General features: G+C 38.1%; 2 protein-coding genes across 2 annotated transcripts; one reads left to right on the forward strand and one right to left on the reverse strand.

Annotated features, from left to right (window-relative positions):
* Positions 1–18076: 18076 nt before the first annotated feature.
* LOC122006359 (peroxidase 1-like) lies at positions 18077–19524 on the forward strand. The gene is made up of 4 exons (XM_042561830.1): positions 18077–18346; positions 18434–18622; positions 18695–18857; positions 18934–19524. The coding sequence occupies exons 1-4, from the start codon at positions 18131–18133 to the stop codon at positions 19347–19349; spliced, it is 984 nt and encodes a 327-aa protein (XP_042417764.1). The 5' UTR covers positions 18077–18130; the 3' UTR covers positions 19350–19524.
* LOC122006360 lies at positions 19524–21216 on the reverse strand. Its single transcript, XM_042561831.1, has 2 exons — positions 20686–21216; positions 19524–19768 (listed from the first exon to the last, which is right to left on the reverse strand). The coding sequence occupies exons 1-2, from the start codon at positions 21179–21181 to the stop codon at positions 19725–19727; spliced, it is 540 nt and encodes a 179-aa protein (XP_042417765.1). The 5' UTR covers positions 21182–21216; the 3' UTR covers positions 19524–19724.
* Positions 21217–72089: the final 50873 nt, after the last annotated feature.

A 72089-nucleotide genomic window follows, 5' to 3' on the forward strand; every position in this document is an offset into this window, starting at 1 on the left:
TGGAGAAGGGTTACAACCCTTCAGAATGGATGATCTAGATCGATACAGTCCAAAGAACACATCCACTCACCCAAAGGACACTTAACCTCTTCTTTCAGTATAAATAGAACCCTCCAGATGATGGAATAAAAACTCAATCCTCTCTTCTCTTCCTCAAGCATTCATCTCATCTTGTGCATTCAAGAGTCCAAGAAGTCTACTAGAAGGTTCGCTGGTCTCGGAAGTCGGAGTGCTACGATTCCGAGACGTTCGTCGTCGTTGTATCTTGGGAACGAATTGCAACAATCCGTTAAGCACCGTAGCGGAGCAATATCGTTTACGGAGATAGTGTCGAGCACTAGCCTCGACGATCAGTTTGTATACTCCAGAAGCTACCCGGGATAAACAGTCGTAAATGATATTTCGTGCAAACTGATATGGCTACCAACGACATTCCGACGGCCGTTCCGACCGTCATTCCGACCGCCATTCCGACAACCATTCCGCACAGAGAAAAGCCGGAGAAATTCACCGGAACCGATTTCAAAAGATGGCAGCAGAAGATGCTGTTTTATCTAACAACGCTAAACCTTGTACGATTTTTGCACGAAGACACGCCAACCGCTACGGAAGGTAGTAAGGCTGCTAGCGATGCGTGGTCTCACGGAGATTTTCTGTGCCGCAATTATATACTCAATGCCTTGGACAACACGTTATATAACGTATATTGTTCTCTGAAGACGGCAAAATCTTTGTGGGAATCCCTTGAGAAGAAATACAAGACCGAAAATGCTGGATTGAAGAAATTCATCGTCGGTCGATTTCTGGATTTCAAGATAGTGGACTCAAAAAGCATCTCATCTCAAGTCCAAGATATGCAATTAATACTGCATGATTTGGACGCCGAAGGCATGAAGCTGAACGAGACATTCGCAGTTGCTGCGGTAATTGAGAAGCTCCCTCTGTCATGGAAGGATTTCAAGAATTACCTAAAGCACAAGCAAAAGGAGATAGGGCTGCAAGACCCGATCCTGAGGCTACGAATAGAGGAGGATAATCGAAAGTTATCCGACTCCAGAGGAATCAAGCGGACTATAGACGAAATGTCCAACCTGGTCGAGCCGAACGCTAAAATGCCGAAGCAGTTCAAAAAGAAGGCTCAAGCAAAGAAGTTCAACATTCATAGTTGCTGCGGTAATTGAGAAGCTCCCTCCGTCATGGAAGGATTTCAAGAATTACCTAAAGCACAAGCAAAAGGAGATAGGGCTGCAAGACCTGATCCTGAGGCTACGAATAGAGGAGGATAATCGAAAGTTATCCGATTCCAGAGGAATCAAGCGGACTATAGACGAAATGTCCAACCTGGTCGAGCCGAACGCTAAAATGCCGAAGCAGTTCAAAAAGAAGGCTCAAGCAAAGAAGTTCAAAGACTCCTGCTACAACTGTAGAAAGACAGGACACCTGTCCAAGGACTGCAGACGCCCAAAGAAGCCAACCAAGGGGTCAAAGGATGCTCCGAATCATGTCGCAACCTCTCTTGAGGACTTGGATCTAACTGCGGTTGTATTTGAAGCCAACTTGGTGGATACCAACCCGAAGCAGTGGTTAATTGATACTGGAGCAACTCGTCATATCTGTTCCGATAAGGCGATGTTCTCCAAGTATACTCCGATAAATGGCAGGAAGCTCTATATGGGTAATTCCACGACGTCACCAATTGTTGGACTCGGAAAGGTTGTTCTGAAGATGACGTCCGGAAAGGAGCTAACACTCATTGATGTACTCCATGTTCCCAACATCAGTAAGAACCTAGTTTCTGGAGCGGCATTGGTCAAGGCCGGATTTAGGCTAGTGTTCCAGTCAGACAACTTTGTACTTACGAAGAATGGTGTCTTCGTAGGAAAGGGGTACCTAGAAAAGGGTCTATTCAAAATGGTTGTAATGCCTGTACTCTGAAATTTTGATGGCAATAAAATTAATGCTTCCAGTTATGTTGTTGAGTGTTTTAATTTATAGCATGATCGACTCGGACATGTGCATAATAATACTCTCAAACGTCTCGTCAAATTAAATTTATTACCAAACGTCAATGTTGACGGAACACACAAATGTGAAGTGTGCGTGGAAGCGAAAATGACGAAACTACCTTTTCATTCGGTGGAAAGGACAACAACTCCTCTAGAGTTAATACATAGTGATCTATGTGACTTGAAATTTGTGCAAACTAGAGGAGGTAAAAAAATATTTTATTACTTTTATCGATGACTGCACAAAGTTCTGTTATGTCTTTCTTTTAAGAAGTAAAGACGAAGCCCTAGAGGCGTTCAGAACCTATAAAACAGAAGTTGAAAACCAACTTGACAAACGAATTAAAATAATTCAAAGCGATAGAGGTGGAGAATATGGTGCACCGTTTGATGAATTTTGTACAGAATCTGGCATTATCCATCAAACAACAGCGCCTTACTTACCTCAATCAAACGGTGTTGCCGAACGTAAAAATCGGACACTAAAAGAAATGATGAATGCCTTGTTGATAAATTCAGGCTTACCTCAAAACTTGTGGGGGGGAAGCAATATTATCGGCAAATCACATTCTCAACAGAATCCCTCATAAGAAAAATGATAGAACTCCATATGAACTATGGAAAGACCGTGAGTCATCGTACAAATACCTGAAAGTGTGGGGGTGCTTGGCAAAGGTCGAAGTACCTAAACCAAAGCAAGTAAAGATCGGACATAAACGTTCGATGCAGTATTTGTCGGATATGCCCATAATAGTAGTGCATATCGTTTCCTAGTTCACAAATCAGACATTCCTAATATACATGTGAGAACAACCATAGAATCTCGGAATGCGATATTCTTTGAAAACGTATTCCCAAATAAAAAGGGAAACGTTGAAAGTGATAATAACGGAAGTTCAAACAAAAATGACGTTACCGAACTTAGCTGTTATAAAAGGACTATTGACGATCAAAGTGAAGAGCCACGTCGTAGCAAACGGGCTAGAGTTGAGAAATCGTTCGGGCCAGATTTCATGACTTTCATGTCAGAAATGGAACCAAGAACATTAAGTGAAGCTCTCTCTAGACCCGATGCTCCAATGTGGAAAGAAGTTGTCAATAGTGAAATTGAGTCTATCATGAATAATCATAATTGGGAATTAGTAGACCTTCCTGTTAGAGTGTATACTAAAAGCCTAGCTTTTGGTATAAACATTTATCTAGAAATAAGAATCACATTGGTCAAATATCTACATTTATGATAAATGTAGTTGTTCAATTAATTTATATTGTAGATAACATGGTGTGTGGTGTCACACACAGAGGATCATGTTATCAATACCTTATAAATTATAAACAGTAGCTCACGACCATAAATGGAAAGGAACAAACCATTGGAAGGTCGTAGTGTAATTAGGTATTAGTTTATCTTAACTATATAATTACACTAGTACACTTAGAGTGTATTGAGTAGGACCATTAGAGGTCGTTTCTTTTATACTGACTTTATAAAGAAACAAAGACCTCAGTTATTATGGAAGTGTGTGCTCTTAATCCTAATATAATAACGAGCACATATATTTGATATTTATTTCTTTAATTTATCAATGGGTGAGATTTAGTTCGATGAATCAATAAACCCGATAAGTTGGGAAATGATATCACTTATAGTGTGTGTTGTTGATTATAGAAGGAAACTGTGTCCTAGTGATCTAGGTTGAGAATGTCCCCAAGAGGAGCTCATAAGGATTGTCATGTTAAACCCTGCAGTGGACTTAGTCCGACATGACGATGAAGTTGAGTGGTACTACTCTTGAGCTAGATATTAATTAAGTGAGTTGTCGATAACTTACTTAATTAGTGGACATTTGTTATCTTAAACACAGGGAGACTAACACACTCATAATAAGAAGGAGCCCAAAATGTAATTTGGGATTGGTGCGGTAGTTCAATAATAGTTCTTTAGTGGAATGAATTATTATTGATGAAATTAAGTTGTGTGTTCGGGGCGAACACGGGATGCTTAATTTCATCGGGAGACCAAAACCAATTCCTCCTCTCGGTCCCTATCGTAGCCTCTAGTATATAGAGATTTATACCCACCGCATACCCACCTTCTTACCCATCCAATGGGGCCGGCCAAGCTAGCTTGGAACCCAAGCTAGGGCCGGCCAAGTCCAAGTGGATGAGCCATGTAGGTGGCCGGCCAAAGCTTGGGTCCCAAGCTTAGGTGGTCGGCCACTAGAATATTAAAAAGGATTTTTATTAAAATTATTTCTTATGTGGATATCATGATTTTAAAAGAGATCTAGTTAAAAAATTAAAATTTCCTTTTATAACTTTCTACAAAAGATTAAGAGAAGAGATTAATCTCTTTCCTTATTTGTAGTTTAAAAGGATGGTTTTAATTTTTGGTAAAAACTTTCCTTATTTGTAAATCATCTACATGATTAAAAGAGAGTTTAAAATTTGAAATCTTTCCTTATTTGTTGATTAAAGGAGGATTTTAAATTTTAAGAAAACTTTCCTTTTTAAACATATTCATGATTTAAAAGAGAGTTTAAAAATTAAATATTCTCTTTTATAAGTTTCTACAAAAGATTAAGAAAAGATTTGATATCTTTCCTTATTTGTAGATTGAAAGAGATTTTAATTTTTAGAGATAACTTTCTTTTTATCCACATGTTTAAAAGAAAGATTTTAATTTATTAAATTTCCTTTTTATAAACCAATCATGAAGGGATAAAATTATTGGAGAAATTTTTATAAATTTCTGGAAACAAATTAGGAAGTTTTAATTCTTGTTTAATTAAAACTCTCCTTGATTTGAGGAAATAAGTGGTCGGCCATGTTTAAGTGAGAAGAAAAATTATTTTAATTAAAATAAATTTTTCCTTTTCATGACAAAAGAATTAAGGAAGTTTTTAATTAAATTTCCTTATTTGCCAAGACCAAGGATTATAAAAGAGGGGGTAGAGAAGGCTTCATGGTGAACAACCTCTATTATTTTCTCCCTCTTTTCTTCCTTGGTGTGGCCGGCCTCCTTCCTTTCTCTTCTCTCCATCTTGTGGCCGGACCTCTCTTCCTCATTGAAGATCAAGTGGTGGCCGGATTTTAGCTTGGAGAAGAAGGAGAGAAAGCTTACATCCCTTGGAGCTTGATTGGTGGGAAAAGATCTTCATCTCTTGGAAGCATAGTGCTTGGCCGAAACTTGAAGAAAGGAGAAGAAGGTGCTTTGGTGGTTTCTCATCTCGGAAGATCGTTGCCCACACAACGTCCGAGGTTAGAAGAGGGATACGGTAGAAGATCAAGAGGTCTTTCTAAAAGGTATAACTAGTAATTTTTCTTTCCGCATCATACTAGTTATTTTTGGAAATAATACCAAATACAAGAGGCATGCGATTCTAGTATTTCGAATATGGTTTTCGATGTTGTGTTCTTTTGTTTTTTTTCCCTTGTGATTTGATTGTTCTTTTCGGTTAACCTAAAGTTATTTTAGGAAATTAAATATTAGCTTTCCATAAAAGGTTTTGTCTAGTCGGTGGTGGTTGCTCCCATATCCAAGAAGGCCATGTGCCTCGCCACGTCAGTACTGGGAACCAATTATGGAAATTAATATTTAATAGAATTAATAACTTAAGGTGATTTGGGTCGAACGTGTTAAGTTCCGCAAGAGACCCAAGTCAAAACCTAAAAGAACGAATAGATTAAGTTTTGGATCAAACGTGTTAAGTTCCGCAGGCGATCCAAAATTTAATTTAAAAGAACACATGGTAGCTAGGAAAAGGTTCAGACCTTTGTACAAAATTTTTGTACAGTGGAACCTCTAGGCTTTCCGAGTAGCAACCAACAATTGGTATCAGAGCTAGGGTTTTGCCTCTGTGTATTTGGTATTAGTTTAATTATGCACATGTCATACATAATTTAGGCAGGTTAATAGTAGGATGTGCTAACTTTGTGGATGCAGGATCCAACTATTATGGCTTATAGTTATTATGTGTGTGATTGGACCCTTGGACATGTCAAGGGCATTTTATTGTGTGTGCATGATTGTATTATAAAATACAGCAGGAGCTGTATTTAGTTTTATTAGGATTTTATTTTTGATCTAGATACATGTATATTCCTTTTATGGAATATAGGATCAAAAATGTAAAATTCTATTTATGTCGCGGATCTAATCTTGCAAAGCGTGGAACCTTCTGAGGACCAGAGGCGCAGCGGAACTAGGAGCAAGATGGATGCGACAGCTAGACCCGGTAGCGGTGGCCAAATATGGCAGCAGCTTGGGATGACAACACACGGAGGACAACTAGAGATAAAAGCCATAATAGTTGAAAATTAGATTTTCTATTTATTGCTTTTATATTGTGCTGTGTGTGCATGTTGGTTTACATATTTAGTAGGCTAGCATAGTTAAAATTCCTCATTTATAAATAACTAAGTGGGAGAGGGATTTTTAAGTAAATCCCATGGTCTCCATTACTGGTTTGTAAGTGATGCAAACAAGCTTGCGTTGGCTCTGAGTGCCTTCCTCCATAACGGATGAGCTTGTTTGTGGATCACTAGAACAGACTTCCATTTTTGGATGACTATAGGAAGTTAATTAAGAGCGTGTGATCTTCCCCAACGGAAGGGGCATAATCTTATTAATGGACTTAGTGTCAAGTAATGGTATACACTTAGACACATCTAATAGTATCCTCCCCATCGGAGTCACTGCTATTATTTGTGTGACCAAATGAAACCAACTATTAATTTGTCATAAAACTAGGTTGACAAGATAATAAAATTAAAGGGTTAAAACCCCTCTTACAAATGATTGATTTTGTATACGTCCACACTAACGTGGCATACAAAATTAACGGTGTTTGAGATAATTTTATTTGTCATAAAGATACATTGACAAGATAGTTAATGGGTAAAACCCTCCTTTTACAAATGTTGAATTTGTATACGTCCACACTAACGTGGCATGCAAAATTCACGTGTTTGAGGTGTTGGTAAATTTAAATAATATTGTTTGAGGAATCAATGTTATTTTAAATTCAAAGAGTTTTGACCAAATATTTGATCAAAGACAGATCAACTATTAATTTTATTCGTCATAAAGTAAAGTTGACGAGATAATAAAATTAATGAATAAAATCTCCTCTTCGATTTTGTATACACAAAATTCATGGAGATTTTAAGGAGTTGATCTTGACCAAATGTTTTTGTGATTCTTAGGATGTTTGTCAATCCCTAGTAGTCATACTATAGAAAAAGACTTAGTAGTCCCAATTGTAATGATTGGAAATAGGACTTGGACATTAAGGTAGACTGTCTTCTTAGAACTAAGAACAATTTAGGTGTATTTAATTCATTAGTTGAAACATGTCTAGTGGTGTTATCTACCAGAACCTGGAGTGTAGATACAAGATGCCATTAATCATGTCTGCAATTCATTGCAGGGTTCCAGGAAACCCGACAACTAAATGAAAGGTAAATCACCGTCCACATAGGCACTACTGTAATAGTGGTAACTGTTGCAGTGGGAGATGTTTATCCTTTGATAAGAATAAAATATGGATTTTAAGTAATTGTCTTTACGTACCAAGTTTAGAAAGAACCTGATTTCAGTTTCTAAACTATTATAGATATTATGTCTATTTTGATAACAAAGTTGTTATCAAGAAAAATAGGAAAGTTATCTATTCTGGTATGATGGTTGACAATTTATAATCCAATAAACTCCCACAATGCAACAAATGGAAATTAGTAACACATCTTCTAATTTTAAGAGAAAGCAACCTTCGAAAATGAACCAATTATATCTTTGGCATCTAAAGCTAGGTTATACTTGAGTAGGATTCATTGGTAGCTGATGAACTTTTGGGTTCATTGGTAGTGGAAATCTTTCCAACCTACGAGTCTTATTTGGAAGGAAAATAACCAAGAAGCTTTTAAGTCCAAGGGGTATGGAGTCAAAGATATGTTGAAAACGGTTCATTCTGATTTGTGTGATCCTATGACTATCCAGACAAGAGGTAGTATTGAATATTTTGTCCATTTAATAGACAACTATTCAAGATACAAATAAATTTACTTAATGTACCGCAAGACTAAGTACTTTGATTAGTTCAAAGAGTACAAAGTTGATGCGGAGAAATGTTAAAGTAAAAAGTCACTATGGAAGATCGTAGTGGCAAGTACCTCTTAAGAGATTTTAGGAGTCACTTATCAGAAGTTGGATTTCAATCCCAACTAACTGCATCTGGTACACCCCAACAGAATGATGTAGTAGAAAGAAGGTAAAGGACTCTTATGGAATAATTAGATAGATGATGAGTTATTCAGAAAATTACCAAATTTATTTTAAGGATAAACTCTGAAAACGAAAGTGAACATAGTACCTTCCAAGTTAGAACTCTGTACTCATATAGAATTGCTGAATAGGTGAAAACCTATTTTGAAGCATATTCGGATTCGGGTAATCCAACACATATGTTAAAAAGAGACAATGATAAGTTGGATAGGAGTTCACTTGTTTGTTATCCTAGATAAACAAAAGTAGGTTTATAGTCTTAAAAATTAGAAGGTCATTGTTGGCATCAATGACTGATTTTTAGAAAAGGACTATATAATGAACCACGTGCTCATAAGTAAATTTGTTCTTAAGGAAATAATAAAGGACATGTCTAACCTAGTACCAACTGTACAAGATGAGATACCACAAGAAAACTGCAACACGTATCACAAATGATACACAATTGCATAAAGTGTCTTGTCACAGTGGGAGGGTAAATAGGTTCATGTTTTGGGAGAGTTTTTGGACTCGATCCTTGAAGGACATAAACCTGATCTCCGGACAAATGACGAAGCACTCCAAGATAAATATGCAGCATCTTGGCAAAGAGTAATGAATAATAAAATTAGAATATATGTATTCTAATAAAATCTGGAAGCTTATAGAACCACCAAGTGGTGTAAAAGCCTTTGGGTGTAAAAGGTCTATAATAGGAAAAGAGGGATAGACAGGAAGGTTGAAACCTTCAAAGCAAGGCCTGATGAAAAAGGAAACTTTTTTCACTGGTAGCCATGCTTAAGTCTATCCGGATTCTTTTATCTATTTGGCAAGTGGATGTCAAGACAGCATTCCTTAATGGAAGTCTTGAAGAAAGCATCCATATAAAGCAACCAGAAGGGTTCATTGCAAAGGGCTGAGAGCATCTTGTGTAAAGCTCAATCAGTCTATGGACTGAGGCAAAGCTTCAAGGTCTTGGAACATCCGGTTTATCAAAGTAATTCAGACCTATGGATTTATTTAGTAACCGGATAAGTCTTGTGTATACAAAAGGTGCGATGGAAGCGTGGTGGTATTTCTTGTACTATACGTAGATAACATTTTTGGTAGTTGGAAACAATATCAAAATGTTGTCAAAAGTAAGGGTATGGTTGTCCAAACAATTAGATATAAAGGACTTGGGAGAATGTATATATTCTTGAGATCAAAGTAATAAGGGATCGCAAGAAAAGAATATTTTACTTATCCCAAGCTTCATACATCGGAAAAATCCTTGCTCGTTTTAAAGCATGCAAAACTCCAAGAAAGGTTTCTTACCTTTTCAGGATGGAGTAACTTTATCTAAAGATATGTCTCTGTAGACATTAAAGGAGATAAAGGAAATAAAGGCAGTTCTTTATGCTTTGGCTGTCGGAAGCCTAATGAATGCTATGCACGAGATAAGAAATCTGTTTTGCCAAGGGCATAGTTGGCAGATATCAAAGTAACTCTGGACAAGGACAGTGGACTGCAGTAAAGCATATATTGAAGTACCTTAGATGCACTAGAGATTATATGCTAGTTTACAAGGCAGTTATTTTGGTCCTTGTGGGTTGCATGGATTTTGACTTCCAATCGGATAGGGACAATAATAAGTCAACCTCGGGGTTTTGTGTTTACTTTAGGAGGTAAAGTCATAACTATGGAAGAGTGATAAGCATAGGTGTTTTTCTGGACTCCACCATAGAAGTTTAGTATATGGCAAGCCTCTGAGGTAGCCATAAAAGCTGAATGACTCAATAACCTCAAGATAGACTTAGATATGATTTCTGGTTTGTCCAAAGATTATTACAATTTATTGTAATAATATTGGTGCAGTAGCAAACTCGAAGAAACCATAAGTCTATAAAGGCAAGTAAACACAATAGAGCGCAAGTACCACCCAATACGAGAAATCATATAAACGAGGAGAAGTTGTTGCTGCCTAGAATGCATCAGATGATGACCTATAGATCTTTTCACTAAGGTCCTTAAGGCGAGAGCTTTTGATGGACTTGTTGAAGGGTTGGGAATCAGATGTATGGCAGCAGATATGGCAGCTTAGTCTTTTAGTATAAGTGGGAGATTGTTAGAGTGTATACTAAAAGCCTAGCTTTTGGTATAAACATTTATCTAGAAATAAGAATCACATTGGTCAAATATCTACATTTATGATAAATGTAGTTGTTCAATTAATTTATATTGTAGATAACATGGTGTGTGGTGTCACACACAGAGGATCATGTTATCAGTACCTTATAAATTATAAACAGTAGCTCACGACCATAAATGGAAAGGAACAAACCATTGGAAGGTCGTAGTGTAATTATGTATTAGTTTATCTTAACTATATAATTACACTAGTACACTTAGAGTGTATTGAGTAGGACCATTAGAGGTCGTTTCTTTTATACTGATTTTATAAAGAAACAAAGACCTCAGTTATTATGGAAGTGTGTGCTCTTAATCCTAATATAATAACAAGCACATATATTTGATATTTATTTCTTTAATTTATCAATGGGTGAGATTTAGTTCGATGAATCAATAAGCCCGATAAGTTGGGAAATGATATCACTTATAGTGTGTGTTGTTGATTATAGAAGGAAACTGTGTCCTAGTGATCTAGGTTGAGAATGTCCCCAAGAGGAGCTCATAAGGATTGTCATGTTAAACCCTGCAGGTGGACTTAGTCCGACATGACGATGAAGTTGAGTGGTACTACTCTGGAGCTAGATATTAATTAAGTGAGTTGTCAGTAACTTACTTAATTAGTGGACATTTGTTATCTTAAACACAGGGAGACTAACACACTCATAATAAGAAGGAGCCCAAAATGTAATTTGGGATTGGTGCGGTAGTTCAATAATAGTTCTTTAGTGGAATGAATTATTATTGATGAAATTAAGTTGTGTGTTCGGGGCGAACACGGGATGCTTAATTTCATCGGGAGACCAAAACCAATTCCTCCTCTCGGTCCCTATCGTAGCCTCTAGTATATAGAGATTTATACCCACCGCATACCCACCTTCTTACCCATCCAATGGGGCCGGCCAAGCTAGCTTGGAACCCAAGCTAGGGCCGGCCAAGTCCAAGTGGATGAGCCATGTAGGTGGCCGGCCAAAGCTTGGGTCCCAAGCTTAGGTGGTCGGCCACTAGAATATTAAAAAGGATTTTTATTAAAATTATTTCTTATGTGGATATCATGATTTTAAAAGAGATCTAGTTAAAAAATTAAAATTTCCTTTTATAACTTTCTACAAAAGATTAAGAGAAGAGATTAATCTCTTTCCTTATTTGTAGTTTAAAAGGATGGTTTTAATTTTTGGTAAAAACTTTCCTTATTTGTAAATCATCTACATGATTAAAAGAGAGTTTAAAATTTGAAATCTTTCCTTATTTGTTGATTAAAGGAGGATTTTAAATTTTAAGAAAACTTTCCTTTTTAAACATATTCATGATTTAAAAGAGAGTTTAAAAATTAAATATTCTCTTTTATAAGTTTCTACAAAAGATTAAGAAAAGATTTGATATCTTTCCTTATTTGTAGATTGAAAGAGATTTTAATTTTTAGAGATAACTTTCTTTTTATCCACATGTTTAAAAGAAAGATTTTAATTTATTAAATTTCCTTTTTATAAACCAATCATGAAGGGATAAAATTATTGGAGAAATTTTTATAAATTTCTGGAAACAAATTAGGAAGTTTTAATTCTTGTTTAATTAAAACTCTCCTTGATTTGAGGAAATAAGTGGTCGGCCATGTTTAAGTGAGAAGAAAAATTATTTTAATTAAAATAAAATTTTCCTTTTCATGACAAAAGAATTAAGGAAGTTTTTAATTAAATTTCCTTATTTGCCAAGACCAAGGATTATAAAAGAGGGGGTAGAGAAGGCTTCATGGTGAACAACCTCTATTATTTCTCTCCCTCTTTTCTTCCTTGGTGTGGCCGGCCTCCTTCCTTTCTCTTCTCTCCATCTTGTGGCCGGACCTCTCTTCCTCATTGAAGATCAAGTGGTGGCCGGATTTTAGCTTGAGGAAGAAGGAGAGAAAGCTTACATCCCTTGGAGCTTGATTGGTGGAAAAGATCTTCATCTCTTGGAAGCATAGTGCTTGGCGAAACTTGAAGAAAGGAGAAGAAGGTGCTTTGGTGGTTTCTCATCTCGGAAGATCGTTGCCCACACAACGTCCGAGGTTAGAAGAGGAATACGGTAGAAGATCAAGAGGTCTTTCTAAAAGGTATAACTAGTAATTTTTCTTTCCGCATCATACTAGTTATTTTTGGAAATAATACCAAATACAAGAGGCATGCGATTCTAGTATTTCGAATATGTTTTTCGATGTTGTGTTTTTTTGTTTTCTTTTTCTTGTGATTTGATTGTTCTTTTCGGTTAACCTAAAGTTATTTTAGGAAATTAAATATTAGCTTTCCATAAAAGGTTTTGTCTAGTCGGTGGTGGTTGCTCCCATATCCAAGAAGGCCATGTGCCTCGCCACGTCAGTACTGGGAACCAATTATGGAAATTAATATTTAATGGAATTAATAACTTAAGGTGATTTGGGTTGAACGTGTTAAGTTCCGCAGGAGACCCAAGTCAAAACCTAAAAGAACGAATAGATTAAGTTTTGGATCAAACGTGTTAAGTTCCGCAGGCGATCCAAAATTTAATTTAAAAGAACACATGGTAGCTAGGAAAAGGTTCAGACCTTTGTACAAAATTTTTGTACAGTGGAACCTCTAGGCTTTCCGAGTAGCAACCAACACTTCCTTCTGGTAATAAATCATTAGGTTGTAAGTGGATACTAAAACGTAAGTATAAAGCTGATGGATCAATTGACAAGTATAAGGCCAGACTTGTAGCCAAGGCGTACAAGCAAGAGGAAGGCCTTAATTACTTTGATACATACTCACCGGTGACAAGGATTACGTCCATACGAGTGCTAATAGCCATTGCAGCATTGTATGACCTTGAAATACATCAAATGGATGTTAAGACTGCGTTCTTAAATGGTGAGTTGGAAGAAGAAATTTATATGGAGCAACCCGAAGGGTTCATGGCTCCTGGAAATGAGAAAAAGGTGTATCGACTTGTTAAGTCGTTGTACGGACTTAAGCAAGCGCCTAAACAATGGCACGAAAAATTTGACAAAGTAATGCTGTCAAACGAATTCAGAATAAATGAATGTGACAAATGCATTTATGTCAAAAACACACCTGAAGGCTATGTAATTGTCTGTCTATACGTAGACGACATGCTAATAATGGGCAGTAATCATGATGTAATCATGACTACAAAGAAAATGTTGACCAGAAATTTTGATATGAAAGATATGGGTCAAGCAGATGTTATATTGGGAATTAAAATTTTCAGGACATCAGAAGGGATAGTTTTAACACAATCCCATTATGTTGAATCTGTATTGAAAAAATTCAATGCGTACGATCTCTCTACAGTGAAAACACCTATGGATCTAAGTCAACACTTAGCGAAAAACCATGGTGAGACCATATCGCAGTTGGAATATTCTCGGATAATAGACAGTTTGATGTATCTCACAAACTGCACACATCCGGATATTGCCTGTACGGTCAACAAACTGAGTCGTTTTACGAGTAATCCAAACGACACCCATTGGAAAGCATTGATGCGAGTTCTCAGATATTTGAAATATACTATGAACTATGGATTACATTATGGAAAATATCCCGCTATGTTGGAAGGATATTGTGATGCTAATTGGATATCAGATACAAAAGACTCCAAAATTCACTAGTGGATATGTATTCACGATCGGTGGGGGAGCAGTATCTTGGAAATCCACTAAGCAGACTTGCATTGCTCGGTCAACTATGGAATCCGAGTTTATAGCACTAGACAAAGCAGTTGAGAAAGCTGAATGACTGCGGAATTTCTTGGAAGATATTCCGAGCTGGATGAAACCTGTGCCTGCCGTACTAATCCACTGTGATAGTCAATCGGCGATTGGAAGGGCACAGAGTAATATGTATAATGGGAAGTCACGACATATACGTCGTAGACATAATACCATTAGGCAGTTGATCTCGAATGGTGTGATTGCAATCGACTATGTTAAGTTCAAAGATAATTTGGCAGATCCTCTAACGAAGGGGTTGAGTCGAGATCAAGTATACTGCTCATCAAGAGGAATGAGATTAAAAATCTACAACTGAAAACGACTGTAGCGATAACCCAACCTTGTTGACTGGAGATCCCAAGATCTTGGTTCAATGGGACAACGAAGTTACAGAAGTTGTGGTCCAGCACATTAGATAGTTTATCTCTATCCCAATCCTAGGATGAATTTGTGTTGTCCTACCTCATGTAGTGAGGTTAAGCTTATACTTTTAGTGACTTCTATACCTGATAAGGTGGAGTATGGTAGGATACTCTTGATAGAAGTGTCACCTATGTGAGTGTGAAGACAGGCCGCTTCAATGAAACACTCATGAATCCAAGATGGTATCCATGGCCGAAACGGAACCAACCATGAGAACCTAAAGTAGGTGAGATAGATCTCTGTGTGGGTGTTATTGTCTAAGTATACACCAACAGCTCAAGACATCACGTTCACTGCGCAGCCTAGTATACTCGATAGCATTTCACTACGGAATGTTCAAAGCCACAAGCTACCTCTCCCGATGCAGTGACTTATCGATTGGACTCTTGTAAAGTGTCAGCATGCATACACGCATTGCATTAATTTCCATTCATGTGGGGGATTGTTGGATATTGGGGCCTTAAATGGACCAAAACGATTTTGAGGAAGGAAGCCATCAATTGTTGAAAGTCGTAATTGACTTCAAAATTGAAATCTACGATTCACGTAGATAGATTTAGACTATTAATTTGCTCAAAATTGATTAAGGGTGAATGAGAAATTAATGTTTAAAGTCAGCCCAAAATAACATTTATTATTCATTAATAAAGTGCATGAGAGAATAGTCCCACATCGGAAATTCTCGATGTGTATTCTCTACTTATTAATGAAGATGTGTTAATGGAGTTAACACAAAAATAAAAGGACAAGTGCTCCCTTAGCCCAGGGCAAGCAGGTGCTCGCACCTGTGAGCCCGCCACCCGCCACGTGCGCAATGGGCGCTTTGTAGGCGCACTTTGCACATACGCATTGAGGAGCTTAAATTTATGCTCCAGGCGACATTGCAGTGCCTACGTGGCACTCGGGTGACGTGTCAGGCTCGTACATGATGTGGCAGCACCTATGCGGCATCCTCGTGGGCAAAGGGAGATGACTGGACAGTTGACTTAGGGAATGGATGACTACCGTTGATCAACGTTGATCAAATAGGTATGATGGATCGCTTGTGATGCGATCTAGAGCGTTGGATCGCAAAGAGTAACGATCTGACGGCTTGGGATGAGACTTGATCTGAAGCATCGAATCAATGGATCCAGATCCGATGGCCGATGACAATAGGCGGGATCTGAGGGTCATAACTCCTCAGATCTGATGGATGAGATTGAAGTGGGCTTGGAGAAGGGTTACAACCCTTCAGAATGGATGATCTAGATCGATCCAGCCCAAAGAACACATCCACTCACCCAAAGGACACTCAACCTCTTCTTTCAGTATAAATAGAACCCTCCAGATGATGGAATAAAAACTCAATCCTCTCTTCTCTTCCTCAAGCATTCATCTCATCTTGTGCATTCAAGAGTCCAAGAAGTCTACTAGAAGGTTCGCTGGTCTCGGAAGTCGGAGTGCTACGATTCCGAGACGTTCGTCGTCGTTGTATCTTGGGAACGAATTGCAACAATCCGTTAAGCACCGTAGCGGAGCAATATCGTTTACGGAGATAGTGTCGAACACTAGCCTCGACGATCAGTTTACATACTCCAGAAGCTACCCGGGATAAACATCTTTTTCTTGCAATAGGTGAAAAACTACCATCGACAATTCAAACAAGGGAAATAAGTATCAAATAAGTGAGCGCAACTAGACATATGATATGTGACTCCAGAATCTATAATCCACGGAGAGGAGTTTAAACATGAGAGAACTTTAGGATTGCTATCTATTTGTGCCAGAATACCACATGAGAAGTTGGATTTTATCAATTTCAAGAGTTAATTCATTTGCTCTTTCTTGAAGGGACCTGAGTCAGTTTTATTGGCATAGAAATTCCACAATGCTTCTCTCCTTGATTGACTTCTGATATGACTACTTCAATTTTATAATTGATACCAGGAAGAAATAATTTCTTTTATACAAAAGAAAGAAATAATTTCTTTTATACAAAAAAAATAAGTAGAAGACTCTCTTGGAAAATTTATAATAGAAATAAAATTAATAAAAAAGAAATTAAATAATAAAGAAAATTAATAAAAAAGAAATTAAATAATAAGGAAACTAATTAAAGTTAATATTTGACATATTATCTTTTCCTATTTTTTTCTTGATTTGTATATCTTTGATTTTACTAAATTTCCAATAAATATTTAAAATTTTTAAAAAGTGTGATTGTTTTTATCATTATTTTTTTTTTGATAAATAGTCATGTTAAAAATTTTGGCCATTCATGTGGCACAGTCATTTTGAATATGACATTCTTATTCATTTTGGCAGCATGGTTCCTTGGTAGAAAAATAAGTATGTGAATGTATAAAATATGTCATTTGCAATTCAAATATTTAAAAATTTCAGCGTTAAACTAAGACCTAGATATTACATATAAATGCTCTCAAAAAATATTTTATCAAGCAAAGAAGATTTGGTGAAGAAAAAATAATTGCAATGAGTAACTTTGTGGTAGCTTAATTTCTTTACCGTGCAATCAACTCATTATTTATGATTGAAAGTGATAATCAGATAAAAGTTTAAAAGATTTAATTATGATTCACCGAATGAATATTTTATAAATTGGATACTAAATAAAGAATTGTGGATGTTGATATAATGGTTGGATTAAGCCTTTGATTTCATATTAATACAATCAAATAATATAAAACGAATTCCATTCAAGCAAACTAATTTTGTGAAGATTATTTAACCTTTAAAGAATTAAATTAGTTTTTTAAAACTATTTCTTTTAAATGTATAATGCTTATGCTTCATAATCAATATTATCCAAGCAAACCTTTCCTCAACACTTGCATGCTTTGGACCATTGTTTTGCTTTGGACCATTATTAACCAACACTTGCACGCTATATAATTTCATAATTCGTTGTCCTCAAAATAACAACTCACTTCATAGCAACTGCTCTCGTCGGTTTGCTTGTTCTTAACAACTCAGTTTTGACATTCCACCAGACACCCAACAAATCTAACAATTATTTTATGTGTTTGATCTAATTGCCTAAGCCAAACTCAAAAGCAACAGCAAAACATTACAAGAAATTAAACATGAGTCATTAGAGACCTAAAAAGGCCCAACACATTTTCGTGCCTTGCCAAATCAACTAGTTTAGAGAATTCATGCTCTAACCATTACAATCATTTGATTCAATGATTGATAGTGTTCATAAACACTTTAGTCTGTCCAGCACATGCATTTGATGCCCACAAGCAAATTTAAAGTAATAGTGATTTGTTTCTTTCTTTTGGGTCAATATATATATAGTTAGTAAAACCACATGTTGAGTTCTAATCATCGAGTTCAGTTGCATGATTCTGGTATTATTGTAGCTCAAATGATTTTGCAATCTAGACAAGATAATTTTCAGTGTACTTACTGCACATGCAACTTAATAAATAGTTTCAGTAATAGCTGCAAAGATTACGAAAGCACTCTATTTAAGCACTCTCTCCTTCTAGTTTCAGCATCAAACAGTCTGATAAAGTCAGCTATCGAATTAAGATGGCCACTAAAACTCTCTTTGTGTTCTTGATCACTCTTACTTTTGGCCTCTTAGCAGGCTCAGCAGAAGCACAGAGCTTGAGTGTTGGTTTCTACACCAAGACTTGTCCTAGTGCTGAAGCCATTGTGTTCGAGGAGGTGTCGAAAATCCTTGACCTTGTTCCGAGCCTTGCTGCTCCTCTCTTGCGGATGCACTTCCATGATTGCTTCGTGAGGGTATGCTCGATCGTGTTCTATGAATCGAAAATTCACTATGTAAGGGACACAAAATTTACTAGATAATGGATGAGTTTGTGTGTGCAGGGATGTGATGGTTCAGTGTTGCTCAACTCCACAAATGGCAATGTGGCTGAGAAGGATGCAAGGCCGAATCTATCACTGAGAGGGTACGGAGTCATCGACAGGGTGAAGGCTAAGTTGGAAGAAGCTTGTCCTGGAATCGTATCGTGCGCCGATGTCCTTGCTCTGGTGGCCAGAGATGCAGTGGTTTTGGTAAGTAAAACTTCAATAATAGTTTGATATGTTCAACAAAAAGCTTGCATCCTAATTGCTCTCATAATTCAGAGCAAAGGGCCATTTTGGCCTGTGCCGACCGGTCGAAGAGATGGCCTCGTATCGCTTGCCAATGAGACAAGGCAACTGCCTCCTCCCACTTCAAACATCACTACATTGATCTCCATGTTTGGATCAAAAGGATTAAGTGTCAAGGACCTTGTTGTGCTATCAGGTACAATTCAATTTCTATATAGTTAGTAATATTCAAATTGGTTAATTCCTTGTGTTCTTAACGCATTTGCAATTAGGTGCCCACACGATTGGAATCTCTCATTGCACTTCCTTCAACGATCGGCTCTACAACTTCACCGGCAAGGCCAACCTTGCTGATGTTGATCCAACACTCGACAAAGAGTACTTGGCGAAGCTGAGGACGATTTGCAAACCCAACGACAACATCACGTTCGTGGAGATGGATCCAGGGAGCTTCAGGACGTTCGACACGAGCTACTACAAGGAAGTATCCAAGAGACGGGGTGTCTTCCACTCCGATGAGGCTCTGCTGAAGCACCCCTTGACGAAAGCCTACGTGCTAAGCCATGCCGGTGCTTCGGAGGCGGAGTTCTTCCAAGACTTTGGGAACTCCATGATCAACATGGGCAATGTAGGCGTGCTCACTGGCTCAGCAGGAGAGATCAGGAAGAAGTGCTACGCGATCAATTAGACTGGGTTGTGTTCTTGACTAGGTGAGTTCTTTTTTATTAGCTAAAGTGAAGCAATTAATGTTCTTTGATTCCATTCTTGTTGTTCCCGTTTTTGCTCCTTTTGATTCTTTTTTTTCAACTCTTTGATTTGTATTGTTGAATTTGTGAGAATAAAATGGAAGAACTCTACCACTACCACTGAAGTTTCTCTTATTATGTTTGGCCTATGTGCAAATATGAGACAAAAACAAAGAAGTTAATACAGTACAAGCTAAGTAATCATAAGACACTTCCCATTTAGAACATGCCATGAGTTTCATTACATGGAGAGATGACATGAACAAGGATGATGAGGAAGATCTGGAAAATTGTTTTGGATCGCTGCTCATTAATAACTATCTCTGCTGCCCAAAGCCTTTCCTGCCATTGCCAAAGAGTTCTGCAATCCAAAGGAAACAGTCAGAATGGGCAGTGCAAATTTACATGATGGCCATGGAGAGAAGAATAGCGTAGGAACCAGACAAGGGTCATGCTATCAGTCGCTGTTAGATCACGAGGCGAACAAGGCAACTAAAAGAAATGCAAGCAAAGAAACTGAAAACTTTCTTTAAAGAGTTATCATATTAGAGAGTGCCAGATAGAGTGCTGGAAGGACTTTTGGAGATGTTGCCAAGGCCTTGTGTAAGACACTGAAACATTATGAACGAAAAATTAAAATATTAGGGTAGCAGATTAGAATGACAGGATCACAGTCAGATGGATCTCTTGCATGCAGGTTAGAAAATAGAAATTATATAACCCAGGGCACTGGGCTTGTCTGCCTCGAATTTTACAGTCGACAGAATTTTAAAAACATGTATCAGGATGAATTTGATTGTAATACTATTTGATATCCTCGCAAGTAGTAATTGAAAAAGAGTTTCAAACTTACTAAAATTACTGTTTAGAAGGGTGGAAATACTGTAAAATTATAGTGGAAAGGGGTTCCATTTCAGATATAAATCCAGTTTGTTTTTCCAGAAGAAAGAAATGTTACAGCAAAAATTTTGAGTTGCATGAAAGCTACTGAATTGCTTGACCAAGCTGTTAAATCCTTTTAGATATTTAGGGATCATAATCATGCAAATGAACAGGAAAAAGTATGGGTTTTAGGGAAAATGAGAGGCTCTGCAGACGGATCATAAAACACAGATTTTTGAAAGAAAAAAAAAAATCATGCGACAAAAGATGTGTTTTTGAAGATGAAGACAAAGAACCAATCGAATTGCGGAATTGGATGTAAAATCATTCGACTTGGAGAGTATATGAATTTGAAATGGAAGCGAAAGGCGAAACTTTTAGAGTTAATCCACTCACCTATGTCGTCCGCCGCTTCCCCTTCCTCCCCTCCGGGGAGGCAATCCGGCGGGTCCTCGAACGAGGAGATAGGCAGGCGCTTGCGAGCGAGGCCGATGTCGAAGAGAATGACGCCCGATTCCGGATCGGAGACGACGATCCCCTTGACGGGGAGCCATAAGAAGAGCTCCTCCTGCGACCACCCCTCGACCCCCCGGATCGCGCCGTAGCTAAGGTTGCCACGCACCTCGCGATCGAAGAACGAAAGCCCGTCCCCGTACCGCACGTAACAGAGGCGTCCTATCCGCACCTCGAGGAGGCCGGAGGAAGGGTCGTGGGCGAAGGAATAGACGGCCTTGGGGAGGAGCCCGACCGGGAGGCCATGGCCCCGGAGGAGGTCGCCGATCGTGGTGGATTCGCCGCCCGCATAGGGGGAGGCGGAGAAGAAGAAGAATGGGAGGAGCACTACGAAGGGAAGAGGAATCCCAACGGCGGTGAAAGGCGAGATCTTCGCCATGGCTCGCCGATGTCGTCGAGGGACGGAAGCCAACGGCCGGGCTTAAGAAAGGGCTCTTCCTTTCAACCCCCGAAGAGATGAGTTGGCATCGTTTGATTGGTCTTCATTCGGTGCGGGCCCCTATGTGGAGCTACTCTCACATAAAACGGCAAATATTTTAAATAAATTCCTAAAACAATAATTATGGATAATAATTCACATTTTAAGTTATATCCTTCTGGACATGGCGGACAAACTCCATTATCTAATAATTACTTATTATGTGAATCAAATATGATTAAATTATATAATCTTAAATAATTAAAATTAATAACAGTAACCTTGTATTAGTATTAAAGTAATGCTATGTTTTTGTTTCAATAATAAAGTGAGTGGATTCTCACTATTAATAAAAGTAGGAGCATTTATTTTTGTTAACAATTATTTAGAATTTTAAAATACTAAATCTAATGCATTCTTTATCGATATTTGCTATTTCTCATTTTAATTCAATAATTTTATAATTTTAAATTTAAATATTCTCATGCATGTCCTATATTCTAGTACGTATATTGAGTCATTAAGCTACATGAAATCTATCAAATTAACAGGCCCGCCTACTAATTAAAAGACATAAGATAATCTAATATTCTAACGCCAAATTAAATCTCACTTTAAGCAGGCAGCACAGCACTCCTCGAGAAAGCCAACCACATTGTTTACTTTACTCACGGAAGATCTAAAATTTTCAAATGTTTCTTTTTGGCTCGAGGTAATTAATATAACTAACCCCAATTATGATTAATCTTGCTTAGACACCAATGATTAAGAGCATGGGAAGAATATATAAAGGAAAAGAATGAAACAGGATAACCAACTCAGGGAAACATGGAAGTGAGTCTGTTCAGGTAGAGTTGGGCAGGTTGATGGATAAGTGCCATCGATGTTGGTGATGATGATGATGATGGAGAGTTGCTTTAGTGTTTAAAGAAGCACATCTTTCTTCATTCCTTGCACCTACGGAGTTAGACTGGGCAAGTCCCAGAAAAGAAGGGATCAGAATCACTTAGTCCTAAGACACTTTTTGAGAGAAAGAAAGATAGAAAAAGAGATTATTTTTGAGGTTGATGGAGTTGCACTTGCAGGAATCCAGCAGCTGGGCTAGTTCAAAGAATGGCTTATTAATTGGGCTGATGCTCATCCTGAAGTGTTCATCTCTTTCCGAAACATTTTTGTTTGAGTGCCTCATCGTTGGGCTATTCTTTTTCATGCATACAGAAAACCGCAAGCTTGTTGAAATTTGAATGGCCGGTGGCATAAAGTAATCAAGTAATCTTGACAGATAATGGCAAATCTAAACATGGTGGAAGTCTGGTTTCATTTTGACATGGAATTGACTTTCTGCTTAATTGTTACTTGAATCAGCCAAAAGGTTAGGTGATAAAGCAGTGACATAGAAGAAGAAGAAGATGATGACTGCTAAGTCAACCAGTGCCATCCATTTGAGTTTCAAACAGAGATTAATGATAATGTTCAGTTTCAGATACAGAACTTCTTATCCTTTCTTGTTCTTCTTTTTAATTTACAAAAAAAATCCATCTAAGTTTTCAAACAAACAAACAAAAATTCTTTGCAATTTTTTTTTAATTGATGAATTTGTTCTCCATGTAATTGTACTCTTAAGTACAGTTCATCCAAAACTAAAATATTGAGGCCAATCAATAATGGAGTGATTCAAACTCTTACATCAAAGAGAATCTCATCATTATTATTCTCAAAGATCAATCTCATGATATATCTCAAAGCTAAGGTTTATTTAATATTCCTCGAAAAAGTATTCCTTAGTGCTGTTCTTAATTTGCATATATTATTATTGAATTCGATCCATTGTTTAGTCTAGAAGAGCATTAGATGCATATTAATTTGAAAACAAAAACCCAAAAGCAACCACAGTGGAGTATATGCATGCATTAACAAAATTTAATGATAAAGGGATTTGGCACCTTTGAGAAGGTACTAATTAAAGTTACTTTAAGCCCTCAGGCTATGGTGCAACGGTAGGACATCTAAATTATCATTCAAGTATCCATAGTTCAAGTCTCAGCTATGATGAATTTGTAAGAATTTTTCCTCCAAATGAGGCATGCAACTAAAGGATGTTGGGCTCCTAAGCTGCCCGCTGCAAGCGCTTCCCGATTTACCCTGGTGGCCGGTGGAAAACTTCCGTGGGGTTGGACTGGTCACCCCAGACTCGACGTTACCCAACTTGGTTAATCATCATTAATTAAAGTTACTTTAAAGGTAGGACGACGCGGTGAAAAGATGCAGGGGGCTTTTCTAAGTACTAAGGGTTTTATTTTCATATAGAGTACACCTACAATGATCGAACTATTAGTGATGCGGGTAGTGTTGGTGCAACCTTAGGTCAAGGTTGACCTGGTTGACCCGACTCGAGGTGACTTGACTCGAGTTGTATTTTGATGTTTGACTTGGGAAGATTGTCGGTGCAACCTTAGGTCAAGGTTGACCTAGTTGAGTTGCATATTGATGTTTGACACTCGTGAGAGAGTTCTATTCTTGATGTTTGACAAGAATAGGTGTTTGGGAGATTGTAGGTGCAACCTTAGGTCAAGGTTGACCTGGTTGACCTGATTCGGGAAAAGTCCAAGCAGGGAGCTTGGCACGCGAAAAGTCCAAGTATGGAGACTTGGCACTGGAAAAGTCCAAGCAGGGAGCTTGGCACGCGAGAAGTCCAAGTGTGGAGACTTGGCACGGGAAAAGTCCAAGTATGGAGACTTGGCACTGGAAAAGTCCAAGTATGGAGACTTGGCACGGAAAAGTCCAAGCAGGGAGCTTGGCACGAGGGAAAGACCTAACTGGGATGTTAGGCAGGTGGAAAAGTCCTGGTGAGTGAAGCCAGGCAGTGGGAAAGTCCTAACTGGGATATTAGGCAGTTGGAAAGTCCTGGTGAGTGAAGCCAGGCAGTGAGAAAGTCCTAACTGGGATGTTAGGCAGTGTGGAAATCCTGGTGAGTGAAGCCAGGTGGAAAGTCCTGGTGAGTGAAGCCGGGCAAGGGAAAATCCAGATAGATCAAGGGTAATCGGACATCTGGTGTTGAGAAGTCCAAGTGAGTGAAGCTTGGCATATGGAGTCGGAGAGGGCTCGGTAGCTCGTTCTCCGAGCTAGGTTAGAGAGGGCACTCTAAACCTAGGAGTTGGATCGGTCTGCAGACCGATCCAGTGAAACTCAGTGTTTCCTGATCGGTCTGGTGACCGATCAGATTCCACTCAGTAGCATACTGTGGAGTTCCTGATCGGTCCCTGAACCGATCAGGCGACGATCAGAAGTGAAGAAAGAAGCTCCTGATCGATCCAGGGACCGATCAGGTGTATGCCTGATCGGTCTCCACGACCGATCAGGAGACGAGTGCGCTCACGGCTGGGAGAGCTGGGATCGGTCTGGGGACCGATCAGGCCCTGGTCCCCACGACCGATCGAGTTCGCACCGATCGTGATGAAGCGATCGGTCAGTTCTAGCTGCGTTGCGCTGCAACGACTAGTTTCTTCATTGCCTTCTTCGCGGTATAAAGGGGTCGAGAGTGCTGCTGCATTACTTCTTCTTCCTCTTCTTCTCTGCGACGAACTGCTGCTGTTCGTGTTTGAGCTTTGTTGAGCTCTTCTTCGCAAGCTTCGCGTGAGCTTCATTCCACGATTGGATCCGAGAAGCTGCTGCTTCATCCGTGAAGTTGTTGCTTCATCTGGGACTTCAGTCGACAACGAGAAGGCAAGCTAGTGTTGTTGCATTCATATTGTCTTGTATTTCTTGTTGTATCTCGTGTACTCTTTGCTTGCTGTTGCAAGATTTTGTGGCGAGGTTTCTCCACCCAGAAGGAGTATATTTTAGCCGGATTTCCGGGGATTCATCCACCGACGGATTGACAGGGCTCGTCCACCTTACGGACACGCCGAGGAGTAGGAGTATCATCTCCGAACCTCGTACATCGCTGTGTTAAGGTTTGATATTCTTCCTTTCGTTTCTAGTTTATTTTTCCGCTGCGCTAACGAAGTGTAGGAAGAAACACGAGCGATTTGGGGTCGGCTATTCACACCCCCCTCTCTAGCCGTACGAAGGATCCTAACAGGTAGTACATGGAAAATAGTGATTAGCAACTGAAATTTTTATCACAAGTTTTTGGTTGCCAACATCATTTAGCAACGAAAATTTATTTCCATCACTTGTTTGCGACGGAATTTAGTTTTCGTCACAAAAATTAGTAACGAAATTAAAAGTCCATTTTCCGTCACTAAATTAACTATAGAAATAAATTTTTCATCGTTGAATTTAAATAAAATTTTTATAATATCTCTCCTTATTGATACCTTTAATAACAACATTCAATAGTTACAAACCAATCATGATACTTTAGCCTCTATTATACATGAAACACAAGATAAATCTATAAACAACTTACAGTGATCTCCCGAAAAGAAATCGAAGAAGACGTCGGCAAAAATGCTGCTTAATGTCAAAAGCGCGATTACGGATGAAACAAGAAAACCCTTCAAGTTTCACGAGCTAAATCCCTTTCCACATGATGTTCTCTTTGCCCACTATCGCCTCTGCTGTGCACTCTCCGATTGCTCTTGGACGCATTAATATATAGAAAGAGAATCTACCGATATGCAACCAATGCATTAATGACACATAATAGAGGAAGATGAAAGTGAATGAGCACCTCCTTCATCTTCTTAATGTTGCAACTCATGCAATATCCAACATCTCTCACTCGTCAAGTCAATCTATAAAAGTTATATGGTCATAAAGATCACGTAAGTCACATAGACTACGAGATGATTATGTCACAAGGCCAAAGCAAAACATTAATTGGTCACAAAGACCAAATAAGTCACATATATTTTATGATGATCAAGTCATAAAGACCAGAGCATCAATTAATTAGTCACAAAGACCAAATAAGAACATCCAATCCATACTTCAGGGAAAATGGTTTGTGCGACAGCAAGCACACTGAGAAATTATTGCTAAGAAGATTGTTACATCTTACATAGCTGCTCTATAAAAATGAATCAGAGACATTCTTATAATGGCGCATAGCCTCTCTCTTGGCTGTAAATATTCGTTATCTAGGAAACATCCAATCTCCTAATGTTATACAACCATTATCTTGGAGATATCCATGTCTTGTTATTTATCCAGATTAAATAATCTTCATTTACATCAATATAAACATCTCAAGAGCATGTTCCATATTCAATATTCATAATCATTTCTATACGTAACAGAAATGGGTTGACTAGTGAATAACATCAAAAGATGCAAATCTATTTAATCTTCCTTTTTAGCTAGAATCTATTCATTATAATCAGTTGCTTTCCTAGTTATGCTCCATAGACTGAATCATCCATAGGCAATAGGAAGCATGCTAAAGTAGCAGACACTGATTATAACTTCAAGTAGACAACTAAATAGTTACTTAGGGTAAAATTAAGATTAACTTATAATCTCAAGGGTCTCACATAGCAGAGAAGCAGGGATCCATTCTCCTACTACCCTTCTTGTTGGTATGAATCACATGCTATGATGTTATTCTCTTTACTAAAAAGAGCATATATTTTTCTCGAATTTTAACATCGTATAAAATTTGATCTAGACATACGTAATGTCTAATTCTGAATTCAACATATAATTCTAATCTGGCTTGAAACATATTCAGTAAATGATGGGTACATTTACTCCGATCATTACATAAGTGATCTCATCTGGACACATTTATCAAGGTGACCTTAACTTATAGGTATGTCTCTATTCACAACTACATAAGTTGTCCCATAAGTAATGGTCTTACCTCTATTTATGCTTAACAAATAGAGATGATTATCCATGTAAGTGGATCAATCTCAACCTGCCAACATGCTCATTAAGACTTTAATCGAAAATGTAACAACATACACACTGAATAGATCATAACATTTTACGACGTGTTACATTTTACGAAGTCACAAAGACTTCCCATATCCTTGAAATGACTCTTTAGTCAATGACTTAGTAAAAGGATCTGCAAGCATAGTACGTGTAGGGAGATATACTCAAGAATTATCATTTCTTGTCCACAATATCTCTTATAAAATTATGCTTAATTCTATATACTTGTCTTTGTTGTGATATTTGGGATCCTCATCTTAACTGTCACAATACACTGTAACAAGACTCCCACTATCCTCAGCAATTTTCAAATACTTCAGAAACCTTTTCAACCAGATAGATTGTTGCACAACTGATGCGCAAACCGCATAGCTTTCATTGTCGACAAGGCTACATAAGCCTAGCTATATAGCTTCTATTGTTGACAAGGCTACACAAGCCAAGTCACACAACTTCCATTATCGACAAAGCTACATAAACTTGCTTCTTGCTATTCCATGAGATGATGTCACCATTCAGCAAGAAGGTATAACCATATATGGATTTTCTGTCATCAAGGTCCCCGCCCAATCTGCATCTGTGTAGCCACTTAAGCACATATCTGATCCTTGGAAATAATGCCAATAATATGTTATCCTTTTTAAGGTATTTTAATATTTTTTTCACCACTTTCCAGTGTCTCGATCCTTGGTTTAATTGGAAATGACTAACTAAGCCAACATAGTTTATAGCAAGATGAGTACACAATATACTACACATCAAACTACCAATAATATTGGCATATGATTTTTTTTTATTTTGACTATTTCTTCAGGAGTCTTGGGATACAATATTGTAATTTGACATATTGAAGTGTTGTAGCATCTTAGTGATATAAGTGTCTTGAGACAAACCCAAAAGCCTTTTTGATCGATCTTTCATGATCTTCACTCCTAAGATGTACTCAACTTTTCTTTAAAAATAATACCCTCAATTTGGGTATATATCTTTTTGCAACTAGTCGAGCTTTTTATCAATTAATTGATCTATTTGTTTTCCTCTTGATTTTGAGAATCAACTTATTCCTAATAGCCCTTCGGCCCAGAGGAAGATCGACTAAATCCCTAACTTGATTCTTTCTCATTAACTCCATTTCCTCATCCATTGCAACTTACATTTTTTTCTCTAACTAAGTATCTTAATGCTTCCTCGACTATTCGAGGTTCATTACGTCAATTGGGAGAATCATCAATACCTCATTCTCAATGTCAAACCTTCTCCAAGGAATAATTTGACCACTACTTCTTCGTAGGTTAGACTGTTGAGAAACTGATTCATTTAGTGGCAAATTACTCCCACTAGGTTGACTAGATTCAGGCATCTCCTGATTTCTTGATAAAGGAATATTATCATTCTCCTCTATCTTATATAGAGGAATAGTCTTATCAATTTTACCTTGTGTTGAGAATTCAATTTTAAGAAAAGTAGCATCTCTTAACTCTATTTCAGAGATGGTTCCATCTTGTCGCTCACCAATAAAGATATAACTCTTAGAAGTCTTAGAATACCTTATAAAGATACACTTCTTATCTCCGGGTCCTAATTTTTTTATATTCGTGAGTCTTATCATGAATGTAGGCAGCTGACCCCCAAGGTCTCAAATTATTCAAATTCGACTTTCTACATGTCCAACGTTCATGTGGGGTAGATGGAACTGACTTTGAAGGTACTTTGTTAAGTATATAGGTCACAACTAATAATGCATCTCCCCAATAGGAGATTAGTAAATTAGATTGCGCCATCATAAATCTAACCATTTTAAGAAGAGTCATATTTTTTCTTCCAACAACAACATTTTGTTGTGAAGTTCCAGGGATAATTAGCTGTTTAATAATCCCTTTCTAATTGCATATTATCTTGAACTAATCAGACAAATATTCACCTCCATAGTCAGTACGCAAGGTTTTAACCTTACATTCCAATTGTTCTCAACTTCATTCAAGTAACGAATGAAGTAATCTAATTCTTCATATTTGTGTGAAATCAAATACACATAACCAAAACGTGTGAAGTCATCAATAAATATAATAAAATAAGAACTCCCATTTCTATCCTTTAAATTCATTGTACCACAAATATCCAAATAAATTAATTGCAACGGTGATTCAGTCCTAATAGCCTTTCTAGCAAGACAATGCTCATATATAAACAAATTAATCTTAGCATGAGTACTTAAAAGGTCCTCCTTAGATAATTTATTCATTCATTATTGTCCTATATGTTCTAGTCTGGCATGCCAAATTTCATCATTAACATCAGCATTACTAGTAAGAGCAATTTTTGAAAAACAACCATCATTATTATTTGGTTCTACATCAAGAACCATAAAATCATTTGTTACATAATCATCCTAATTAACACAGAGTTAATTCAAAGTTCCACACAATGGCTATAAAAATTTACACAATAACCTAAATCAAGAAGACAAGTGACAGAAACCAGATTCCGTTGAATCTCAAGAGTATATAGTGTAGGGGATCTTGTGTAGATAGCCGGCTAGAAGGGGGGTTGAATAGTTGGTGCCTCCAAATGTTCGCTTCCTAGGTATTCATTAGTGCACAAGCGGAAATACAAGAATAAATATGAATACAAATACAAATATAAACAAGAAAGTTAATCTAAAGACAATAAGGAAATGCAAACAACTAACACGTTTGTTTACGTGGTTCGCAGATAACTTGCTCATACTTCATGGTTGTCCATAAGGTGGACGATCCCTCAATCCATCAGTGGATTAGTCCTTAGCAAACTCCGGCTAGCTCAAGACTCCTTGTGGGTGGAGAAACCTTACCACAACTTCAACCAAGACCTCTTGGATTACACAAGCACTTGAGAATTAGTAGACTACTAATTAGACTTTGACCAAGTCAAATTTCGTCAATCTTAACCAAGCTTCCAAGCCTTGGTTATATAGGTCACGAGTTGAAAAACCCAGCCTACTAGTCGACTGGTGAAAGTACCAGTCGATTGCCCTCTGTGGAGATTCGACCATTACAACCCAACGGCTCGATACCAGTCGACTGGTGAAAGTACCAGTAGACTGCTCCACACTGGTCGAGTGAATAGAAGCATTCTGTTTGCTCCTAGTCAACTATCCAGTCGACTATATCAGTCCACTATCATTTCCATCAGTTGATCGGTAACCCGAGTACAGTCTCTCAGCACTTAGTCCCTCACCCTTACGACTCACTTGACTATTCGTTGTAGCCTTGACCTCTTGCCTTCAAGCATACTTCCTTTGGCTCTCACCCCTCGGATGCATCCAAGCCCGCGACTTGTCCCCAATGTCATCCTTCGCGTATGCCTCGAAGTCACTTTCCTCGGCCCTTGTCCTTGCTGCCTTGTCCACGGTCCCTCGGATGCTCCATCCTTCACCTGACCTGAAGCTATCAAGCTGAGTCATATGTGTATCTTGCAAACCTACACACTCAGATGCACATATCAAATATAAGGGTAAACCTAATTTAAACTCTTTGCCCAAATACCAAAACACATGATCACATGGACCATTAGGATTGCTCCGACATACAGGAAATCATGTAGAAACAAAACACTATCACCACGGAGGTTGAGTTTGCAAGTGGCGACTCCTTTGACTTCAGCTCTTGCATTATTTCCTACATAGATCTATTTGTTGCCAGCTGGTATCCGTCGATACTCTACAAATGTAACTCACTCCCGAGTTACATGGTTAATTGCTCCTGAATCTATAATCCACAAAGGATAAGAATCATCTAACAACATTGAACTAGCAATAAAATGCTCAAGAAAAGAAGACACACTTGCATTTTCCTTTCTTCTTGATTGAGCCTTGTCCCACAACAACAAGTTCTTTCTTCTTTCCCTTCCCCTTCTTGAACCATTTCCTTTTCTTGGATACAGATGATCTAACAGAACTAATAGCCACATAAGCTAGTCCAGAAATCCTTGTGGATTCAACTCTATCCGCCTCCAATGGCGTGAGATGTCAATGAAAGTGTTAATACTCTCACTGTGAGTTAGGATCTGCTTCATGGTCTCCCAAGAATATGGAAGGGAACAAATAACTTCTTGAACTTGTTATTCTTCGTTCAACTCATGACCAGCAGATTTAAGCTTCTGAATTATGTTTGACATCTCCTGAGGTGTTGAACCATTGAAAGATTTGGACGTTTCTTGTAGCTGTTAAACTTAATCGTCAGCTGTTGAAGGTTGCTCAAACTTACTCCACTGTATTTCTCCGTAAGGGTTACCTATACTACATGAGCAATAAGATACGACTCATATTCAAAAACTAGGTCATCCACCATTGAACTAGTCAATATTCCCTTAGCAGTGGAGTCCTTCTTCTATGTCTTATAAGCATCAAGATCTCGTCTGTTCTGTGTAGTAGGACCATCTACAGATTCTTTCATAACATATTTTATAGCCTCAAGAACTTCTTTTTCCTCAAAAATATATTATATCTTGAGCTGCTAGATTTTGTAATTATCCTCATATAATTTCTCTTTGTTATTGAGTCTAACTATGATGTTCTTATTTGCCATGATCTAACATAAATAAATATATTATTTAGTATTCATTGTAATTCATATGCATGCAATTTATGATTGACTTAATGTTAATTTGAGTTGGTTTATAAAATCAAGTGATAACTATGTTTTCACTCATCATTTGTATGACCAATTAAATCAACATTGATCAATATTATTATATACATCCCAAAAAATAAACTAATCATTATTCTATCATGATTTCTTTAATTAAATAAAATAATTATTTAATAAAATGAACTAATCATTTATCATGTATCATGTATCATGTATCATGTAGAGTAATCAGCATATGAATGAACATATCATTCACATAAACATGTTGCATATTGTTAACATATAACAAACTGACGTGAACTAAATGTTAGAGTATATACTAAAAGCCTAGTTTTTTGTAAACATTTATTTTGAAATAAAGTGTTGAGGTTTCAAGGTTGCAAACATAGTCCCATATTGAAAACACATGAGAAAGATCATGGGTTTATAAGAGAAAAGATATCTCCATTGGCATGAGGCCTTTTGGGTAGAGCCCAAGAGCAAAACCATGAGGACTTAGGCCCAAAGTGGACAATATCATATCATTGTGGAGATATCTAAATTCTTTTCGATCCAACATAAAGAACCACATTGGTCAAATGTATACATTTATATGCTAAGTGTAGTTGTTCAATTAAATTATATTATAGATAACATGGTGTGTGGTGCCACACACAGAAGATTATGTTATCAATTCCTTATAAATTATAAACAGTAGCTCACGATTAAGATGGAAATGATTGGAATAGTCATAGTGTAATTTGGTATTAGTTTATCTTAACTATAAAATTACACTAGTACACTCTGAGTATATTGAGCAGGACCATTTAAGGTAAGTTTTTTTATACTGACTGCATAAAAGAACAAGACCTTTGCTATTATGGAAGTATGTGCTCTTAATCCCGATATAATAATAAGCACATATATCTAGTATTTATTTCTTTGACTTATCAAAGGGTGTGATTTATTTCGATAAATCAATAGGTCCGATAAATTGGGAAATGATATTATTTATAGTGTGTGTTGTTGATTATAGAAGGAAACTGTGTCCTAGTAATCTAGGTTGATGATGTCCCCAAGAGAAGCTCATAAGGATTGTCATATAAACCTTGCAGGTAGACTTAGTCTGACATGACGATAAGGTTGAGTGGTACTACTCTTAGAGCTAGATATTAATTAAGTGAGTTGTCAGTAACTCATTTAATTAGTGGACATTCTATATCTTAAACACAGGGAGACTAACACACTCATGATAAGAAGGAGCCCAAAATGTAATTTGGGATTGGTACGGTAGTTCAATAATAATTCTTTAGTGGTATGAATTATTATTTGTTGGTTGCTACTCAAAAAACCTAGAGGTTCCACTGTACAAAAATTTTGTACAAAGGTCTGAACCTTTTCCTAGCTACCATGTGTTCTTTTAAATTAAATTTTGGATCGCCTGCGGAACTTAACACGTTTGATCCAAAACTTAATCTATTTGTTCTTTTAGGTTTAGACTTGGATCTCCTGCGAAACTTAACACGTTTGATCCAAATCACCTAAGTTATTAATTCCATTAAATATTAATTTCCATAATTGGTTCCCAGTACTGACGTGGCGAGGCACATGGCCTTCTTGGATATGGGAGCAACCACCACCGACTAGACAAAACCTTTTATGGAAAGCTAATATTTAATTTCCTAAAATAACTTTAGGTCAACCGAAAAGAACAATCAAATCACAAGGAAAAGAAAAACAAAAGAACACTATATCGAAAACAAATTCGAAACACTAAAATCGTATGCCTCTTGTATTTGGTATTATTTCCAAAAATAACTAGTATGATGCGGAAAGGAAAAATACTAGTTATACCTTTTAGAAAGACCTCTTGATCTTCTATCATATTCCTCTTCTAACCTCGGACGTTGTGTGGGCAACGATCTTCCGAGATGAGAACCACCAAGCACCTTCTTCTTCCTTGCAAGTTTCGGCCATCAAAACATCTTCTAGGATGAAGAGGTTCAGCCACCACCACCATGCTCCAAGGGATGCTAGAAACAAAGCTTTCTTTCTCTCTTTCTTCTTCTTCTCTAAACTTGATCCGGCCACCATATGAGTCTCCACAAGAAGGATGAGGTTCGGCCATCAAAGAGAAGAAAGGAGGAGAGGATGGCCGACCACACCAAGGAAGAAAAAGAGAGAGGAAAAATAATAGAGTTGTTTTTTATGAAGGCACCTCTACCCTCTCTTTTATAATCCTTGGCCTTGGCAAATAAGGAAATTTAAATAAAAATTTCGTTAATTCTTTTTCCATTGATAAGGAAAATTTATTTAATTAAAAACAATTTTTTTCTCATCAGCAATGTGGTTGGCCACTTTAAACCAAGCAAAGGAAATTTAATTCAATCAAGAATTAAAACTTTCCTAATTTGTTTCCGGAAATTTTATAAAAAATTTCTCTAATAATTTTACCCTTCATGATGGTTAATAAAAAGGAAATTTTATAAATTAAAATATTTCTTTTAAACATGTGGATAAAAAGAAAGTTATCTTTAAAAATTAAAATCTCTTCCAATCTACAAATAAGGAAATATATCTAATCTTTTCTTAATCTTTGTAGAAGCTTTATAAAAGAGATATTTAATTTTTAAACTCTCTTTTAAATCATGAACATGATTAAAAGGAAAGTTTTTACCAAAATTAAAATTAACCTTTTAATCTACAAATAAGGAAAGAGATTTAACTCTTCTCTTAATCTTTTGTAGAATCTTATAAAAGGAAAGCTTTAAATTTTTAAACTCTCTTTTAAATCATGTTATCCACATAAGAAAATTTTAAAAAATAAAATTCTTTTTTATTTTAATAGGGCCGGCCACCTAAGCTTGAGTTCAAGCTAGGGCCGGCCACATGAATTCACACATGAACCAAAACATAGCCGGCCCTAGCTTGGTCTCCAAGCTAGCTTGGCCGGCCCCCTATAGGATGGGTAAGAAGGTGGGTATAGGTGGGTATAGTACTCTATAATCAAGAGGCTACGATAGGGACCGAGAGGAGGAATTGGTTTTGGTCTCCCGATAAAATTAAGCATCCCGTGTTCGCCCCGAACACACAACTTAATTTTATCAATAATAATTCATTCCACTAGAGAATTATTATTGAACTACCGCACTAATCCCAAATTACATTTTTGGGCTCCTTCTTATTATGAGTGTGTTAGTCTCCCTGTGTTTAAGATAACAAATGTCCACTAATTAAGTAAGTTACTGACAACTCACTTAATTAATATCTAGCTCCAAGAGTAGTACCACTCAACTTCATCGTCATGTCGGACTAAGTCCACCTGCAGGGTTTAACATAACAATCCTTTTGAGCTCCTCTTGGGGACATTCTCAACCTAGTATCTCTAGGACACAGTTTCCTTCTATAATCAACAACACACACTATAAGTGATATCATTTCCCAACTTATCGGGCTTATTGATTCATCGAACTAAATCTCACCCATTGATAAATTAAAGAAATAAATATCAAATATATGTGCTTGTTATTATATTAGGATTAAGAGAACACACTTCCATAATAACTGAGGTCTTTGTTCCTTTATAAAGTCAGTATAAAAGGAATGAACTCAAATGGTCCTACTCAATACACTCTAAGTGTACTAGTGTAATTATATAGTTAAGATAAACTAATATCTAATTACACTACGACCTTCCAATGGTTTGTTCCTTTCCATCTTGGTCGTGAGCTACTGTTTAAAATTTATAAGGAACCGATAACATGATCTTCTGTGTGTGACACCACACACCATGTTATCTTCAATATAAATTAATTGAGCAACTACATTTATCATAAATGTAGACATTTGACCAATGTGATTCTTATTTCTAGATAAATGTTTATACCAAAAGCTAGGCTTTTAGTATACATCCTAACATTATTGATGAACTTGAGTTGGGTGTTCGGGGCGAACACGGGAAGTTCAAGCTCATCGGGAGACCAAAACCAACTCCTCCTCTCGGTCCCTATTATAGCCTCTTATTTATAAAGTATTATACTCACTCATTGTAACGACCCGCCTTCTAATAACTAAGCTGCGAGGTCGGACCATCACATTATGCTGTGCTAAGCTATAATTTAAGGTGCGGAAAACTGGATTAATTTAAACCTTTGCTAAACTAATACCATTTCTTTATTCTACATGTGCTAAGGGATGCAATCTAAGATATCCATGGCATATCCTACATCCCCCATGGTCCAGGAGCTGAGATACAAGGTTTCCTGGTCGAAACCCAGCTTCCCAATCGATTCAGATTGCACTCAATCGATTGAAAGCTATTGAATCGATCCGTTGATCGATTAAGGTTGCTACTGTATACAAAATAAATTCTGGATCGATCGGCTGATCGATCCAGGCTGACCAATCGATCCAATGATCGATTCAGGAGCTCTCTGTCCGTGAGAGCTAATCCCTCGATCGATCCATTGATCAATCCAGCGTGCTTCTGTACACGGTAGAAATTTCTGGATCGATCGGCTGATCGATCCAGACTTGCCAATCGATCGGAGGATCGATTCAGCAAGGTTCTGTTCACTGGAATCAGGCCCGATTGATCGGCTGTTCGATCCCGGGGCCTTCTGTTCACGATAATCAGCCCCCAATCGATCGACCAATCGATTGAGGTCCCTCCAATCGATCGGTCGATCGATTGGAGTTTCTGATTTCGCAGCTGAGCTATGATTTCAGCACTGTTTCGTGCAGAAATCTCACATATAACTCTATAAGCACAGATGAAACTACTAAACACTATCAGGGCTCATAGTTAGCTATCTAAGACCATGGCAACAAGTAATCTAAGTCTAATTATCACAATTCAAGACATCCAAACAACTGAAGATGCAGAAAAGTAACACTACAAGAAAGTACTAAATTCTTAAGGTTTCTAATTCCTCCAAGGTCTTTATTCCAAGTTCCATCCACACACATCTTCATTGCATTGTCCTCCAGCCTCCGCTAGTCCATCTTTCCTTTACCCTTATCTGCAGTATAAGGAAAAGAAGTATCTGTAAGCTTTCGCTTAGTAAGAAACCATCTACCTCACAAAACATGCATACGATGCAATTTATGCTTTGAAAACATGATATTTTTAACGTGTGCTGAACATGCTAAAACATGGCATTCTAACATACAAAACATAGGAACCAAAAATAAACTGATCATGGCTATAACTGAAATGTCAATAAGCAAAGACTAAAGTGAAACATACTGAGCTAAACTAAAGCTGAGCTAGAACTGATTTTAAAATATAATCACCTAACTGATTGTGAATTTGAAAGCTATTATCATACTAGATAAAAATACATAATCATGCTGTTGATGGGCCCGACAACTGTACTTGCTATGCGCACATCCTTAACTAAACCCGGGGTTACAAATTCTGAATCTAGTAGGGTTTACTAGGTTATCTAAACCTAGGGACGACTATGGGAGCCCAACCCAATGGACATCTAGTCCAGTACAGTGCCACTGCTGAAAATAAAATACTAGATCATAAGCTAATTAGTTTATCTTACTGATTCTAGGTTATCTGAACCTAGAGCTAGGTTATCTGAACCTAGAGGCGACTGTGGGAGCCCACCCATTGGACCGTAGTCCCATAAAAGCTGTAATAAAACTGAACATATACTAACTAAATGCTTCTATTGCATTCAGCTAGGCTATTAAAATGCCTAGGTTGCATTTTACCTGTGCTGAACATATTATCGAACACTTGGTGTGCGCTATCGTATTGTCTAAGTGTCAAAATTCATATGCTACTAAACTAAAGAAGGAAATCACACGAGAACTATTTATACGGAAAGTGAGGGGTTTCTTACCTCCTGCGCTAGATTTCTTACGATTCTAGTCGCTAGTTTCCGGTGGAGAAAATCCCTCCGGCGATCTCCTTGCGTCTACGTGTTCCTCTTGTAGTGGAGAGCGTCCTCGTACCAGAGTTATCGCCGGAAGGTGCTCTTGGAACCCTTGGAACAAAACCCTAATCTTCCTTGGCTTGGGCGTCAAGAGGATGAGGGAGAGAAGAGGGGTCGGCGGGTGAGGGTTTGAGGAAAAGAATTTAACGACTAAAATTAATCAATCCCCACTTAAGTCTCCTATTTATATTAAGTGCTTAATTCGGCCAACTTAAATATAAATATAATTGGTTCCCTCTTCTTTCAGCACGGCCCTACTGGGTTCACTTGGTTACTAGAGTTCACCATAAGGCGTAGGACCCAATAGGTCTCGGGTTCAATTCCCGCGTAGGTTATTTTACGATTCTATTTATTTTTGCTACTTCCGCTACTCTAAAAATTCTGTAAAAATATCCTAAAATTCCAGAAAAATACTAGGATATTTATAAAAGTATTTCGAGAATTTTCGGGCACTGCAATCCCCCATACCTTATAAAAAGTTCGTCCTCGAACTTAGAATAGCTCTGGGTACTTCTGTCTCATACTAACTTCTGTCTCCCAAGTTGCCTCTTCTGCTGTGTGATTTTGCCAATAACTTTTACTAATGGTACCTCCTTGTTCCGTAATTTCTTAACTGCTCGGTCTATTATCTGAATAGTTCGACTGTCATAGCTGAGGTCTTCGCGGACTGGTACCGACTGGGGCTCAATCACCTGGGTGGCATCTGGGATATGCTTCTTCAGCATAGAGACATGAAATACATTATGGATGGCTGACATCTCCTGTGGTAGCTCTAGCTCATATGCTACTTTGCCAACTCTTCTAGTGATAAGGTATGGTCCCACATATCTGGGACTTAGTTTGCCCTTCTTCCCAAAACGCATTACTCCCTTCATGAGAGCCACTCTGAGGAATACTGAATCCCCAACTGAAAACTCTAATGGTCTGCGTCGTGTATCCGCATAGCTTTTCTGGCGGCTCTGAGCTGTCTCTATCCTCTGACGGATCTGCTGTATAGCTGTTGTGGTATCTGCTACTAGATTTGTCTGAAGTTCTAGTTCTTTCCGTTCACCACTCTCATACCAGCAGATTGGAGATCTACACCTCCGCCCATAGAGAGCCTCGTAAGGTGCCATACCGATAGTGGCCTGATAGCTATTGTTGTATGCAAATTCTGCTAAACTCAGATATTTACACCAACTTCCTTTAAAGTTTAGGGCACATGCGCGGAGCATATCTTCGAGTACCTGATTTACTCGCTCCGTCTGACCATCTGTCTGAGGATGGAAAGCTGTGCTAAATTTCAACTTAGTGCCCAATGCTGACTGTATACACTCCCAGAAGTGTGATGTGAATCGACTGTCTCTGTCTGAAATAATGGTCCGTGGGACTCCATGTAGTCTGACGATCTCCTTGAGATACAACTGAGCTAGCTGTTCCATGGAGTAGGATATCCTGATAGCTAAGAAGTGGGCTGATTTAGTTAACCTGTCAACTATTACCCAGATGGTATCAAAACCATTCGTGGTTCTGGGTAGTCCCACTATAAAATCCATAGAAATGTCTTCCCACTTCCATTCTGGAATCTGAATAGGCTGCAGAACTCCTCATGGTCTCTGATGTTCTGCCTTGACCCTCTGACAGGTCAGACAAGTGCTAACATATCTAGCGATGTCTCTTTTCATCCCAGGCCACCAAAAACGTTTCTTCAAGTCCTGGTACATCTTGGTGGAACCTGGATGCATCGCATAAGGAGTCCTATGAGCCTCATCTAAAATCTTCCTCTTTAGCTCCTCCTGATCTGGAACACAGAGTCTGTCACCGAAGTATAATACCCCACTATCGGACACTCTGAATTCTCTACTTTCTGATTCTTCTAACCCTTGCTTGATTTTCTGAATTTCCGGATCCTGCTCCTGAGCTATCTGAATGTCACCAAGCAGATTAGATGCTAATGTCATAGTAGAGAGCTGTCCTACTATAAGTTCGAGACCAAAATTTGTGATCTCTTTCTGTAAGGGCGGTGACATGGCTGCTAGCGATAGTAAGGTAGCATCGGACTTCCTGCTAAGTGCGTTTGCCACCTTATTGACTTTTCCTGGGTGGTAGAGGATATCTATGTTATAATCCTTGACTAGCTCAAGCCATCTACGCTGTCGCATATTCAGATCCTTCTGAGTGAAGAAGTACTTCAGACTCTGATGATCTGTATATACTCTACACTGAGCTCCATACAAGTAATGTTTCCAAATTTTGAGAGCCAACACCACTGTTGCAAGCTCAAGGTCATGAGTAGGGTAATTCTTCTCATATTTCTTGAGTTGTCTGGAGGCATAGGCGATCACCTTGCCATTTTACATCAGTACTGCTCCTAGTCCCAACTTAGAGGCATCACTATAAATATCAAAGCTGTCTGTGTTTTCTGGTAGAGTCAAAATGGGAGCACTGGTCAATCTCCTCTTTAACTCGCTGAAGCTGTTCTCGCAGTCCTCTGTCCACTGAAATTTTTTGTTCTTCTGATGTGCGTAGATTATATACTCTTTTATGCATATTTTTACGCACATTTACATACTTTGAGCATGCTTGATCTATGCATTTTTATACTTCCAGCTTTCCTTTTAGCATATTTACTCTTTTGGTTCGGAGATCTGCTTTTTTGTGCATTTTCTGTACACAGGAGTCGAAATTGGTGAAGATTATGCGTCCTCGGACAAGCTTGGAAGGAATTGAAGGGAGAGAGCATCAGGCCGTGTACCACACACGGCCGTGTAGTTTTAACAGGAAGGGAAGAGGACATGGCCGTGTGAATCTCACACGGCCGTGTCTTGATTTGAAGAAATTAGAGCAGATGCTTTACATGGCCGTGTAGATCTACATGGCCGTGTGAGGTTTCCAGAGGCCAAGCAGGTGGTGGTCGTGTGCACCACACGGCCGTGTAGCATTTCCAGAGAACAGAAGGGTCCTGGCCGTGTGAGTCACACGGCCGTGCAGCTTTGGCAGAGAAGGAAGAGGACATGGCCGTGTGGCGCCCGATTTCCTCCTCTATTTAAACCCTCCTTCATGAATTGAAAGGGGATCTCTCCCCCTTTGGGAGAAGGCAAGATTTGGTGGTTTCCTCCCATTCTTGGGAGGATTTCTGGGCGATTCGAGGGGAGTTCTTGACGATTTCGACTCCAGAGCGAGGATTGGATCCGAAGACGAGGCTTCTTCGTAGATAAGTTTTATCTTTTCCCCTTTTTCTTGGTTTATTGGATTGGGGATTTAGGAAATGCTTGTAATCTTTATTTCTTCGGGTATTCTTCCTCGATTCATGGAGTAGATCTTGTATTCTAGGATTAAGGGAGTATTTGTATGATGGATTGATGTAATCTCTTGTGGATTTGCCAATTTCTTATTTCAATGACATTGTCTTGCTTGTATCAATTAAATCTTGAATGATTAATGGTGATTTGTGCTTAATTCTCATTCTTGATTGATTGTTTGGATTTCTTGTGGACTTTGTAAAGATAAACTCTCACTCGATCATCCGAGGGATCCACGTGACAGGTGCAAGCCCGTGTAAGGACGTTTGAGAGATAATCTTGAAGAGGAAATAGGAATATTCAAGAGAGTAGGATGGATCTTGTGATTAGTTTCTTGTATCTTGATAGATTAATAAGTTGTGGGCTTCTATGTTGATATCCGAGGAAGGCATAGTAATAGGTGCGCTTTTGTGTAAGGACAACGTAGGTTCACGTCTAATTGATCATATTTAGATACATTTCTCAGTCCTTAGCCGGTTATCTATTGCAAGAGAGAACCGGAAACTTTCTACTAGTGTTTGGCAATTGAGGGATAAGAATTGGTGAACCATTTACATTTAAGAAATCTTACAAAGAAACCGAAACTCCTAGAATCTCCCTTTATCATAACCCAAAACACTAAACTCTTGTTTGTTGATCTTTAATATTAGATTTGTTTACCTTCACTTTGCATTTGAAACAATTGGATAGTTGTTTAGCTAATTCGCATTGAGACATTTCTAGTGCTTATTCCAGTCCCTGTGGATACAATAATCTTTTATATTACTTGCGACATTTCCGTACACTTGCGGAGCATAACATCTTCCTGGTAAGAGTTGTCAGGTGGGAGACTATTCTGGAGAAATCCTCTACAAATTTTCTGTAATAACCTGCTAATCCCAGAAAACTCCTGATCTCGCTAGCGTTCTTGGGTCTTTTCCAGTTACTCAAGACTTCTATTTTACTGGGGTCTACCATAATACCATCCTTTGAGATGATGTGACCCAGGAAGGCTACCTGATCTAACCAAAATTCACATTTCGTGAACTTGGCGTACAGCTGGTTCTGCTGAAGGGTCTGCAATACTATTCTCAGGTGCTCTGTGTGTTCTTCCTGAGTTCCTGAATAGATAAGAATGTCATCGATAAACACAATAACAAATCTATCTAGGTAGTCCCTGAATACTCTGTTCATGAGGTCCATGAAAGTAGCTGGAGCATTTGTCACGCCAAAGGGCATGACTACGAACTCGTAGTGTTCGTATCTAGTCCTGAATGCTGTCTTGGGTATATCCCCTTCTTTAACTTTCACCTGATGATAACCTGATCTGAGGTCTATCTTAGAGAACACTGCTGCTCCCTTTAGCTGATCGAACAGGTCATCTATTCTGGGAAGAGAATACCTGTTCTTGATGGTGACTTGGTTCAGTGCCCGGTATTCTATGCACAGGCGCATGCTCCCGTCCTTCAATACAAGCGCTCCCCATGGTGAGTGACTAGGACGTATGAAGCCCTTGTCAAGCAGCTCCTGTAGTTGCTCATGAAGTTCCTTCAGTTCTGCTGGAGCCATGCGGTAAGGCGCTTTGGAGATAGGATTTGTACCGGGAATGAGTTCTATCTCGAATTCAATCTCCCTGTCTGGTGCCAGGCCTGGTAACTCTTCAGGGAAGACTGCTGGGTAGTCACATACGACTCGGACCTCCTCTAGCTTTCGGTCCTTGTCCTGGCTACTACTGACTACATGTGCTAAGAATCCCGTACATCCTGAATCCATTAATTTTTGTGCTTTTAGAGCTGAGAGAAACTTCTTAGCCTTTATCTTGGGTTCTCCAATGTACTCGAATTGTACTTCTGCTTCAGATTGGAATACGACTTTCTGTTTATGGCACTCTATAGAGGCACCGTATCTGATCAGGAAGTCCATTCCAAGGATGACATCATAATCAGTCATATCTAGCACTATCAGATCACAAAAGAGTTCTCTGTCTGCTATAATGACTGGCACTGCTCTGAGCCAGTGCGTGGATGCCATGATTTCTCCTGAAGGTAGGGTGGTCAAAAACTGACCACTGAATACCTCTGGGGGTACTGCTAACTTTTCGGCAAATGCCCTGGATATATAAGAATGAGTTGCCCTAGTATCGAATAAAACAGTTGCACTTTGCTGTAAAATACTAATCTGACTTGTAACAACTGTCGAGGCATTCACTACGTCCTCTCTGGTTAAGGAGTAGATCCTTGCATTTGTCATAGCTGGAGGGGCTTCTAGTCTGCCCTGGCTGATATGTGGACCATCTAAAACGGCCTGCATCTGATGTAGCTATGCTGGCTGGCCTCCATACTGTATCGGCTGTGGTTGAGGAAGACTTGTCTTGTTTGGGCATTGCTTAGTCATATGCCCTTCTTGTCCACATTCAAAGCATCCTCGTGTGCCCTTGCGATAAACTCCTGGGTGAAATTTTCCACAAGTAGCACATTTGGGATAACTAGACTGTTTGCTGGCTGGTCCTCCATTTGGGTAACTTCCTGGTTTGCGCTTGTTGCTGGAGTTCCCTTTCCAGTTAGAGCTGTGACCCTGTTGTTTCTGAGTACCTGAGCCTCCTTGCCCTTTGGATTCTGAGAGGACTTGCTTCTGCTGCTTGATACTGTTTTGGTAGTGCTCGGTGGTCAGAGCACTGCTGACTAGTTCTTCGGTTGTCTGCGGCCTATGAATGCCGCCAGCCACGTTCATTGCTATTTCCGGCCTCAGCATCTTGAGCATCAACCGGACTCGTTCTTTTTCTGTGCTGACTAGTTCAGGGCATAGACGAGCCAATCTATTGAATTTCTTCACGGCTTCCTCAACTGATAGGTTGCCCTGACGAAACTCAGTGAACTCGTCGTAGTGGCGGTTTGTGACCCGCATGTGAAAGAACTCCTCGAAGAATTCTTTCTCGAAGTCAGCCCATGTCATCTGGTTCACTGGGCGCTTCGATCTAATTCTCTCCCACCACATACGTGCATCTCCTGCCAAGCAGAAGGAGGCGCACTTCACCTTTTCATGCTCTGGCCAGTCCAGAAGCTCCATCGTACTCTCCAGTGTTTTGAACCAGGCTTGAGCATCCCATGGTTCACTGGTGCCTGAGAAGTTCTCGGGCTTGACTCTCTGCCACTGGATCAGATAGGCTTCTCTCTTTGCCTCTGCTGCTGGGGCTACTGGTGCTATAGGCTGGACTGGTGGAACCTCTATAACTACTGGGGTTGCTATGTTTGGTTCCGGGGTGACAGTGGGAGTATTCTGCTGATTAGCCTTTAAGGTGGCTATCTCATGTTGTTATTCTGCTAGCTGCTTATGTAACTGAGCCACTACTGCTGTAAGGTCCGGGGGAGGCACTGAACAGCCTGCCTCATGCTGGGGTTCAGTAGCTGGTGCCCTTCTAGCTGGGCGTCCTCATGTCATTTCTAAAGGAACAAAGGATATACATAACTAAAGCGTCATGTTTACATAGCTAATACTATCATGTTTGTTACTATTACAGATAAGCATACTTTAGTTATCTACAAACAAGAAAGCAATAAACATGACAAAGTGAGAGGTATTCTTACTTGGAAGCTGCAGGTTCAATGCTGATGTGTGTGTAGGAAGTATGGAACTTTCTGCTCTGATACCACTCTGTAACGACCCGCCTTCTACTAACTAAGCTGCGAGGCCGGACCGTCACATTATGCTGTGCTAAGCTATAATTTAAGGTGCGGAAAACTGGATTAATTTAAACCTTTGCTAAACTAATACCATTTCTTTATTCTACATGTGCTAAGGGATGCAATCTAAGATATCCATGGCATATCCTACATCCCCCATGGTCCAGGAGCTGAGATACAAGGTTTCCTGGTCGAAACCCAGCTTCCCAATCGATTCAGATTGCACTCAATCGATTGAAAGCTATTGAATCGATCCGTTGATCGATTAAGGTTGCTACTGTATACAAAATAAATTCTGGATCGATCGGCTGATCGATCCAGGCTGACCAATCGATCCAATGATCGATTCAGGAGCTCTCTGTCTGCGAGAGCTAATCCCTCGATCGATCCATTGATCAATCCAGCGTGCTTCTATACACGGTAGAAATTTCTGGATCGATCGACTGATCGATCCAGACTTGCCAATCGATCGGAGGATCGATTCAACAAGGTTCTGTTCACTGGAATCAGGCCCGATCGATCGGTTGTTCGATCCCGGGGCCTTCTGTTCGCGATAATCAGCCCCAATCGATCGACCGACCGATCGAGGTCCCTCCAATCGATCGGTCGATCGATTGGAGTTTCTGATTTCGCAGCTGAGCTATGATTTCAGCACTGTTTCGTGCAGAAATCTCACATATAACTCTATAAGCACAGATGAAACTACTAAACACTATCAGGGCTCATAGTTAGCTATCTAATACCATGGCAACAAGTAATCTAAGTCTAATTATCACAATTCAAGACATCCAAACAACTGAAGATGCAGAAAAGTAACACTACAAGAAAGTACTAAATTCTTAAGGTTTCTAATTCCTCCAAGGTCTTTATTCCAAGTTCCATCCACACACATCTTCATTGCATTGTCCTCCAGCCTCCGCTAGTCCATCTTTCCTTTACCCTTATCTGCAGTATAAGGAAAAGAAGTATTTGTAAGCTTTCGCTTAATAAGAAACCATCTACCTCACAAAACATGCATACGATGCAATTTATGCTTTGAAAACATGATATTTGAAACGTGTGCTGAACATGCTAAAACATGACATTCTAACATACAAAACATAGGAACCAAAAATAAACTGATCATGGCTATAACTGAAATGTCAATAAGCAAAGACTAAAGTGAAACATACTGAGCTAAACTAAAGCTGAGCTAGAACTGATTTTAAAATATAATCACCTAACTGATTGTGAATTTGAAAGCTATTATCATACTAGATAAAAATACATAATCATGCTGCTGATGGGCCCGACAACTGTACTTGCTATGCGCGCATCCCTAACTAAACCCGGGGTTGCAAATTCCGAATCTAGTAGGGTTTACTAGGTTATCTAAATCTAGGGACGACTATGGGAGCTCAACCCAATGGACATCTAGTCCAGTACAGTGCCACTGCTAAAAATAAAATACTAGATCATAAGCTAATTAGTTTATCTTGCTGATTCTAGGTTATCTGAACCTAGAGCTAGGTTATCTGAACCTAGAGGCGACTGTGGGAGCCCATCCATTGGACCGTAGTCCCATAAAAGCTGTAATAAAATTGAACATATACTAACTAAATGCTTCTATTGCATTCAGCTAGGCTATTAAAATGCCTAGGTTGCATTTTACCTGTGCTAAACATATTATCGAACATTTGGTGTGCGCTATCACATAGCCTAAGTGTCAAAATTCATATGCTACTAAACTAAAGAAGGAAATCACACGAGAACTTCTTATACTGTAGGTGAGGGGTTTCTTACCTCCTGCGCTAGATTTCTTACGATTCTAGTCGCTAGTTTTCCGGTGGAGAAAATCCCTCCGGCGATCTCCTTGCGTCTACGTGTTCCTCTTGTAGTGGAGAGCGTCCTCGTACCGGAGTTATCATCGGAAGGTGCTCTTGGAACCCTTGGAACGGAACCCTAGTCTTCCTTGGCTTGGGCGCCGAGAGGATGAGGGAGAGAAGAGGGGTCGGCGGGTGAGGGTTTGAGGAAAAGAATTTAACGACTAAAATTAATCAATCCCCACTTAAGTCTCCTATTTATATTAAGTGCTTAATTCGGCCAACTTAAATATAAATATAATTGGTTCCCTCTTCTTTTAGCACGGCCCTGCTGGGTTCACTTGGTTACTAGAGTTCACCACAAGGCGTAGGACCCAATAGGTCTCGGGTTCAATTCCCGTTTAGGTTATTTTACGATTCTATTTATTTTTGCTACTTCTGCTACTCTAAAAATTCTGTAAAAATATCCTAAAATTCCAGAAAAATACTAGGATATTTATAAAAGTATTTCGAGAATTTTCGGGCGTTACACTCATACCCACCTTCTTACTAACCTTTGTTAGGACCAAAAGTAGCTAGAGGGGGGGGGGGGGGGGGAATAGCTCGTCGCTCGCTCGTTGCTCGGCGTTGCTTGTTTCTTCTAAGATGTGCAGCGGAAAATACAGAAACAAATCACACAACGCTAACACGGTTGGTTTACTTGGTATCCACCTCACAAGAGGTGACTAATCCAAGGATCCACACCACGCACGCACCCTCCACTATGAAAACACTCTTTTTCGGTAACTACCGAGGGCGGAGAAGCCCTACAAGACTCTCAGTACAAGAAGAAAGGAAAGGGAAACAAAACACAAGCGCAAAGCTTACAATAAGTACAGAAAACCCTAACCCTAGCTTCTCTTCTTGCCTTTGATCCGCCTCTTGACTTGGAAAGCTTCCAAGATCCTTCAAGAACTGGCGATCTGATCTTTGAGAGCGCTGTGGAGAAGTTGGCGAGAGATCTGGAGTGAATCGGTGAAGAGATGCCGAAGGAATCGTGCGCCTGCGGCCTTTATCGACGCCAACGGTCGGATCCCGATCGATTCGAATGTTCCCAATCGATCGGGGAGACTTTGGATCAATCCACGGATCGATCCAGAGCGTCTCTGTGCTCTGGGAAAACGCCTGGATCGATCCACGGATCGATCCAGCGCTTATCGCGAGAAGCAGCAGCGTCCCAATCGATCGGCTGATCGATTGGGACCTCTGGATCGATCCACCGATCGATCCAGAGGCTCTCTGTTCGCTGGGAAAGATCTGGATCGATCCACTGATCGATCCAGAGCCTGGATCGATCCACTGATCGATCCAGAACTTGGTTTTTGCCCAAAACCAAGTCCTGAACCTCCCAAACCAACATCCGGTCAACCTTGACTTGTTGGTACATCATGCCTAGCATCTGGTCACTCCCTTGACCTGCCAGGACTCCCCAACAAGTGTCCGGTCAATCCCTTTGACCCACTTGTACTTTTCTTTCATGCCAAGTATCCGGTCACTCTCTTGACCTACTTGGACTTTTCTTTCATGCCAAGTATCCGGTCACTCTCTTGACCTACTTGGACTTCCCAACACCAGATGTCCGATCATCCTTGATCCATCTGGATTTCCCTTGCCTGGCTTCACTCACCAGGACTTTCACCTAGCTTCACTCACTAGGATTTTCATCTGCCTAACATCCCAGTCAGAACTTTCACCTGGCTTCACTCACCAGGATTTCCTTCTGCCTAACATCCCAGTCAGGACTTTCACCTGGCTTCACTCACCAGGATTTTCTTCTGCCTAACTTCCCAGTCAGGACTTTCACCTGGCTTCACTCACCAGGATTTCCTTCTGCCTAACATCCCAGTCAGGACTTTCACCTGGCTTCACTCACCAGGAATTCCTTCTGCCTAACATCCTAGTCAGGACTTCCACCTGACTTCACTCACCAGGATTTTCTTCTGCCTAACATCCCAGTCAGGACTTTCACCTGGCTTCACTCACCAGGAATTCCTTCTGCCTAACATCCCAGTCAGGACTTCCCAGTCAAGTATCCGGTCAACCTTGACCTACTTGACTCTCCTTCAATCAGTATCTTATTGTCAAACATCTAAACCCAAACCAAGACTCAGCTTGGTTAATCAGGTCAACCTTGACCTAAGGGATATTGCACCAACAATCTCCCCCTTTTTGATGTTTGACAATACCACAATAACACTTACAATCCCACATGTAAGTTAGGCTAATCCTATAGCCTCCTTCTTCATGCCACTAGGTAATGAACACATAAGTTAAGCTTTTCATTCTCCCCCTAAGAGGGCAAACTCCCTCTAGGTAATGAAAACCTACCTTACTTCCTTTCATTCTCCCCCTATTGGCACACATCAACCCCCTACTGATAAAACACATCAACCCATCTTTGGGCACACATCAACCCATGCCCCAATTTTGGGTATACATCAACAAATCCATTTGTTGACAACTCTCCCCCTGAAGAGTTGCTCATCGTTGTTCACAACATCACTCGTTGTGATCAACACGACAATAAAAGTCCCATACCCTTCATTTATCCTTAACTTCACCCTCAATGTAGACAAATACCCAACCTTGAGCATTTTCTAACCACTTGAGTTTCCACTTGAAATAATGAGGATATCCACTCCCCATTTCAAGTTCAAAAGCTCGTCCATGAGCATTGTCTTTAAAGAAGGTTAACCACCTTCCAAGGTTCATGAAAAATAATTTTCATGCCTTTAAAGAGTCCCTCCCCCTAAAGACATGGTGGTAACTTCTGTCATTGCACCAACAATGACTTGGAATCCCTAAACCTTTAGGAAACCCAAATTTAGAAGTTTTGAGGTTCAAATGTTCAAAGTTTGAAACAAACCTCAACCTAAACTTCAACTTAGCCTTCCTTTACCATTCCATCCTTGTTTTCAACACGAAAACACCCTTTTTATGTATACAAATGTATTTTAAGGGTTTGGAATGGTTACATAGACTAACCATGGTTCAAAGATGCTGAAGTCAGGCCTTCCCAGCCAAAATCAGCAACTTGGATCGATTGGAGTTGGGATCCAATTGATTGAACCAACCGAATCGATCCACTGATCGATTCAGTATGTGTGGATCGATCCACTGATCGATCCAGCGAGCTTCTGCTCGCAAGATTTACCTTCTGAATCGATCCACGGATCGATTCAGGAACTCCAATCGATCCATGGATCGATCGGAGTTCTGATAGTTGCTGAAATTCCATTTCAGTCAACTTCAGAAACCCCTAGAAAATTCTACAAAAATCCAAAAATCATGAAATTTCGTGTAGACATTATTTAGGGCATACTTAATCATGGAAAAATAGCTTTCTATGAAAATACTTTATATTTTCAAATATTGACACAAACTTGAGAACTTGCAAAAACTTTAGCGTTTTCTTCAAGTTTGTGTCTAACTATTCAATGGTGATTACTATCAAAAGATAGCCTTCACTAAAGTTTTCCAAAAATATTTTAAAAACATTTTCAAAACCAATATCCCATCATGTTCCTTGGGCATAATGCACATGACTTGTACATTAGCTTTCCCAATGATGGGAAAACACATAACTATGTGTTTTGATGAACTTAAAACTCAAAAGAATGCACTAAATCAACATCTTGAGTTTTGTTCATCATCCTAACATCTCACTTGTATCTAATGTGCACTGAAACACATACAAGTCATCTTATAGGTCTTTGTGAGATGTAAGATTTTGGTTTTGCCCTATTCTAGGGATCATGCATATCTATCTAGGCATTTTGAGAGGTAGACATCCACAAAGGATGTTACTTGTTGATTTACTTGTTAAACAAATGTCACTTGTTTATTCCACTTGTTGTAAACAAATGCCACTTGTTTAACTAATGCCATATGTCCTTAATTTTTAAGGAAATAAACATAATGCATGATAATGTTATGACATACATCAAAATAAAATAGCTTTCAAAAGAAAGATTCCTATAACTACATGATGTATGTATGACATGACATGGTATTTTTGTATTTTTCATGATAAGTCATGAATGCAAAATACAAATAAGATAAAATATGATGTCATGGCATATTATGAGCAAACAATCATGGCAAGGTTTAGCATAAATAAAATATACCTAGATTACCTATCTAAGTATCGTTAATCTTAGCTAATCCTAAAACTTAAACCCTAGATTGCCCAAAGTGCTTCAAGAGAGTGCCAAAACCTAAATGGGCATTTCTAATTCTCTTGATTAATTTATGCCAATTGAAATTAAGCTTATCCTCAAATGTTGGCATATTCCATTTTTCCACAAGAGTAGCACTTTTAAATTAAGGCCCGGATTGCCTTAAATTTCTTAAGAACATACCAAAATCCCAACTTGGTATTTCTCTAGGTTTTCCCAATTTATGCCTTTTTAAGATAAAATCAATTTTCCACCATTAGGCACATTTTACTCTTTCAAGGAGTAAATAATAATTCCATTTCATTTTCAAAGGTTAACAAAAACCTTGAAAATGCTCCTTGAGTGTCAATTTCCTCAAAGTTGGGTTAACTACCCTTCTAATCGGAGTTGACACTCTCTAACCCATCTATGGGGTAGAGAAGATGCTCCTAGGAACCCAACACCTATTGGTGCTCCTTGGATGCTCTAGGTACTCACTAGGGATAACTTCCCTAGATACCTTCCTAGTAACCTTGTTGAGCTTCTTAGAAGCCTTGGTCACATTTTCTAGGTCGACTCTAGGGATAGCCTCTCTTGTGACCTTGTTAGTGACTTTCTTAGACTTCTTAGAAGTCTTAGTCACTTTGGTTGCAAAGATACTTCTAGGGATATCTTCCCTTGTATCTTGGACTTGACCTCTAGACTTAGGGTTTGTTCCATAGCTATATGGAACCCTATGATAACTAGGCACATCCTTTTTAGCTTTGGGTTTGTATCCCAAACCTCTATGACCATTGGATGACCTTTGTGCTCCTAGACCTAGGCTATGCTCATTTTGGCCTAATAAGATATTTTCCATCCTTCTTAGGGTTTTCCATTTTATCAAGTCTTGACCTCAAGACTTGATTTTCCATCACTAAGTCCTTAGTTTTTGGTTTTCCATTAAGTCCATGAGCATTTTTGTTTCTAGGCTTGTAGCTACAATCCTTAGAGTTCTTGCCTAGACTTTTACCTACATTCCTAGCCTTAGGTGTAGTAGTTTTGGCATGTAGGGCCACATGCTTTTCCTTAAAGCCCTCATGCTTCCTATTCTTATGGTAAATTGCATTAAAATGATAAAAGTTAGAACTATCATGCTTTTTACCATAATGTAAAGGGGTAGGCTCAATAAATGTTACCTTCCTTTTTACCTTAGAGGCTCCCCTTGACTTGAGCTTCCTCCTTGAGCCTTGACCATCTTCTTCCCCTTAGGGCATTGACTCCGATAATGCCCCTTTTGATTGCAAGAGAAGCATATGATATGCTCCTTGCTCTTCTTTGTTCCGGGAATGGTCTCCTCGGGCTTCTCCTTGCCCTTTTGCGTCACTTGACCCTTCTTCTTGGCCAAGTTGGGACACTTGCTCTTGTAGTGCCCACTTTCCCTACACTCAAAACATATTATATGATTTTTATTTTTAATTGAAACATTTATACCTTCTTGTGTAGGGATGGCACTTGCTCCTCCATTTGCTATTTCTTGAATTTCGGAGGTGGCACCATCTTCTTCTTCTTCACTTGACCCGGATGTAGAAGCTTCTCCTTCTTCTTGATCCGGCGTCACCAAGGATTGCTCCCCCTCAATCCTAGAGGTGGAGGCTTCATCATCTTGAACATGAAACAAGGAGTATGCTCCCTCCTTGTTCCCTTCATTGCATTCCCTTGAGGATTAAGCTTCTTGGATTTCCTCTTCTTCGGAGGTTGAGCATCTCTCAACCTCGGAGTCCTCCTCTTGGTCTTGCTCCAAAGAGTCACCCTCTCTGGATTCTTCATGATCTTGTACAGTGGAGGGGATCTCTTTATGAAGCTTGTCCAATTTGCTCCATAATTCCTTTGCATCTTCAAATTCTCCAATTTTGCAAAGGATGGTGCTTGGCAACAAATTGACCAAAAGCTTGGTCACTTTGTCATTAGCCTCGCACCTTTAGACTTGATCTTGGCTCCACTTGCTCCTCTTGAGAACTTTGCCCTTTGAATTTCTTGGAGCCTTGAAGCCTTCCATTAGAGCAAACCATTGCTCTATCTCCATCATAAGAAAATTTTCGATTCTTGATTTCCAAGAATCGAAACTCGTAGAAGTGTATGGTGGAGCCACCCTTGTGTCAAAACCAAGTCCATCTTGGAATTGCATCTTGAAGTTGAGCTTGATAAAGTCTTGAACTTGGAGAATTTGCTCCAACTTCTTCACCCTCTAGCTTTTCTTGTTATGCTTGACCCTTCCGGCGATGATTCCGGTGAAGAGCGGCCTCGCTCTGATACCACTTTTATTATTAATTGAAATATTTATACCTTTGCTTGTAGGGGTGGCATCTTTTCCTTTGGATCCGGAGGTAGAAACTTCCTCTTGATCCGGAGGTAGAAGCTTCTACCTAGGTTTTCTACCTAGTCTTTTCCTTTGGCACCTTTATACCTAGGTTTTCTTTAGTGGTATGAATTATTATTTGTTGGTTGCTACTCAAAAAACCTAGAGGTTCCACTGTACAAAAATTTTGTACAAAGGTCTGAACCTTTTCCTAGCTACCATGTGTTCTTTTAAATTAAATTTTGGATCGCCTGCGGAACTTAACACGTTTGATCCAAAACTTAATCTATTCGTTCTTTTAGGTTTTGACTTGGGTCTCCTGCGGAACTTAACACGTTCGACCCAAATCACCTTAAGTTATTAATTCCATTAAATATTAATTTCCATAATTGGTTCCCAGTACTGACGTGGCGAGGCACATGACCTTCTTGGATATGGGAGCAACCACCACCGACTAGACAAAACCTTTTATAGAAAGCTAATATTTAATTTCCTAAAATAACTTTAGGTTAACCTAAAAGAACAATCAAATCACAAGGGAAAGAAAAACAAAAGAACACTATATCGAAAACAAATTCGAAACTCTAGAATCGTATGCCTCTTGTATTTAGTATTATTTCCAAAAATAACTAGTATGATGCGGAAACAAAAATGACTAGTTATACCTTTTAGAAAGACCTCTTGATCTTCTACCGTATTCCTCTTCTAACCTCGGACGTTGTGTGGGCAACGATCTTCCGAGATGAGAACCACCAAGCACCTTCTTCTTCCTTACAAGTTTCGGCCATCAAAACTTCTCCTAGGATGAAGAGGTTCGGCCACCACCACCATGCTCCAAGGGATGCTAGAAAAGAGGCTTCTTTCTCTCCTTCTTAGATCCGCCACCAAAGCTATCTCCACCATGAGAAGGTTTCGGCCACACAAAGGAGAGGAGAGAGAAAGGGCCGGCCACACCCAAGGAGAAAAGAGAGGAAAATAGAATAGAGTCGTTAGCCTTGAAGCCTCCTCTACCCCTCTTTTATAATCCTTGGTCTTGGCAAATAAGGAAAATTTAATAAAACTTCCTTAATTCTTTTGTCATTGAAAAGGAAAATTTATTTAATTAAAATAATTTTCTCTTTTCAAATTATAATGGTCGACCACTCTTCTCCCCAAAACAAGGAGAGTTTTAATTAAAACAAAATTAAAACTTCCTAATTTGTTTCTAGAAATTTATAAAATTTCTCCAATAATTTTAATCCTTCATGATTGGTTAATAAAAAGAAATTTTATAAATTAAAATCTTTCTTTTAAACATGTGGATAATTTCCAAAAGGAAAGTTATCTCTAAAATTAAAATCTCCTTTCAATCTACAAATAAGGAAAGATATTAAATCTTTTCTTAATCTTTGTAGAAACTAATAAAGAGAATTTTATTTTTAAACTTTCTTTTAAATCATGAATATAATTAAAAGGAAAGTTTTTACCAAAATTAAAATCAACCTTTTAATCTACAAATAAGGAAAGAGATTTTAACTCTTCTCTTAATCTTTTGTAGAATCTTATAAAAGGAAGGATTTAAATTTTTAAACTCTCTTTTAAATTATATTATCCACATAAGAAAAATTTTAAAATTAAAATTCCTTTTTATTTTAATAGGGACGACCACATGAATTCACCCATGAACATACCCATGGCCGGCCCTAGCTTGGTCTCCAAGCTAACTTGGCCGACCCCTATAGGATGGGTAAGAAGGTGGGTATAAGTGGGTATAGTACTCTATAATTAAGAGGCTACGATAGGGACCGAGAGGAGGAATTGGTTTTGGTCTCCCGATAAAATTAAGCATCCCGTGTTCGCCCCGAACACACAACTTAATTTTATCAATAATAATTCATTCCACTAGAGAATTATTATTGAACTACCACACCAATCCCAAATTACATTTTTGGGCTCCTTCTTATTATGAGTGTGTTAGTCTCCCTGTGTTTAAGATATCAAATGTCCACTAATTAAGTGAGTTACTGATAACTCATTTAATTAATATCTAAATCCAAGAGTAGTACCACTCAACCTTATTATCATGTCGGACTAAGTCCACCTGCAGGGTTTAACATGACAATCCTTATGAGCTCCTCTTGAGGACATTATCAACCTAGTATCTCTAGGACACAGTTTCCTTCTATAATCAACAACACACACTATAAGTGATACCATTTCCCAACTTATCGGGCTTATTGATTCATCGAACTAAATCTCACCCATTGATAAATTAAAGAAATAAATATCAAATATATGTGCTTGTTATTATATTAGGATTAAGAGCACACACTTCCATAATAACCGAGGTCTTTGTTCCTTTATAAAGTCAGTATAAAAGAAACGACCTCAAATGGTCCTACTCAATACACTCTGAGTGTACTAGTGTAATTATATAGTCAAGATAAACTAATACCTAATTACACTACGACCTTCTAATGGTTTGTTCCTTTCTATTTTGGTCGTGAGCTACTGTTTATAATTTATAAGGTACTGATAACATCATTTTCTGCATGTGACACCACATACTATGTTATCTACAATATAAATTAAATGAACAACTACAAACAAATGTAGACAATTTGACCAAATGTGATTCTTTATTCATAATAAATATTTATACCAAAAGCTAGGCTTTTAGTATACACTCTATCAATCTCCCACTTATACTAAAAGACTAAGCTGCCATATATGCTGCCATACATCTGATTCCCATGCCTTTCAAAAAAGCTCTTGCCTTAAGGACCTTAGGTTATCATCTGATGAAATCTAGGCGGCAACAACTTCTCCTCGTTATACAATTTCTCGTATTGGGTAGTACTTGCGCTCTATTGTGTTTACTTGCCTTATAGACTCATGGTTTCTTCGAGTTTGTTACTGCACCATTATTATTACAATAAATTGTAATAATCTTTGGACAAACTAGAAATCATATCTAAGTCTATCTTGAGGTAATTAAGTCATTCAGCTTTTATGGCTACCTCAGAGGCTTGCCATATACTCAGCTTCTATGGTGGAGTCCAGAAAAACACCTATGCTTATCACTCTTCCATAGTTATGACTTTTCCTCCTAAAGTAAACACAAAACCTCGAGGTCGACTTATTATTGTCCCTATCTGATTGGAAGTCAAAATCCGTGTAACCCACAGGGACCAAATTAACTGCCTTGTAAGCTAGCATATAGTCTCTAGCGCCTCTAAGGTACTTTAATATATGCTTTACTGCAGTCAAATGTCCTTGTCTAGGGTTACTTTGATATCTGCTAACTATGCCCTTGGCAAAACAGATTTCTGATCTTGTGCATAGCATACATTAGGTTGTCTAACTGCCAAAGCATAAAGAACTGCCTACATGTCCTCAATCTCCTTTGATGTCATCGGAGACATCTCTTTAGATAAAGACACTCCATGCTTAAAAGGTAAGAAACCTTTTGAGGAGTTTTTCATGCTTAAAACGAGCAAGGATTTTCTGATGTATCAAGCTTGGGATAAGTAAAATATATTTTTTTCTTTCGATCCCTTATTACTTTGATCTCAAAAATATATACATTCTCCCAAGTCCTTTATATCGAATTATTTGGACAACCATACCCTTACTTCTGACAACATTTTGATATTATTTCCAACTACCAAAAATGTTATCTACGTATAGTACAAGAAATACCACCACGTTTCCATCACACCTTTTGTATACACGAGACTTATCCGTTTACTCAATAAATCCATAGGTCTGGATTACTTTGATAAACCGGATGTTCCAAGACCTTGAAGCTTTGCCTCAGTCCATAGACTGATTGAGCTTGCACACAAGATGCTCTTAGCCCTTTGCAATGAACCCTTCTGGTTGCTTTATATGGATGCTTTCATCAAGACTTCCATTAAGGAATGCTGTCTTGACATCCACTTGCCAAATAGATAAAAGAATCCGGATAGACTTAAGCATGGCTACCAGTGAAAAAGTTTCCTTTTTCATCAAGCCTTGCTTTGAAAGTTACTACCTTCCTTTCTATCCCTCTTTTCCTATTATAAACCTTTTTACACCCAAAGGCTTTTACACCATTTGGTGGTTTTACAAGCTTCCAGATTTTATTAGAATACATATATTCTAATTCTGATATTCATTACTCTTTGCCAAGATGTTGCATCTTTATCTTGGAGTGTTTCGTCATATGTCCAGAGATCAGGTTCATGTCCTCCAGGATCGAGTCAAAAAACTCTCCCAAAACATGAATCTTTTTAGGTTGCCTAACAACCCTCCCACTACGACAAGACACTTTCTGCAATTGTGTATCATTTGTGATACGTGTTGCAGTTTCCTTGTGGTATCTCATCTTGTACAGTTGGTACTAAATTAGACATGCCTTTTATTATTTCCTTAAGAACACATTTTCTTATGGGCACATGGTTTATTACATAGTCCTTTTCTAAAAATCGGTCATTGATACTAACAATGATCTTCTGATTTTTAAGACTATAAACCTACTTTCATTTTACTAGGATAACCCACAAACAAGTGAATTCCTGTTCAACTTATCATTGTCTCTCTTCTGCATATGTGCTGGACTTCTCAAATCCGAATATGCTTCGAAATAGGCTTACGCCTATTTAGCAATTCTATATGAGTAGAGAGTTCTGACTTTAGAAGGTACTATATTCACTCCTGTTTCTAGAGTATATCCTTAAAATGATTTTGATAATATTCTTAATAACTCATCAATCTACTTATTTCCATAAGAGTCCTATACCTTCCTTTTCCTACACCATTATGTTGGGTGTACCAGGTGCAGTTAGTTTGGATTGAATCCCTACTTCTGATAAATGACTCCTAAATTCTCCCAAGAGGTACTTGCCACTACGATCTTACCGTAGTGTCTTGATACTTTTACTTTGTCGTTTCTCCACATCAGCCTCGTACTCTTTGAACTAATCAAAGCACTTAGACTTGCGGCACATCAAGTAAATATATCCGTAACTCAAATAGTTGTCTATAAAATAGATGAAATATTTGAAACAACTTCTTGCCTGGATGCTCATAGGATCACACAAATCAGAATGAACCAATTCTAATATATATTTGACTCCATACCCATTAGACTTAAAAGCTTCTTGGTTATTTTTCCTTCCAAGTAAGACTCGTAGGTTGGAAAGATTTCCACTGCTAATGAACCCAAAAGTTCATCAGCTACCAATGAATCCTACTTAAGTTAATATAACCTAGCTTTAGATGCCAAAGATATAATTGGTTCATTTCCGAAGGTTGCTTTCTCTTAAAGTTAGAAGATGTGTTACTAATTTCTATTTGTTGCATCGTGGGAGTTATTGGATTATAAATTTTCAACCAACATACCAGAATAGATAACTTCCCTATTTTTCTTGATAACAACTTTGTTATCAAAATAGACACAATATCTATTCTATAATAGTTTAGAAACTGAAATCAGGTTCTTTCTAAACTTAGTATGTAAAGACAATTTCTAATAATCCATATTTTATTCCTATTAGAGAATAAACCTCTCCCACTGCAACAGCTGCTATTTTTTTTTTTTTTTGCAGTAATGCCTATGTGGACGGTGTTTTTATTTTCATTTAGTTGTCGGGTTTCCTGGAACCCTGCAATGAATTGCAGACATGATTAATGACATCTGTATCTACACTCCAGGTTCTGGTAGATAACACCACTAGACATGTTTCAACTAATGAATTAAATACACCTACATTGTTCTTAGTTTTAAGAGGACAGTCTACCTTAATGTCCAAATCCTATTTCCAATCAATTATTATTGGGACCACTAAGTCTATCTTAAAGTATATCAGCTAGGGATTGACCATCATCCTAAGAATCACAAAAATATTTGGTTAAGACCAACTCCTTAAAAATCCCCATGAATTTTGTATGCCACGTTAGTGTGGACGTATACAAATTCAAAGAGGAAATTTTATCATTTAATTTTATTATCTCGTCAACCTTACTTTATGACGAATAAAATTAATAGTTGGTCTATCTTTAATCAAATATTTGGTCAAGACTCTAAATTTAGAATAATATTGATTCCTCTAACAATACTATTTAAATTTACCAACACCTCAAAACACCGTGAATTTTGCATGCCACGTTAGTGTGGGCGTATACAAAATCAACATTTGTAAGAGGAGGGTTTTACCCATTAACTATCTTGTCAACGTAACTTTATGACAAATAAAATTATCTCAAACACCGTTAATTTTGTATGCCACGTTAGTGTGGACGTATACAAAATCAATCATTTGTAAGAGGGGTTTTAACCCTTTAATTTTATTATCTTGTCAACCTAGTTTTATGACAAATTAATAGTTGGTTTCATTTGGTCACACAAATAATAGCAGTGACTCCGATGGGGAGGATACTATTAGATGTGTCTAAGTGTATACCATTACTTGACACTAAGTCCATTAATAAGATTATGCCCCTTCCGTTGGGGAAGATCACACGCTCTTAATTAACTTCCTATAGTCATCCAAAAATGGAAGTCTGTTCTAGTGATCCGCAAACAAGCTCATCCGTTATGGAGGAAGGCACTCAGAGCCAACGCGCAAGCTTGTTTGCATCACTTACAAACCAGTAATGGAGACCATGGGATTTACTTAAAAATCCCTCTCCCACTTAGTTATTTATAAATGAGGAATTTTAAACTATGCTAGCCTACTAAACTTGTAAACTAACATGCACACACAGCACAATATAAAAGCAATAAATAGAAAATCTAATTTTCAACTATTATGGCTTTTATCTCTAGTTGTCCTCCGTGTGTTGTCATCCCAAGCTGCTGCCATATTTGGCCACCGCCACCGGGTATAGCTGTCGCCTCCATCTTGCTCCTAGTTCCGCTGCGCCTCTGATCCTTAGAAAGTTCCACGCTTTGCAAGATTCGATCCGCGACATAAATAGAATTTTACATTTTGATCCTATATTCCATAAAAGGAATGTACATATATCTAGATCAAAAATAAAATCCTAATAAAACTAAATACAGCTCCTGCTGTATTTTAATACAATCATGCACACACATATAAATGCCCTTGACATGTCCAAGGGTCCAATCACACACATAATAATTAAAAGCCATAATAGTTGGATCCTGCATCCACAAAGTTAGCACATCCTACTATTAACCTGCCTAAATTATGTATGACATGTGCATAATTATCCTAATACCAAATACACAGAGGCAAAACCCTAGCTCTGATACCAATTGTTGGTTGCTACTCGGAAAACCTAGAGGTTCTATAAAAATTTTGTACAAAGGTCTGAACCTTTTCCTAGCTACCATGTGTTCTTTTAAATTAAATTTTGGATCGCCTGCGGAACTTAACACGTTTGATCCAAAACTTAATCTATTCGTTCTTTTAGGTTTTGACTTGGGTCTCCTGCGGAACTTAACACGTTCGACCCAAATCACCTTAAGTTATTAATTCCATTAAATATTAATTTCCATAATTGGTTCCCAGTACTGACGTGGCGAGACACATGACCTTCTTGGATATGGGAGCAACCACCACCGACTAGACAAAACCTTTTATAGAAAGCTAATATTTAATTTCCTAAAATAACTTTAGGTTAACCGAAAAAAACAATCAAATCACAAGGAAAAAAAAACAAAAGAACACTATATCGAAAACAAATTCGAAACTCTAGAATCGTATGCCTTTTGTATTTAGTATTATTTCCAAAAATAACTAGTATGATGCGGAAACAAAAATTACTAGTTATACCTTTTAGAAAAACCTCTTGATCTTCTACCGTATTCCTCTTCTAACCTCGGACGTTGTGTGGGCAACGATCTTCCGAGATGAGAACCACCAAGCACCTTCTTCTTCCTTACAAGTTTCGGCCATCAAAACTTCTCCTAGGATGAAGAGGTTCGGCCACCACCACCATGCTCCAAGGGATGCTAGAAAAGAGGCTTCTTTCTCTCCTTCTTAGATCCGCCACCAAAGCTATCTCCACCATGAGAAGGTTTCGGCCACACAAAGGAGAGGAGAGGAAAGAAAGGGCCGGCCACACCCAAGGAGAAAAGAGAGGAAAATAGAATAGAGTCGTTAGCCTTGAAGCCTCCTCTACCCCCTCTTTTATAATCCTTGGTCTTGGCAAATAAGGAAAATTTAATAAAAACTTCCTTAATTCTTTTGCCATTGAAAAGGAAAATTTATTTAATTAAAATAATTTTCTCTTTTCAAATTATAATGGCCGGCCACTCTTCTCCCCAAAACAAGGAGAGTTTTAATTAAAACAAAAATTAAAACTTCCTAATTTGTTTCTAGAAATTTATAAAAATTTCTCCAATAATTTTAATCCCTTCATGATTGGTTAATAAAAATAAATTTTATAAATTAAAATATTTCTTTTAAACATGCGGATAATTTCCAAAAAGGAAAGTTATCTCTAAAAATTAAAATCTCCTTTCAATCTACAAATAAGGAAAGATATTAAATCTTTTCTTAATCTTTTGTAGAAACTAATAAAAGAGAATTTTTAATTTTTAAACTTTCTTTTAAATCATGAATATAATTAAAAGGAAAGTTTTTACCAAAATTAAAATCAACCTTTTAATCTACAAATAAGGAAAGAGATTTTAACTCTTCTCTTAATCTTTTGTAGAATTTTATAAAAGGAAGGATTTAAAATTTTAAACTCTCTTTTAAATTATATTATCCACATAAGAAAAATTTTAAAATTAAAATTCCTTTTTATTTTAATAGGGACGACCACATGAATTCACCCATGAACATACCCATGGCCGGCCCTAGCTTGGTCTCCAAGCTAGCTTGGCCGACCCCTATAGGATGGGTAAGAAGGTGAGTATAGGTGGGTATAGTACTCTATAATTAAGAGGCTACGATAGGGACCGAGAGGAGGAATTGGTTTTGGTCTCCCGATAAAATTAAGCATCCCGTGTTCGCCCCGAACACACAACTTAATTTTATCAATAATAATTCATTCCACTAGAGAATTATTATTGAACTACCGCACCAATCCCAAATTACATTTTTGGGCTCCTTCTTATTATGAGTGTGTTAGTCTCCCTGTGTTTAAGATATCAAATGTCCACTAATTAAGTGAGTTACTGACAACTCATTTAATTAATATCTAAATCCAAGAGTAGTACCACTCAACCTTATTATCATATCGGACTAAGTCCACCTGCAGGGTTTAACATGACAATCCTTATGAGCTCCTCTTGAGGACATTATCAACCTAGTATCTCTAGGACACAGTTTCCTTCTATAATCAACAACACACACTATAAGTGATACCATTTCCTAACTTATCGGGCTTATTGATTCATCGAACTAAATCTCAGCCATTGATAAATTAAAGAAATAAATATCAAATATATGTGCTTATTATTATATTAGGATTAAGAGCACACACTTCCATAATAACCGAGGTCTTTGTTCCTTTATAAAGTCAGTATAAAAGAAACGACCTCAAATGGTCCTACTCAATACACTCTGAGTGTACTAGTGTAATTATATAGTCAAGATAAACTAATACCTAATTACATTACGACCTTCTAATGGTTTGTTCCTTTCTATTTTGGTCGTGAGCTACTGTTTATAATTTATAAGGTACTGATAACATCATCTTCTGCATGTGACACCACATACTATGTTATCTACAATATAAATTAAATGAACAACTACAAACAAATGTAGACAATTTGACCAAATGTGATTCTTTATTCATAATAAATATTTATACCAAAAGCTAGGCTTTTAGTATACACTCTAACACTTGGTTGGTGGCCGGATCTTGCTAAAGGAAGAAGGAGAAATAGGAGGTCTTGTTTCTTAGCATCCCTTGGAGCTTGGTGGTGGCTGAATCTCATCTTCTCTTGGAGTTCTTGTGGTGACTGAAACTTGCTTGGAGAAGAAGGAAGCTTGGGTGGTTCTCGTCTCGGTAGATCGTCGCCCACACGACGTCCGAGATAAGAAGAGGAATACTATAGAAGATCAAGAGGTTGTTGCTTACAAAGAAAGGTATAACTAGTAATTCTATTCTGCATCATACTAATTTTTTTTGTATAGATTTTGAAATACCAAACACAAGAGGCATATGATTCTAGGTTTCGAATTTGTGATTCAAGTTCGTGTTCTTTTGTTTTTTTTTCGATCTTGTGATTCGATTGTTCCTTTTGGTTAAACCTAGGATTACTATAAGAAAATTAAATATTAAATTTCGTTGAAAGACTTTGTCTAGGAAGAGGTGGATGCTCTCATACCCAAGAAGGCCTAGTGCCTCGCTATGTTTAACCTGGAAGCCAATCTCTGAAATTAATATTTAATTGAATTTGTAACATGAGTGGATTTGGATCAATAATGTTAAGTATCGTTTGCGATCCAAGTCTAAACCTCTAAGAACAGATAAGTTAAATTTGAAATCAATAATGTTAAGTTCCGCTTGTGATTCTTAATTAATTTCTAAAGAACACAATAGGTTGTTAGGAATGGTTCAGGACTTGTACAAATTTTTGTACAAGGGAACCGGTACGATATTCTGAGTATCAACCAACACTAAATAGACTAATACTGTTTATACATAATGACAGTAATAATAACAGAACTCTAACAAATTAGATAGATTAACACCACCCCCACTGGGACAGACACTAGTACAGTAACCAACATAATTCCCTTCAACCTGGACTCATTTAAGGTAATCTCAGATAGACCAACTTCAAGATTTTTAATTTGATCTATCATTGAAACTTCTTTAAAATCCTCCTCGGATTCTTCAAAATCCTCCTCTGAATCCTTCTTAAATTCTTCAGGATCTTTCTCTAGGAAATCATGGTGAAGTAGTTCCACACACACTATGCATATAAGATTCTCCCTTCGGAGAGCCTCCATATCTGGTATGCTACCACCTTTGGATTCTACGACATTGAACGAATCAACGCCCAAATCCTGTAATTATCTAGGATTGGAAACTCTTCTTATTCGAGTTTCCATGATTGATAATTATCCGTGTCATCTATAAATTAAACTTAAATAAATCAGTACAAAACCAATTAACTAGTATAAAATCGACTTAATTCAATTTATACAAACATAAAACTAATATTATTAAGAAAAATAAATCTTCTTGATTTCAGGAGTCTAAATCGACTGACTCATTTGATCAGTCGATTAGGAATCCAGATCCTAATCTCTGTCCAATGTCCTCGTTAGAACTAATCTACTTGGACAGGGATTTTATGTACTTATGTTATGTTATTATTTAATCTAGGTCTACTTTAGCCAATCACAGACTTATTGATCAAACTCTGATCTGTTTGATCAAACCATTGCCCATTGGTTTAAGTCTGACCTATTAGAATAAATCTAATATATTTAATCAAATCTAACCCAATAGAATAAATATGGCCATTTGATCATATTTGGCCCAAGCCCAATTCATTCTGGTTGAGATCAAATCAATTTGGTTAAACCAACTTTGTTCTAGACTGAGGTCTAATTGAACAAAAATGGCCTGATCAAATCAACCAATGATTTAAACCAGAACTAGGTCTTATTGAAACAAAACTAGTATGCATATATCAACTAATGGTTTAAACTAGACTTGGGTCAAAAACTCAATCCGACGGTCTGATTTAGAGAATCCAACTCATGTAATTATACCATCCCAATTAATTCAATAATAAATTAATCTAGTTAAATCAACTAATGGTCTGAACCAGACCTTAGTATTATTGAATCAAACTGGTCTAATTAAACTAACTGATGATTTAAATTAGATTTTGATTTAATTGGATTAAGTTGGTCTAGTTTAATTTTCAATTAATTGAACCAAAATCTAATTAACCTCAATTGTTTAAAAAATGAACAGATTCAGATCAAGTTGGGCAATTATTTTGAACCATTCATGCATAATCCACTGTTCACGTTTTTTTTTTAAATTTTCAAACACTATTTTTGACGGATGAACCGTAATTGATACTATTCGTCTTCGTCAGTTTAATCAATTCCCTGATCTTTGAATCGATTAAAATTTTAATTTCTTCAATCGATTGTTTAATCGATTAAAAACCATGACACTGTCAAAAATACTATAGTGTTTTCTTCTTCGCGCGGCAAACACGCTGGCCACCAATCGCCGACCTTTCAACTCAGTAGCAGGGCCTCATCGGCCATGGACACCAGTCACCAACCCCTCACCGACGCTTGCTTCAATTTTGGCGACGAAGAGAAAACGATGCAGTAGCTTTTTCTTCTCAAAAAAAAAAAATTGACTTGAATCGATTACACAGATTTACTGTGCTTCGTCAGTTTAATCGATTACATGAATTTTTGAATAGATCAAAAACTATTTTAATCGATTAAGCTTCTTCTTCTCTTCTCTGCTGCGGCCGTGACACTCACTTCATTTGCCACGATGAACGCGGTTGCCGCGACTGTATGACCGACTACTTGTGTCAGTTCTGATGACAAAGAGAAAATGACGTAGTAGCTTTTTCTTCTCAAAAAAAAATTGACTTGAATCGATTACTCAAATCGATTACACAGATTTACTGTGCTTTTTCAGTTTAATCGATTACATGGATTTTTGAATAGATCAAAAACTATTTTAATCGATTAAACTTCTTCTTCTCTTCTTTGCTGTGATCGCAACACTCACTTCTTTTACCGCGACGAACATGATTGCCGCGACTGTCTATCGTTGGTCTCTCAACGTCGTCGCCGGCACTCTCCGACCTCGGAAGCTGATAGCCAACAATCTCTTGGGCTCGACAACTGTAGCAGATCGCAACCGATCTCGCCTAGCGAAGGTGGAAGAGACATTTTTTCCGACGAAAGTCATGTTTCATGCGTAGGCATAGCTCTGATACCATTGTAGCCTCTATTATGTATGAAACACAAGATAAAACTGTAAACAACTTACAATGATCTCCCAAGAAGAAATAGAAGATGTCGGCGAAGATGTTGCTTGATGTCGGAAGTGCAATCATGGATGAAACCGGGAATCCCTTTTAGTTTCACACATTAAATCTCTTTCCACAGGACATTCTCTTTGCCCACCGTCGCCTCCACTATGCAATCTCCAATCCTCTCCGATTGCTGTTAGACGCATCAATATATAAGAGGAGAATCTACTGATATGCAACCGATGCATTAATGGCACGTAATGGAGGAAGATGAAGGTGAATGGACGCTCCTTTCATCTTTCTATCAGACCTATCAGACCTTAACCTCTTAACAGATTTATTTGTTTGATTCTTAGCTTCAGATTTAAAAATCATAAATTTATCTAAAGCTTCATCCTTAGTTTTCAGCAAATAAACATAACAATAACGAGAGTGATCATCAATGAAGGTAATGAAATACCGTTTATGGTCTCTCGTTATTACACCGTTAAACTCACAACAGTCAGTATGAATCAATTCTAAAATATCAGAATTTCTATCAACTGATTTGAAGGGTTTACGGGGTTGTTTATATTACACACAAACTTCACATTTTTTCTTATCATTTATAGCATGCTTAGGAATCATGTCTAGATTCATCATTCTTTTTACGGTATTAAAATTGACATGTCCTAATCTGTCATGCCATATATCATAAGACTCAATATTATATGAACAACCAATATTAGTAGATTTATTTAAGGTAGCATTTTCTACATTAAGTTTAAATAAACTTTCATTAAGGTAACCTTTTCCAATAAAGGTTCCTAAATGTAATATTACAACTTTATTACATTTAAAGTTCAACTCATAACCAGCGCAGACTAACTTTGACCCGCTAATCAAATTTCGATGGACCGCTGGAACATGATGCACCTCATGCAGTGACAGGACTTTTTCAGAGGTGAACCTCAAGTCAACTTGTCCTATCCCAAATACCCTGGCTGCAGAATGGTTCCCCATGGTCACGGAAGTGCCTTCAATTACCTGATAAGTAAGGAAGGCAGAGCGATCAGCACAATAGTGCACATTAGTACCTGTATCAACTAACCATTCATTGGGTTGATAGATCAAATTGAGTTTGGGTTTGAAGGTAACAAAGCTATTGCTAGTGTCGTCACTAGCAGTCACGACATTTGCTTGTGCCTTGGTGTTGGACATATTGCTCTGGTTTTTCTTCTTAGGGCAGAATTTGGCATAATGTCCAACTTGTCCACATGCCCAGCACGGCTTGGTTCCATTTTTCTTTTGAATCTTTGGTTTGGGTTTCATCTTGTTCTTCATTTTCTGATTTTTGAATTTTTTCTTGTCAGATGAGACTACTACGTTTGCCTTTGGAATAAAATCCATAGGCATTCTTTTATCATCATCTTTATGTTGCTTCCGATGTTCTTCTTCGATATTTAAGGTAATCATCAAATCTTCTAGAGAGATTTTACCTCTCCTATGTTTAAGAGTCATGCCAAAATCTTCCCAACTCGGAGGTAATTTTTCGATGATAGATAAGACCTTAAATTTTTCAGGTAATGACATATCTCCTTCAGCAAGACCATGAATTTGAACTTGGAATTCATGTGTCTGCTCAACCACAGATTTGCCTTCTACCATTTTGAAGTTTATGAATTTTGCCACAGTATACTTTTCTAAACCAGAATATTTGGAGTTATATTTTTTACCCAAAGATTTCCACAGCTCTTTAGCCGAAGATGTTGAGCAGTATACATCAAATAGTGCGTCTGAGAGGGCAGATAGGATCCTCCCATGGCAGAGGTAATCCCTTTGCTTAAACCTCTGTAAGGCAACACTATAGACAGGTTCCTCTTCATCAGGTGAAGGAGGATCTGCTTCTATAACAGAGAATAACACTAGTGTAGTTAGCCAAAATTTCATCCGTTGTTGCCAACGTCTGAAGTTTTGCCCGAAAATCTTTCGGGTCTAGCACTAGCCTCATCAGACCCCGTTACCCTATCATTTATCATGTTTACTGATGCTTGCAATAAATTCTTTAAAATTGTTGTAAATAGAGAGCACTAACACAGTAATAAATTGCACCAAAACAGCAAGCATGCAGTAAACAGGTAAATAAAAGAGAGGTCGAGAAAATGTATCTCCGGTTGAAACGTCGGCGTGCCGACTGTCTTTAGAGAATTTATTGCCGCCTACGGTGCAAGGCTCTCCGGCAAAATCCTCCCAAGATCCGACAACCACTCGCGTCGTCCGTAGGTGCACTCCAAGATGAACGGCGCACTCGGACTCAACCTCAGATCGCTAAAAACCAAGGTTCTGGACAAACTCTCGGTAAGGAAGAAGACAGAGAGAGGGAAGCAGTGCACGAAAGCGTGCGTCGCTTCCGCTTCCTAACACGCGGACCAAACCCAAGTGCGCTTCTCGGGCCAGAACCAAGAACTAGACCAAACCAGGCCGCCTGCAAGCGCGAGGCCCACGAGCTGGGGATTTGCACCTCCCTGCGCGGGATGATCGCGTGCGTCGCGCCCGATTTATGGATTTCCAGCTCGAACCCCCCGAAACCACTTGATTTAGGCTCGGCCCGCGCATGCGTGTAGGCCCCCCTTAACATTGCTAAGCAAGGATGGAAGAGCTCCATATATAAGCTCTTTCAACCTTCTTGGCTTAGCAATATGGGACTAAATGCATACACATATGCATTACCAAAATATGAAAATTAATTTGAATTAAATACATAAAAATCAACAAAAAATAGTATAAAAAGATATTATATTATACACTATCAATAATATTCAAATTACTTACAAAAAATTTTTAATAATAAAAATCTTTAAAATCTTAGTCTACATGCCTCTATATAGAATCAGAAGGCACTAATACTCTTTAAATGTTTTACTTATACGAGCAACTACACTATGACTATTAACTATAGGGAGTAAAATTATATGATTTTTTTTTATTTTTTAAAATAGTAAATAAAAGGTTGGATGGATTTGAATTATTAATAAATCAATATTTACCAATATCCAATAGGGTAGTGCTAAATGGTCAGAATCTGACCAGCTAGAATGTATACATGCATGTATATTCAGGGGCATTTTAGTAATATCAGATGTGTATATTAATTACATGCATGCACATGCATGTATTATAATTGGGTGATACAGATTTCTAACTGGCCAGATTCTGACCAACAAAATTTACTATATCCAATAATCCTCAACGTAATATAATGTAACTTATCATCATTTATACAGTTTGAATGACACAGCAATATTCATAAAATTTTCAACTCTATCAAAATATTCTTTAGTGATAAATTTATTTTTTAATCTATTTTATATCCCAGCTTTATTCATTTTTAGAAATAAATTTAGAACAATATTAAACTTGTAAAACTAAGCTTCCTATAGTTTAAACTTAATATTGAGTAAATCATTAAAATCTAATACTATCAATAGCACTTAAACTTAAACTTAAACTAAATATTAAATTTGAATTTCAAAAGAGGTGCAGTAGCACTGACAAATAAGTTGGAAATAAAAACTTAGAAATAATGTATACTTGAAGATAATAAAAAACTTAAAAAAATTAGTTAAAATAAGTCACATTACATAATGTCTTAAATACAACGAGAGATATCTTTAGGACGTAACATAAACGGTGGGTGCATGACATCTCTGACGTGACCAGAGTTCAATTCTCAGGAACTGACGACTTGAAATTTATCCCATCATACGTCTAATGTTTGTATACTTGCATGTACCTCCCTTATGGGCCGACACTAAAAGACCGTTAATATAATGAATCTACATTTAAATACAACGAGAGATTTTAATATTTTCCAACTATTCCTTCCTCATTATGCTTATATTAAGTATTTTTTTTTACTGGAGTATATAATTGCCCTAATTCCAAGATAAATTTGTTTTCATCAAGGTAATTTTCAGCGATGCATGAAAAACAATATGTATCAGACATTTAGTTTGTTACACATCCTCTGCAACTGCAAGGGAGATAAACTCATCCCTATATCATTTCTAGTGCTCCATGATTCAAGAGTACTTTTATTATCCGTAAAAATAAGTCATAAGCATTTCACTATAAAATACTTAGACATTCACACACACACACTATTCTGAAACAACGATATTGAAGTACAAGATGTTCTACAATTCACACAAATAGTATAAGGTAAAGTCTAAATCAAGATATGAATCAATAATTTACATGAAAAAAAACATACAACATTCGGATATTTGACACTATGATTCTGAATCATAATTTTTTTTAAAAAAAAATTAAGGGATGGATCATTTATAATTATAATCGGATTATGACTATAATTCATTCTCAGGACGTAGTACAGACGGTGGACGTATGTCATCTCTGACGTAATGACTAGGGATCAATTCTTAGGAACTAACGACCTGAGATTTACCCCACCATGCGCCTGATGCCTGTGTACCTGCATGTACCTTCCTCCATATCCGTGGGGCCAACACTAGGGGCCATTAATGTAGCGGATTGTGACCACAATTCAACCGCAATTAGTTATGATTCCTCCCTAGATTCACCGCCCCCTAGATTATACTTTGGGTCAAGACGGATGGCCGAAGGCAGCTTGAAGGCTATCGGCAATGGACAAGTGGTTAAGCTGTTGGACGCTGAACGGGGGCGGCCTCTGGTCATCCGTCCTGACCTAAAATATAACATAGAGGAATGATGAACCTAGAGAGAGATCACAATCAATTATGATCGGATCGTGACCATAATTCAACCACAATTATAAATGATTCATCCCCTTGTCCATTTTTCATGGACCAGGAATCCGGCCTCTGAATATTCAACCACAATTCTAGTAAGCAACCAGAAAAACATAATGAGAACTGAGAAGGTATGATGATGTAAAAATTATAAGATCAGGAAGGATCAATAGGGAGAGCACAGCGTGAGGCCACCCTTGCGAGCACAATGCGAGGCCGCCATGACCAGCCATAGCGCGAGGCCACGACCGACCTCACGAGCTCTATGCTCGAGATCGTGGCCAGCCTCGTGAGCACAGCACGAGGCCACGCACAACATGAGGGTGTGGCCAGCCTAACGAGCACAGTCGGAGAGAGAAGAGGAGAGGAGAGAGGATTACCTACGTGCCCAGTTAATTTTATCACTACAGATGAAATTGAATTTCTATTGTTAAATTAGCGACTGACTTAAATAAGGATGAATATTTAATTCTTTCACGAATTTAGCGATTGTTTTTTTTTTCCATCACTAATTTAGCGATAAAAATATTTATCCATCACTAATTAAATAAATTAAATATGATTTTTAGTTAATAACAATGGAAGTATAATTCTTTCGCTAATTATTAACAACCGAAAATTATATCAGTAGCTAATTAACCATGCAATTATACTTCTGTTGCTAATTCTATCGTTATTAAGCAGTTTTCTTATAGCGTGGGACGCTATGTCATGAGCCACTTAGTTTCCTATATTTATTTGGTAGCTAAAATATGCAATCGGATTATCCATCCTCAGACTAATCGGATTGCAAGAGTTAGATATACCTGGTAAATAAAAATAAAAATTAAAGCTACTTTAGAGCTACATATGGGAATAATTTAAGTAGATGGTCAATCAACGGGACCCATAGATTTGTAGGAAAATTTAGTTTGATAATCCATTCAAGATTATTTAAGGCTCAGCGATACCTTTTCTGTTTCCATTTAGATTTGCATTATTCTAGGTAGATGACTAGGTCTAGCTTACTAGTTTGGTTCGACTTCTAAAAGATGGTTAAGTTTAGTCGAGCAAGCTCATCAAGTGTGGTAAAATTAGTTCGATAGATAGAGGTTGACTTGCTCATTAATGAGAACTTAGAATTCATGTTACTTTTGCTAGATGATGAGGTCACGGCTATAGTTTGAAGATATGGTTTGGCTAGTCCATTAGTGGTTGATTTGAAGCGAGTTTTTGTCATGATTTCCTTTCACGGTCATTTAATTCTAAATGAGTAAAACATTGATAACAATGGTGGACATTGACTTTGAGAGCTGACCAATCACATGGAAGAGAGAAAAAGATTTGAAGAAACAAAGTCCAAATTGGGGAAGAGAACGAAGTCAACTTGCATGTCATTACCAATTAAGCACAGTTTTAAGTGGGTGATGACTAGATTCTCTCAATAACTTTCGATGCGTTTGACTTGATGCGTGCAGAAGG

This window comes from Zingiber officinale, chromosome 7B, assembly GCF_018446385.1.
Source record: "Zingiber officinale cultivar Zhangliang chromosome 7B, Zo_v1.1, whole genome shotgun sequence".
NCBI lineage: Eukaryota > Viridiplantae > Streptophyta > Magnoliopsida > Zingiberales > Zingiberaceae > Zingiber > Zingiber officinale.

Excerpts from the sequence above, each read along its gene's own strand:
- LOC122006359 (XM_042561830.1), top strand. The coding sequence starts at position 18,131 with ATGGCCACTAAAACTCTCTTTGTGTTCTTGATCACTCTTACTTTTGGC. Across the intron at positions 18,347-18,433 it reads TCCATGATTGCTTCGTGAGG|GGATGTGATGGTTCAGTGTT; the intron begins GTATGCTCGATC and ends TTGTGTGTGCAG. Across the intron at positions 18,858-18,933 it reads GGACCTTGTTGTGCTATCAG|GTGCCCACACGATTGGAATC; the intron begins GTACAATTCAAT and ends ATTTGCAATTAG.
- LOC122006360 (XM_042561831.1), bottom strand. The coding sequence starts at position 21,181 with ATGGCGAAGATCTCGCCTTTCACCGCCGTTGGGATTCCTCTTCCCTTC. Across the intron at positions 19,769-20,685 it reads GGAAGCGGCGGACGACATAG|AACTCTTTGGCAATGGCAGG; the intron begins GTGAGTGGATTA and ends TTTGGATTGCAG.